The following is a 72,089-nucleotide window of genomic DNA, read 5'->3' on the forward strand; positions in this document are numbered from 1 at the left end:
AGTTGTAGCTTTTAGCTAGTTTACCTTTCATGTTGCTGTAGTAGTAATTAAAAAGAAAACCCAAAAAGATTTCTCGCTCTTCTTTTGCTTGTTGGGAGCTTTCCCCTGTAAATAGTTTTATTTCTTTTCTTTTCTTTGGGGGTCGAGAGGAGAAGACCATAATGAAATTGTTGAAGTGGCTCTTATATGCATTATTGTTGATTTAACCAAGAGCCCATATTGCCTTGTCTTCTCCTGTTTATTGAATGCACGTGCACTATTAATATTCACATCGTTCGGTCATGCAAGTGAAAGGCAATTATGACGATATATGATGGACTGATTGAGATGGGAGAAGCTGGTATGAACTCGACCTCTCTTGTTCATCGTTCCTGATTCAGCCTATTATGAATAAACATGTTTGCAATGACAATTAGAGATTATAGTTGCTTATACCATGCTTAATTAGCTAGGAGGTTATAATGGTTTACCTTGCGTGCCAACATGCTATTAAAATGGTTGTGATGTGGTATAATAGGGTGGTATCCTCCTTTGAATGATTCAAGTGACTTGACTTGGCACATGTTCACACATGTAGTTGAAATAAATCAACATAGCCTTCACGATATTTATGTTCATGGTGGATTATATCCTACTCATGCTTGCACTCAATGTTTATTAATTTTAATGCATGTTCATGACCGTTGTCGCTCTCTAGCTGGTCGCTTCCCAGTCTTTTGCTAGCCTTCACTTGTACTAAGCGGGAATACTGCTTGTGCATCCAATCCCTTAAACCCCAAAGTTATTCCATATGAGTCCACTATACCTTCCTATATGCGGTATCTACCTGCCGTTCCAAGTAAATTTGTATGTGCCAAACTCTAAACCTTCAAATGAAATTTTGTTTTGCATGCTCGAATAGCTCATGTATCAACTAGGGTTGTCTGTATCTTCCATGCTAGGCGGGTTATTCTCAAGAGGAGTGGACTCCACTCCTCACTCACGAGAAAATGGCTGGTCGCCGGGATGCCCAGTCCCATGATTTATGCAAATCAAATCGAAATAATTGCAAACAAAACTCCCCCGGGACTGTTGTTAGTTGGAGGCACTCGTTGTTTCGAGCAAGCCATTTGGTGGAGGGGGAGTATAAACTTTACCATTCTGTTTGGGAACCGCCTATAATGTGTGTAGCATGGAAGATATCGCCATCTCTTGGTTGTTATGTTGACAATGAAAGTATGCCGCTCAAAATATTATTTATCTCTATTTCAAAATCGAGCTCTGGCACCTCTACAAATCCCTGCTTCCCTCTGCAAAGGGCCTATCTATTTACTTTTATGTTGAGTCATCACCCTCTTATTAAAAAGCACCAGCTGGAGAGCACCGCTGTCATTTGCATCCATTACTATCAATTCATATTGGGTATGACTATGACTGGATCTCTTTTACCACGAATTACAATGTTTAGTCAGTCCTTGATCTTTAAAGGTGCTCTGCATTTATGTTTTGCGGTCTCAGAAAGGGCTAGCGAGATACCATCTTGTTATATTATATTATGATTGTTTTGAGAAAGTGCTGTCATCCGAAATTTATTATTATTGCTCGCTGGTTGATTATGCCATTGACATGAGTAAACATGAGACCTAAGTGCTATTGTGAATATGGTTAGTTCATAATATTTGCTGAAAACTTGAATGATGGCTTTACATATTTACAACAACAAGAGCAAACAGAGTTTGTAAAAGTTTTTGTTTATCACTTTCAGTTTATCAACTGAATTCCTTGAGGACAAGCAAAGGTTTAAGCTTGGGGGAGTTGATACGTCTCCGTCGTATCTACTTTTCCAAACACTTTTGCCCTTGTTTTGGACTCTAACTTGCGTGATTTGAATGGAACTAACCCGGACTGACGCTGTTTTCAGCAGAATTGCCATGGTGTTATCTTTGTGCAGAAACAAAAGTTCTCGGAATGACCTGAAACTTCACGGAGATTATTTTTGGAAATAATAAAAAATACTGGAGAAAGAATCAAGGCCAGGGGGCCCACACCCTGTCCACGAGGGTGGGAGGCGCGCCTGCCCCCCTAGGGCGCGCCCCCTGCCTCGTGGGCCCCCTGGAGCTCCACCGACCTCAACTCCAACTCCATATATTCACGTTCGGGGAGAAAAAAATCAGAGAGAAAGATTCATCGCGTTTTTTGATACGGAGCCGCCGCCAAGCCCTAAACTCTCTTGGGAGGGCTGATCTGGAGCCCGTTCGGGGCTCCGGAGAGGGGAATCCGTCACCGTCGTCATCATCAACCATCCTCCATCACCAATTTCTCGATGCTCACCGCCGTGCGTGAGTAGTTCCACCGTAGGCTTGCTGGACGGTGATGGGTTGGATGAGATTTATCATGTAATCGAGTTAGTTTTGTTAGGGTTTGATCCCTAGTATCCACTATGTTCTGAGATTGATGTTGCTATGACTTTGCTATGCTTAATGCTTGTCACTAGGGCCCGAGTGCCATGATTTCAGATCTGAACCTATTATGTTTTCATGAATATATGTGAGTTCTTGATCCTATCTTGCAAGTCTATAGTCACCTACTATGTGTTATGATCCGGCAACCCTGAAGTGACAATAATTGGGACCACTCCTGGTGATGACCATAGTTTGAGGAGTTCATGTATTCACTATGTGTTAATGCTTTGGTCCGGTACTCTATTAAAAGGAGGCCTTAATATCCCTTAGTTTCCAATAGGACCCCGCTGCCACGAGAGGGTAGGACAAAAGATGCCATGCAAGTTCTTTTCCATAAGCACGTATGACTATATTCGGAATACATGCCTACATTACATTGATGAATTGGAGGTAGTTCTGTGTCACCCTATGTTATGACTGTTACATGATGAACCGCATCCGGCATAATTCTCCATCACCGATCCAATGCCTATGAGCTTTTCCTATATTGTTCTTCGCTTATTTACTTTTCCGTTGCTACTGTTACAATCACTACAAAACCCAAAAATATTACTTTTGCTACTGTTACCATTACTTCCATACTACTTTGCTACTAAATACTTTGCTGCAGATACTAAGTTATCCAGGTGTGGTTGAATTGACAACTCAACTGCTAATACTTGAGAATATTCTTTGGCTCCCCTTGTGTCGAATCAATAAATTTGGGTTGAATACTCTACCCTCAAAAACTGTTGCGATCCCCTATACTTGTGGGTTATCATGCCTTCATGCGGCCCTCACACGCCGACCCTCCGCCGCCGCCGCCCCTGTGTCGTACGCCGTGGATCACTATAGCTCTCGCCACGCCGATCGGTACGGGCCGAGTAGCTCACCCACAATCTGTGTGCACATGTGCATTTGTCCATAGTTTGAATTTTGGACTCAAACCGTGTTTGGTGAATGGATTGGATGGGTTTGACTTGAAAACACAAACAATTTGGTTTGGTTTGGGTTCTAGCACTAATAGTTTTGATTGGCTTGGCTTGGCTGGTGGGTTTGTACATGTATGGGTTGGACTGGGTTTGGATTGGATTACAAACTATTCCCAGGTTTACTTGTAACCTCGACAGTAGCCCTAGAGTCGGTCAAGGTCTCACTGGAAAAAAAACCCGGATGTTCCATGCCGGCGAGGTTCCCCAGTTTACAATGAGCTTGAGGTGCCATTATCGGTTCGACTAAGAGACTTCTGCAGAGATGTTCCTGCCTTTGGGAGCCGAAGAGGTGAGCAATTTGGAACAAGACTTGGTGATACTTGATACGTCTCCGTAGTATCTACTTTTCCAAACACTTTTGCCCTTGTTTTGGACTCTAACTTGCATGATTTGAATGGAACTAACCTGGACTGACGCTGTTTTTAGCAAAATTGCCATGGTGTTATTTTTGTGCAGAAATAAAAGTTCTCAGAATGACCTGAAAATCAACGGAGATTATTTTTGGAATTAATAAAAAATACAGGCGAAAGAATCAAGGCCAGGGGGCCCACACCCTGTCCACGAGGGTGGGAGGCGCGCCTACCCCCCTGGGCGCCCCCCCGCCTCGTGGGCCCCCTGGTGCTCCACCGACCTCAACTCCAACTCTATATATTCGTGTTCGAGGAGAAAAAATAAAGGAGAAGGATTCATCACGTTTTACGATACAGAGCCGCCGCCAAGCTCTAAACTCTCTCGGGAGGGCTGATCTGGAGTCCGTTCGAGGCTCCGGAGAGGGGAATCCGTCGCCATCGTCATCATCAAGCATCCTCCATCACCAATTTCATGATGGTCACCGCCGTGCGTGAGTAATTCCGTCGTAGGCTTGCTGGACGGTGATGAGTTGGATGAGATTTATCATGTAATCGAGTTAGTTTTGTTAGGGTTTGATCCCTAGTATCCACTATGTTCTGAGATTGATGTTGCTATGACTTTGCTATGCTTAATGCTTGTCACTAGGGCCCGAGTGCCATGATTTCAGATCTGAACCTATTATGTTTCCATCAATATATGTGAGTTCTTGATCCTATCTTGCAAGTCTATAGTCACCTATTATGTGTTATGATCCATTAACCCCGAAGTGACAATAATCGGGACCATTACTGGTGATGACCGTAGTTTGAGGAGTTCATGTATTCACTAAGTGTTAATGCTTTGGTCCGGTACTCTATTAAAAGGAGGCCTTAATATCCCTTAGTTTTAATTAGGACCCCGCTGCCACGGGAGGGTAGGACAAAAGATGTCATGCAAGTTCTTTTCCATAAGCACGTATGACTATATTCGGAATACATGCCTACATTACATTGAGGAATTGGAGCTAGTTCTGTGTCACCCTATGTTATAACTATTGCATGAGGAATCGCATCCGGCATAATTCTCCATCACCGATCCAATGCCTACGAGCTTTTCACATATTGTTCTTTGCTTAGTTACTTTTCCGTTGCCACTGTTACAATTACTACAAAGCTACTACTGTTACTTTTGTCACTTTTACCGATACTTCCATACTACTTTGCTACTAAATACTTTGCTGCAGCTATTAAGTTATCCAGGTGTGGTTGAATTGACAACTCAACTGCTAATACTTGAGAATATTGTTTGGCTCCCCTTGTGTCGAATCAATAAATTTGGGTTGAATACTCTACCCTCGAAAACTGTTGCGATTCCCTATACTGGTGGGTTATCAAGACTATTTTCTGGCACCGTTGCCAGGGAGCATAGCTCTATTCTTTGAGTCACTTGGGATTTATATCTGCTGGTCACTATGAAGAACTTGAAAGACGAGAAACCAAAATTTATCCCTCAACTACGAGGGGAGGTAAGGAACTGCCATCTAGCTCTACACTTGATTCACCTTCTGTTTTGAGTAAGCTTGCAACACCTAAACCTGCTTCTGCTATTAATTCTGATATGTCACATGTTATTGATGATGCCACTCCTGCTATGCATGATACTTATGATGAAACTACTTCTATGCTTGATAATACTGTGCCACTAGGTGAATTTCTTGATGAACAACTTTCTAGGGCTAGAGAGAATGAAATTATTGAAACTGTTAATATTTATGAAAGTGATGATGAAGATTCTCCCCCTAGATATGAATTGCCTGTTGTGCCTGAGGGCTATGTTATGGATGAAGAAACTGCTAGAGACTTCCTTGCTTGCAATGATAGGAGTCATCTTATGAAATTATTAGCTAAGCTTAAAGAAAAAACTCTAAATGCTAGAATGAAATATGACCCTGCTTTTGCTACTTCGCCTATCTGTGTTACTGATAAGGATTATGAATTCTCTGTTGATACTGAGATCATTACTTTGGTTGAATCTGATCCTTTCTATGCCTATGAATCTGAAACTGTTGTGGCACATCTTACTAAATTAAATGATATAGCCACCCTCTTCACTAATGATGAGAAGATTAGCTACTACTATATCCTTAAATTATTTCCGTTCTCATTAAAGGGTGATGCTAAGATATGGTTTAATTCTCTTGATCCTGGTTGTGTGTGTAGTCCCCAGGATATGATTTATTACTTCTCTGCTAAATATTTCCCCGCTCATAAGAAACAAGCTGCTTTAAGGGAAATATATAATTTTGTGCTAATTGAAGAAGAGAGTCTCCCACAAGCTTGGGGGAGGCTTCTCCAATTACTTAATGCTTTGCCTGATCATCCTCTCAAGAAAAATGAAATACTTGATATCTTTTATGATGGACTAACTGATGCTTCCATAGACCACCTGGATAGTTGTGCTGGTTGTGTTTTCAGGGAAAGAACAGTCGATCAAGCTGAATTTCTATTGAATAATATGTTGACTAATGAAAATAATTGGACACTTCCTGAACCAACTCCTAAGCCGACTCCGAAGAAAAGGGGTATTCTATTTCTCAGTCCTGAAGATATGCAAGAGGCAAAGAAATCTATGAAAGAAAAGGGTATTAAAGCTGAAGATGTTAAGAATTTACCTCCTGTTGAAGAAATACATGGTCTTAATTTACCGTCTATTGAAGAAACACATGGTCTTGATAACCCGAGACAGGTAGTAAAGGTAAATTCTCTCTTCAGATTTGATGAAGGTGATATTCCCCATTATAAGTCTGCTAGCCAATGCTTAGATGAGTTTGACAATTTTATTGTTAAACAAGAAAACTTTAACGCTTATTTTGGTAGACAATTGAAACGCAATGCTTATATGATTGAACACTTGGGTGATTATATGTCTAGCTTTAAAGGTGAACTTAAACTTATTAGTAAACATGCTTCTATGTTTACCACTCAAGTAGAACAAGTGCTCAAAGCTCAAAATGATTTGCTCAATGAATTAGATGATAAGAAAATTGACTTTGCTGTTAGAGTTGCAACTAGAGGAGGTAAAATGACTCAGGAACCTTTGTATCCTGAGGGCCACCCTAAGAGAATTGAGCAAGATTCTCAGAGAACTAAAGTAGATGCACCTAGTCCTTCAAAGAGAAAGAAAAAGAAAAATGATAGGACTTTAAATGCTTCTAGTGAACCTGTTGTTGACACACCTGAGAATCCCAATAATACTTCTATTTCTGATGCTAAAACACAATCTAGTAATGAGCATGAACCTAGTGATAATGTTAATGATGATGTTCATGATGACGCTCAGCCTAGCAATAACAATGATGTAGAGATTGAACCTGTTGTTGATCTTGATAACCCGCAATCAAAGAATCAACGTTATGATAAGAGAGACTTCGTTGCTAGGAAGCACGGTAAAGAAAGAGAACCATGGGTACAGAAACCCATGCCTTTTCCTCCCAAACCATCCAAGAAAAAGGATGATGAGGATTTTGAGCGCTTTGCTGAAATGATTAGACCTATCTTCTTGCGTATGCGTTTTACTGATATGCTTAAAATGAATCCTTATGCTAAGTATATGAAAGAAATTGTTACAAATAAAAGAAAGATACCGGAAGATGAAATTTCCACCATGCTTGCTAATTATACTTTTAAAGGTGGAATACCAAAGAAACTTGGAGATCCAGGGGTACCAACTATACCATGCTCCATTAAAAGAAACTATGTTAGAACTGCTTTATGTGATCTTGGAGCCGGTGTTAGTGTTATGCCTCTCTCTTTATATCGTAGACTTGATTTGAATAAGTTGACACCTACTGAAATATCTTTGCAAATGGCCGATAAATCAACTGCTATACATGTCGGTATTTGTGAGGATGTGCCTGTTGTGGTTGCAAACGTTACTATTTTAACGGACTTTGTTATTCTTGATATTCCCGAGGACGATAGTATGTCTATTATTCTTGGAAGACCCTTTTCGAATACTGCAGGGGCTGTTATTGATTGCAACAAAGGCAATGCCAGTTTTCATGTTAATGGTAATGAGCATACGGTACACTTTCCAAGGAAACAACCTCAAGTTCATAGTATAAACTCTATTGGAAAAATTCCATCGATTATTTTTGGAGGTTTTGAATTTCCTCTACCTACCGTCAAGAAGAAATATGATATTCTTATTATTGGGGACGTGCATATCGCCGTTGAGGTAACCTAGTGCTATTCGAAAATTCTCTGGTTTCATGCGATTCGGAATGAGTTTGTTAACAAGACTTGATCAACCTCGTTAGTGGATTCCTTTTGATGAGCATGAGATGCATGAAGTTAGAAAGCACAACCTTCTGTACCCTCCTTTTACTTTCTGTTATTTAGTGAAATAAAGCAAAAATAGTATTTCCTGTTAGTTTTCTGAATTATCCGTGCAATAAAAAATACCCCGAAAATAAAAGTTCTCCAAATGCACCGAAATTGAAATATGATTTTTTCTGAAATATTTGAGAATATCTGGCACTGAGAACACAACAGGGGGAGCAAGCACCTGGCCACGTGGGTCCAGGGCGCGCCCACCCCCTGGGCGCCCCCTGCCTCGTGGGCCCATGGTGGCTCCCCTCCACTTATTCCAGCCACCACACACTCCTTCTTCCTCCCAAAAAAATCACCAACCAGCTCAAGCACGAGTTCTAGCTCATCTTGCTGCCATTTTCGATCTCCTTGCTCAAAGCTCCTTTCACATAACTGCTTTGGGGGATTGTTCTTCGGCATGTGACTCCTCCACTTATTCATTGCAAAATTTTGCTACCTAGGTGACCCTGTTCTTGAGCTTGCATGTCAAATTTTATATGGTCCCAAGTAGTTCTAATGCTTGATATAGTCTCTAGGCACTTGTGGGAGTAGTTGCTATCAATTTTGTTGAGTTTGGTTCACTTTTATTTGAAGTTACTAAAAATTTCAGAAATTTTCAGAAAATGATGAAGAGATTTTTGAGGGGTTCTTCAAGCCGAAGCTCGAAGGATGAGCAAAGTGAAGAAGAAGAGAGGCCCAAGTATAATCTCCCTCGCACCGCGGAAGTTCGGTCGTGTGAATGGCCTTGTGATGATTTCTTGAGAGTAGCCGGGATTTATGATGATTTTTATGAATTGGCTGAGAATGCAGGCCTCACCGACTTCCTCCGCGACCAACACGAACAGTATCTCCTACTCACTAATATTTTTGTGCAAAATTTTCATTTCCATGCTAGGAGATCACCACCTTCAGTGGAATTTTATTTATATGATGAGCATAAGGAGATGTCCCTTTTTGATTTCTGCCGGGTCTGTAAGATACCCTTTACGGGCAGCATAGAGGAACCACATCGTAGTGATGTGGAAGGATTTATTGATATGATTGCTATAGGGGAAACAAGGAAAGTTTCCGATGCAAGAATTACTAGCATACACTTTCCTGTTCTACGTTACTTTGCAATATTTGCTAGTAGATGTTTAATTGGTCGTGGAAACTGTGGAAACCTTAGTGCCCCTGATATTGTTATTTTGTGCCACGCCTTGTTCCGTGACAACACATTTATTATGGGCGCTATTGTGGCAAAACGGTTAGATCTGAACCGCACGAAGGGTCCCATCTTGGGAGGTATCTTCGCCTCGCGCCTTGCTGCACACTTTAACATACCTATTAGGCATCATGAGAAAGAAGAAAAGTTGCTACCTCCTGTTTTTCTAGACTATAAGAGTATGGTAGCACATGATTTTATTGTTAAGAATAAGAAATATATGCTTAACTACAGACTGTTATTTGATAAAAATCACCCTGAGACTATTACTTTGCCTGCTCCTTCCTTGTTTAACTTATCCTCAGGCAAGTATCTTGTTCAGCCGGAGGCATTTCATGCCTACCAATACCCCACACCAGCTACAGAGCCAGAGCTGGAACCACAACTTGATCTTCCACGTCAGTCTGTTTACCAGTGGGATCCGGAGGAAATTGCCAACCAGTGGCATCCCGATGCTCCTTCTCAGTATGATCCCAATTACAACTTTGATCCATGGGCTTAGACCAACTTAGGCCAAAAGCCTAAGCTTGGGGGAGTACGTATTTCTCACTGACATTACATTCATGTTCACACACTCATGCTAGTTCTCGGTGCTCATACTTTTTCATTGTACTATCCATGCTAGTTTATTTTCTTTTCTCGCTTTCTTCTTGTGTGTTTGTAAAACCTTAAGAAAAACAAAAAAACTAGTAGTAGCTTTTAGCTAGTTTACTTTTCATGCTTGTAGTGGTATTAATTAAAAGAAAACCCAAAAAGATTTCTTGTTCTTCTTTTGCTTCTTGGGAGCTTTCCCGTGTAAATAGTTTTATTTCTTTTCTTGTTCTTTGGGGGTCAAGAGGAGAAGACCATAATGAAAATGTTGAAGTGGCTCTTATTTGCATTATTGTTGATTTGACCAAGAGCCCATATTATCTTGTCTTCTCTTTTGTATTGAATTAATGCCTGCAGATTCCAGCTTAGTCCAATGCACGTGCACTATTATTATTATTCACATCGTTCGGTCGTGCAAGTGAAAGGCAATAATGACGATATATGATGGACTGATTGAGATGAGAGAAGCTGGTATGAACTCGACCTCTCTTGTTTTTGTAAATATGATTAGTTCATCGTTCCTGATTCAGCCTATTATGAATGAACATGTTTGCAATGACAATTAGAGATTATAGTTGCATATGCCATGCTTAATTATCTAGGAGCTCATAATGGTTTACCTTGCGTGCCAACATGCTATTAAAATGGTTGTGATGTAGTATGATAGGGTGGTATGCTCCTTTGAACGATTCGAGCTGCTTGACTTGGCACATGTTCGCACATGTAGTTGAAACAAAATCAACATAGCCACCACGATATTTATGTTCATGGTGGATTATATCCTACTCATGCTTGCACTCAATGTTCATTAATTTTAATGCATGTTCATGACTGTTGTCGCTCTCTAGTTGGTCGCTTCCCAGTCTTTTTCTAGCCTTCACTTGTACTAAGCGGGAATACTACTTGTGCATCCACTTCCATAAACCCCAAAGTTATTCCATATGAGTCCATCATACATTCCTATATGCGGTATCTACCTGCCGTTCCAAGTAAATTTGTATGTGCCAAACTCCAAACCTTCAAATGAAATTCTGTTTTGTATACTCGAATAGCTCATGTATCAACTAGGGATGTCTGTATCTTCCATGCTAGGCGGGTTATTCTCAAGAGGAGTGGACTCCGCTCCTCACTCACGACAAAATGGCTGGTCACCGGGATGCACAGTCCCATGCTTTATGCAAATCAAATCAAAATAATTGCAAACAAAACTCCCCCGGGACTCTTGTTAGTTGGAGGCACTCGTTGTTTCGAGCAAGCCATGGATTGATGTTTGTTGGTGGAGGGGGAGTATAAACTTTACCATTCTGTTTGGGAACCGCCTATAATGTGTGTAGCATGGAAGATATCGAGATCTCTCGGTTGTTATGTTGACAATGAAAGTATGCCGCTCAAATATTATTCATCTTTATTTAAAAAATGGAGCTCTGGCACCTCTACAAATCCCTGCTTCCCTCTGCGAAGGGCCTATCTATTTACTTTTATGTTGAGTCATCACCCTCTTATTAAAAAGCACCATTTGGAGAGCACCGCTGTCATTTGCATGCATTATTATTAATTTATATTGGGTATGACTATGAGTGGATATCTTTTACCATGAATCACAATGTTTAGTCAGTCCTTGATCTTCAAAGGTGCTCCGCATTTATGTTTTGCGGTCTCAGAAAGGGCTAGCGAGATACCATCTTGTTATATCATATTATGATTGTTTTGAGAAAGTGTTGTCATTTGAGATTTATTATTATTGCTCGCTAGTTGATTATGCCATTGATATGAGTAAACATAAGACCTAAATGTTATTGTGAATATGGTTAGTTCATAATCTTTGCTGAAAACTTGAATGCTGGCTTTACATATTTACAACAACAAGAGCAAACCGAGTTTGTAAAAGTTTTTCTTTATCACTTTCAGTTTATCAACTGAATTGCTTGAGGACAAGCAAATGTTTAAGCTTGGGGGAGTTGATACGTCTCCGTCATATCTACTTTTCCAAACAATTTTGCCCTTGTTTTGGACTCTAACTTGCATGATTTGAATGGAACTAACCCGGACCGACGCTGTTTTCAGCAGAATTGCCATGGTGTTATTTTTGTGCAGAAATAAAAGTTCTCGAAATGACCTGAAAATCAACGGAGATTATTTTTGGAATTAATAAAAAATACTGGTGAAAGAATCAAGGCCAGGGGCCCACTGTTGGAAATATGCCCTAGAGGCAATAATAAATTGGTTATTATTATATTTCCTTGTTCATGATAATCGTTTATTATCCATGCAAGAATTGTATTGATAGGAAAATCAGATACATGTGTGGATACATAGACAACACCCTGTCCCTAGTAAGCCTCTAGTTGACTAGCTCGTTGATCAATAGATGGTTACGGTTTCCTGACCATGGACATTGGATGTCGTTGATAACGGGATCACATCATTAGGAGAATGATGTGATGGACAAGACCCAATCCTAAGCCTAGCACAAGATCGTGTAGTTCGTTTGCTAAGAGCTTTTCTAATGTCAAGTATCATTTCCTTAGACCATGAGATTGTGCAACTCCCGGATACCGTAGGAATACTTTGGGTGTACCAAACGTCACAACGTAACTGGGTGGCTATAAAGGTGCACTACAAGTATCTCCGAAAGTGTCTGTTGGGTTGGCACGAATCGAGACTGGGATTTGTCACTCCGTGTAAACGGAGAGGTATCTCTGGGCCCACTCGGTAGGACATCATCATAATGTGCACAATGTGACCAAGGAGTTGATCATGGGATGATGTGTTACGGAATGAGTAAAGAGACTTGCCGGTAACGAGATTGAACAAGGTATCGGGATACCGACGATCGAATCTCGGGCAAGTACTATACCGGTAGACAAAGGGAATTGTATACGGGATTGATTGAATCCTCGACATCGTGGTTCATCCGATGAGATCATCGAGGAACATGTGGGAGCCAACATGGGTATCCAGATCCCGCTGTTGGTTATTGACCGGAGAGTCGTCTCGGTCATGTCTGCATGTCTCCCGAACCCGTAGGGTCTACACACTTAAGGTTCGGTGACGCTAGGGTTGTAGAGATATTAGTATGCGGTAACCCGAAAGTTGTTCGGAGTCCCGGATGAGATCCCGGACGTCACGAGGATTTCCGGAATGGTCCGGAGGTAAAGATTTATATATGGGAAGTCTTGTTTTGGTCGCCGGAAAAGTTTCGCGCATTATCGGTATTGTACCGGGAGTGCCGAAAGGGGTCCGGGGGTCCACTTGCCCTGGGGGGGCACATGGGCTGTGGGGTGTGCGCCTTGGCCTATATGGGCCAAGGGAACCAGCCCCAAGAGGCCCATGCGCCAAGAGATAAGGTAAAGGGAGAGTCCTAAAGGGGGAAGACACCTCCTAGGTGCCTTGGGGAGGATGGACTCCTCCCTGGCCGCACCCTTCCTTGGAGGACGGGCCAAGGCTGCGCCCCCCTCTCCCTTGGTCCTATATATAGTGGGGGGAAGGGAGGGCAGCAACCCCAAGCCCTGGCGCCTCCCTCTCCCTCCCGTGACACATCTCCCTCCTCCCGCGGCGCTTGGCGAAGCCCTGTTGGAATCCCGCTACTTCCACCACCACGCCGTCGTGCTGCTGGATCTCCATCAATCTCTCCTCCCCCCTTGCTAGATCAAGAAGGAGGAGACTTCGCTGCTCCGTACGTGTGTTGAACGCGGAGGTGCCGTCCGTTCGGCGCTAGCGGTGATTTGGATCACGACGAGTACGACTCCATCAACCCCGTTCTCTTGAACGCTTCCGCTCGCGATCTACAAGGGTATGTAGATGCACTCCTTCCCTCTCGTTGCTAGTAAACTCCATAGATTGATCTTGGTGATGTGTAGAAAATTTTGAATTATTGCTACGTTCCCCAACAGTGGCATCATGAGCTAGGTCTATGCGTAGTTTCTATGCATGAGTAGAACACAAAGTAGTTGTGGGCGTCGATGTTGTCAATTTACTTGCCGTTACTAGTCTTATCTTGATTCGGCGGCATCGTGGGATGAAGCGGCCCGGACCGACCTTACACGTACACTTACGTGAGACAGGTTCCACCGACTGATATGCACTAGTTGCATAAGGTGGCTAGCGGGTGTCTGTCTCTCCCACTTTAGTCAGATCGGATTCGATGAAAAGTGTCCTTATGAAGGGTAAATAGAAATTGGCATATCACGTTGTGGCTTTTGCGTAGGTAAGAAACGTTCTTGCTAGAATCCCATAGCAGCCACGTAAAACATGCAACAACAATTAGAGGACGTCTAACTTGTTTTTGCAGGGTATGCTATGTGATGTGATATGGCCAAAAGAATGTGATGAATGATATATGTGATGTATGAGATTGATCATGGTCTTGTAATAGGAATCACGACTTGCATGTCGATGAGTATGACAACCGGCAGGAGCCATAGGAATTGTCTTAATTTATTGTATGACCTGCGTCTCAATGAAAACGCCATGTAATTACTTTACTATATTGCTAACCGTTAGCCATAGTTGTAGAAGTAATAGTTGGCGAGACAACTTCATGAAGACACAATGATGGAGATCATGATGATGGAGATCATGGTGTCATGCCGGTGACGAAGGTGATCATGCCGCGCCTCGAAGATGGAGATCAAAGGCGCAGGATCATATTGGCCATATCACGTCACTTTATGATTTGCATGTGATGTTTGTCATATTTACATCTTATTTGCTTAGAACGACGGTAGCATAAATAAGATGATCCCTCACTAAAATTTTAAGAGACGTGTTCCCCCTAACTGTGCACCGTTGCGAAGGTTCGTTGTTCCGAAGCACCACATGATGATCGGGTGTGATAGATTCTAACGTTCGAATACAACGGGTGTTGACGAGCCTAGCATGTACAGACATGGCCTCGGAACACATGCGAAACACTTAGGTTGACTTGACGAGCCTAGCATGTACAGACATGGCCTCGGAACACAAGAGAACGAAAGGTCGAACATGAGTCGTATAGCAGATACGATCAACATGGAGATGTTCACCGATGATGACTAGTCCGTCTCACGTGATGATCGGACACGGCCTAGTTTGACTCGGATCATGTATCACTTAGATGACTAGAGGGATGTCTATCTGAGTGGGAGTTCATTAATCAGATGAACTTAATTATCATGAACATAGTCAAAAGGTCTTTGCAAATTATGTCATAGCTTACGCTTTAGTTCTACTGTTTAAGATATGTTCCTAGAGAAAATTTAGTTGAAAGTTGATAGTAGCAATTATGCGGACTGGGTCCGTAAAACTGAGGATTGTCCTCATTGCTGCACAGAAGGCTTATGTCCTTAATGCACCGCTCGGTGTGCTGAACCTCAGCGTCGTCTGTAGATGTTGCGAAACATCTGACATACACGTTTTGATGACTACGTGATAGTTCAGTGCGTAATGCTAACGGTTTAGAATTGTGGCACCAAAGACGTTTTGAAACGTCGCAGAACATATGAGATGTTCCGAAGACTGAAATTGGGATTTCAGACTAGTGCCCACGTCAAGAGGTATGAGACCTCTGACAAGTTTCTTAAGCCTGCAGACTAAGGGAGAAAAGCTCAATCGTTTAGCATGTGCTCAGATTGTTTGAGTGCCACAATCGCTTGAATCGAGTGGGAGTTAATCTTCCAGATGAGATAGTGATGGTTCTCCATAGTCACTGCCACCAAGCTATTAGAGCTTCGTGGTGAACTATAACATATCAGGGATAGACATGATGATCCTTGAGCAACTCGCGATGTTTGACACCGCGAAAGTAGAAATCAAGAAGGAGCATCAATTGTTGATGGTTATTAAAACCACTAGTTTCTAGAAGGGCAAGGGCAAAAGGGATACTTCATGAAACGGCAAATCATTTGCTACTCTAGTGGAGAATCCCAAGGTTGAACCCAAACCCGAGACTGAGTGCTTCTGTAATGAGGGGAACGGTCACTGAAGCAGAACTACCCTAGATACTTGGTAGTTGAGAAGGCAGGCAAGGTCGACAGAAGTATATTGGATATACATTATATGAATGCGTACTTTACTAGTACTCCTAGCAGCACCAGGGTATTAGATACCGCTTCGGTTGCTAAGTGTTAGTAACTCGAAATAAAAGCTGCGGAATAAACGGAGACTAGCTAAAGGTGAGATGACGATATGTGTTGAAAGTGTTTCCAAGGTTGATGTGATCAAGCATCGCATGCTCCCTCTACCATCGAGATTTGGTGTTTGCGTTGAGTATGATTGGATTATGTTTATCGCAATACGGTTATTCATTTAAGGAGAATAATGGTTACTCTGTTTATTTGAATAATACCTTCAATGGTCTTGCACCTAAAATGAATCTCGATCGCAGTGATACACATGTTCGTGCCAAAAGATATAAAATAGTAATGATAGTACCACATACTTGTGGCACTGCCATTTGAGTCATATTGGTATAGAACCCATGAAGAAGCTCCATGTAGATGGATCTTTGGACTCACTCCTTTGAAAAGATTGAGACATGCGAACCATGTCTATTGGTATATATGCATGAAGAAACTCCATGCAGATGGATCGTTTGGACTCACTTGATTTTGAATCACTTGAGACATGCAAATCATACCACATGGGCAAGATGACTGAAAGGCCTCATTTTCAGTAAGATGGAACAAGAGAGCAACTTGTTGGAAGTAATACATTCGATGTGTGCAGTCCAATGAGTGCTGAGGCACGCAGTGGATATCGTTATGTTCTTACTACACAGATGATTTGAGTAGATGCTGAGTGTATTTACTTGATGAAACACAAGTCTGAATTATTAAAGGTTCAAGTAATTTCAGAGTGAAGTTGAAGATCGTCGTGACAAGAGGATAAAATGTCTGTGATATGATCATAGAGATGAGTATCTGAGTTACGAGTTTGGCACACAATTAAGACATTGTGGAAAGTGTTTCACAATTAATACCGCCTGGAACACCATAGTGTGATGGTGTGTCCGTACATCATAACTGCACCCTATTGGATATGGTGCATACCATGATGTCTCTTATCGAATTACCACTATCGTTTATGGGTTAGGCATTAGAGACAACCGCATTCACTTTAAATGGGGCACCACGCAATTCCGTTGAGATGACACCGTATGAACTATGGTTTAGAGAAACCTAAGCTGTCGTTTCTTAAAAGTTTGGGGCTGCGACGCTTATGTGAAAAAGTTTCAGGCTGATAAGCTCGAACCCAAAGCGGATAAATGCATCTTCATAAGAATACCCAAAATAGTTGGGTATACCTCCTATTTCAGATCTGGAAACAAAAGTAATTGCTTCTAGAAACGGTTCCTTTCTCGAGGAAAAGTTTCTCTCGAAAGAATTGAGTGGGAGGATGGTGGAGACTTGATAAGGTTATTGAATCGTCACTTCAACTAGTGTGTAGCAGGGCACAGGAAGTTGTTCCTGTGGCACCTACACCAATTGAACTGGAAGCTTATGATAGTGATCATGAAACTTCGGATCAAGTCACTACCAAACCTTGTAGGTCGACAAGGATATGTACTACTCCTGAGTGGTACGGTAATCCTGTCTTAGATATCATGTTGTTAGACAATACTGAACCTACGAGCTATGGAGAAGCGATGGTGGGCCCATATTCCGTCAAATGGTTAGAAGCCATGAAATCCGAGATAGGATCCATGTATCAGAACAAAGCATGGACTTTGGTGAACTTGCCCGATGATCGGCAAGCCATTGAGATAAATGGATCTTTAAGAAGAAGACGGACATGGACGGTAATGTTACCGTCTATGAAGCTCGACTTGTGGCAAAGAGTATTTTCACAAGTTCAAGGAGTTGACTACGATGAGATTTTCTCATCCGTAGCGATGCTTAAGTCCGTCGGAATCATGTTAGCATTAGCTGCATTTATGAAATCTGGCAGATGGATGTCAAAACAGGTTTCCTTACCAGTTTTCGTAAGGAAAGGTTGTATGTGATACAATCAGAAAGGTTTTGTCCATCCTAAGGATGCTAAAAGGTATGCTAGCTCCAGCGATCCTTCCATGGATTAGAGCAAGCATCTCGGAGTCAGAATATACGCTTTGATGGAGTGATCAAAGTTTTTGGGTCTATACAAAGTTTGTTAGAAACTTGTATTTACAATAAAGTGAGTGGGAGCGCTACAACATTTCTGATAAGTATATGTGAATAACATATTGTTGATCCGAAATGATGTAGAATTTCTGGAAAGCATAAAGGGTTGTTTGAAAGGAGTTTTTCAAAGGAAGACCTGGATAAAGCTGCTTACATATTGGGCATCAAGATCTATAGAGATAGATCAAGACGCCTGATGATACTTTCAAAGAACGCACACCTTGACATGATTTTGAAAGAGTTCAAAATAGATCAGCAAAGAAGGAGTTCCTGGCTGTGTTACAAGGTGTGAGTATTGAGTAAGACTCAAGACCTGACCACAGCAGAAGAGAGAGAAAGGACGGAGGTCGTCCCCTATGCTTTAGACGTAGGCTCTACAGTATGCTATGCTGTGTACCGCACATAAAGTGTGCCTTGCCATGAGTTGGTCAAGGGGTACAATAGTGATCCGGGAATGGATCACATGACAGCGGTCGAACTTATCCTCAGTATCTAGTGGACTAAGGAATTTTCTCGATTATGGAGGTGAAAAGGAGTTCGTCGTAAAGGGTTACGTCGATGCGAACTTTGACACTAATCCGGATGACTCTGAGTAGTAAACCGGATTCGTATAGTAGACCAGTTATTTGAAATGGCTCCAAGTAGCATGTGGTAGCATCCACAAGATGACATAGATATTTGTAAAGCACACACGGATCTGAAAGGTTCAGACCCGTTGACTAATAACCTCTCTCACAAGCATAACATGATCAAACAAGAACTCATTGAGTGTTAATCACATAGTGATGTGAACTAGATTGTTGACTCTAGTAAACTCTTTGGATGTTGGTCACATGGTGATGTGACCTGTGAGTGTTAATCACATGGTGATGTGAACTAGATTATTGACTCTAGTGCAAGTGGGAGACTGTTGGAATATGCCCTAGAGGCAATAATAAATTGGTTATTATTATATTTCCTTGTTCATGATAATCGTTTATTATCCATGCTAGAATTGTATTGATAGGAAACTCAGATACATGTGTGGATACATAGACAACACCATGTCCCTAGTAAGCCTCTAGTTGACTAGCTCGTTGATCAATAGATGGTTACGGTTTCCTGACCATGGACATTGGATGTCGTTGATAACGGGATCACATCATTAGGAGAATGATGTGATGGACAAGACCCAATCCTAAGCCTAGCACAAGATCGTGTAGTTCGTTTGCTAAGAGCTTTTCTAATGTCAAGTATCATTTCCTTAGACCATGAGATTGTGCAACTCCCGGATACCGTAGGAATGCTTTGGGTGTACCAAACGTCACAACGTAACTGGGTGGCTATAAAGGTGCACTACAGGTATCTCCGAAAGTGTCTGTTGGGTTGGCACGAATCGAGACTGGGATTTGTCACTCCGTGTAAACGGAGAGGTATCTCTGGGCCCACTCGGTAGGACATCATCATAATGTGCACAATATGACCAAGGAGTTGATCACGGGATGATGTGTTACGGAACGAGTAAAGAGACTTGCCGGTAACGAGATTGAACAAGGTATCGGGATACCGACGATCGAATCTCGGGCAAGTACTATACCGGTAGACAAAGGGAATTGTATACGGGATTGATTGAATCCTCGACATCGTGGTTCATCCGATGAGATCATCGAGGAACATGTGGGAGCCAACATGGGTATCCAGATCCCGCTGTTGGTTATTGACCGGAAAATCGTCTCGGTCATGTCTGCATGTCTCCCGAACCCGTAGGGTCTACACACTTAAGGTTCGGTGACGCTAGGGTTGTAGAGATATTAGTATGCGGTAACCCAAAAGTTGTTCGGAGTCTCGGATGAGATCCCGGACGTCACGAGGATTTCCGGAATGGTCCGGAGGTAAAGATTTCTATATGGGAAGTCTTGTTTTGGTCGCCGGAAAAGTTTCGCGCATTATCGGTATTGTACCGGGAGTGCCGAAAGGGGTCCGGGGGTCCACTTGCCCTGGGGGGGCACATGGGCTGTGGGGTGTGCGCCTTGGCCTATATGGGCCAAGGGAACCAGCTCCAAGAGGCCCATGCGCCAAGAGATAAGGTAAAGGGAGAGTCCTAAAGGGGGAAGGCACCTCCTAGGTGCCTTGGGGAGGATGGACTCCTCCCTGGCCGCACCCTTCCTTGGAGGAAGGGCCAAGGCTGCGCCCCCCTCTCCCTTGGCCCTATATATAGTGGGGGGAAGGGAGGGCAGCAACCCCAAGCCCTGGCGCCTCCCTCTCCCTCCCGTGACACATCTCCCTCCTCCCGCAGCGCTTGGCGAAGCCCTGTTGGAATCCCGCTACTTCCACCACCACGCCGTCGTGCTGCTGGATCTCCATCAATCTCTCCTCCCCCCTTGCTGGATCAAGAAGGAGGAGACTTCGCTGCTCCGTACGTGTGTTGAACGCGGAGGTGCCGTCCGTTCGGCGCTAGCGGTGATTTGGATCACAACGAGTACGACTCCATCAACCCCGTTCTCTTGAACGCTTCCGCTCGCGATCTACAAGGGTATGTAGATGCACTCCTTCCCTCTCGTTGCTAGTAAAACTCCATAGATTGATCTTGGTGATGCGTAGAAAATTTTGAATTATTGCTACGTTCCCCAACACCCACACCCTGTCCACGAGGGTGGGAGGCGCGCCTACCCCCTGGGCGCGCCCCCTACCTCGTGGGCCCCCTGGTGCTCCACAGACCTCAACTCCAACTCTATATATTCGTGTTTGGGAGAAAAATAAAGGAGAAGGATTCATCGCGGTTTACGATACCGAGCCGCCGCCAAGCCCTAAACTCTCTCGGGAGGGCTGATCTGGAATCCGTTCGGGGCTCCGGAGAGGGGAATCCGTCGCTATCGTCATCATCAACCATCCTCCATCACCAATTTCATGATGCTCACCGCCGTGCGTGAGTAATTCCATCGTAGGCTTGCTGGACGGTGATGGGTTGGATGAGATTTATCATGTAATCGAGTTAGTTTTGTTAGGGTTTGATCCCTAGTATCCACTATGTTCTGAGATTGATGTTACTATGACTTTGCTATGCTTAATGCTTGTCACTAGGGCCCGAGTGCCATGATTTCAGATCTGAACCTATTATGTTTCCATGAATATATGTGGGTTCTTGATTCTATCTTGCAAGTCTATAGTCACCTATTATGTGTTATGATCCATTAACCCCGAAGTGACAATAATCAGAACCATTACCGGTGATGACCGTAGTTTGAGGAGTTCATGTATTCACTAAGTGTTAATGCTTTGGTCCGGTACTCTATTAAAAGGAGGCCTTAATATCCCTTAGTTTCCATTAGGACCCGCTGCCATGGGAGGGTAGGACAAAAGATGTCATGCAAGTTCTTTTCCATAAGCACGTATGACTATATTCGGAATACATGCCTACATTACATTGATGAATTGGAGGTAGTTCCGTGTCACCCTATGTTATAACTATTGCATGAGGAATCGCATCCGGCATAATTCTCCATCACCGATCCAATGCCTACGAGCTTTTCACATATTGTTCTTCGCTTATTTACATTTCCGTTGCCACTGTTACAATTACTACAAAGCTACTACTGTTACTTTTGCCACTGTTACCGTTACTTCCATACTACTTTGCTACTAAATACTTTGCTGCAGATATTAAGTTATCCAGGTGTGGTTGAATTGACAACTCAACTGCTAATACTTGAGAATATTCTTTGGCTCCCCTTGTGTCGAATCAATAAATTTGGGTTGAATACTATACCCTCGAAAACTGTTACGATCCCCTATACTTGTGGGTTATCAATACCCATTTTTCTATCTCTTCAGGGAAAGGACAGTTTGTGGCCCGACTGTTGGTGTATCATTCTGAGTGGCGACCCCATCTCTTCAGGGAGAGGATAGTTTGTGGCCCGACTGTGGTTGTACCATGAAATTTTGAGTGGCGATCCGTCGCGTCTGGGTTTGAAATGATAAGTGTCTCCAGTCAATATCCTTTATCAGGAACGTCGATTGAACTCCTTTCTTCGGAACCAAGTCTACGTGGCCGGATATTTGATTCTCTCGGTGAGAAGTCGACTCGTGCCTATGGGGATATCACAGGCGCTCCTTGCTATTTACACAGAGCAGGTCTGTGACGAGTGTGGCTTCACTCGGTTTTCGTCAAATGGTATGCACTCGGATTGTCTTCGTGCTTGAATGCACGACTTCCTCGACTCGTGACTGACCCTGAAAGTCGGATGCGTGTTTTTGTTCTCAGTGGACCAAATGCTTCTGCTGACTGGAAGGTGAAACCTTTGCAATCACCATTGCTAACCTGTCTGAGCCGTTAGTAAAATTCTTTCGCGTGTTTGTCAAACCCTTGTTAGTCGGCCTTTGAGAGCGGACTCCTCGAATTCTGACTGACACAAAATTCGACTGACACTTCGCGACTAAGTGGGTTTAAATGTTGGCTGTCTGGATACCCACGCGCATGATTGACGTTTTAGCTCCTTTTTGATGTGTTTCCAGCGGGTTCTTCGCGGCGGTTCACCGTCTCCGCTAAAATTTGGGCCATGCATGGGGAGGGTTTTGAACGTCCTCCCACTCTCTCCGTAACCTCCAGGGTGCAGTTCCTTCTCTTTCTTCCTCTCGAGCCCCTAGATCCAATATGGTCGTCCACCTGAAAGTTTGAGGGGGCCAAGACAGCCAGTTCTTCCACGGTGGAGATTTCCTAGATCGCGGCCTTTGCAGCCGCCGCAGCTGGCACTTCCGCCGAGGATCGGGAGGGCGGGTACTGGCTCTCGTCGCTAGTGACGGAGGGGGTACTCCGTGCATATGTCTGCGACGATCGGCTCCCGCAATTCGGCTGGCTGACGCCGGACCCCAGCGAGCAGGAGCCCGCGCCGCGAGGCAACGAGTAGGCCATCCTCACCTCCTTTTTCAAATGGGTTTATCGCTCTCAATCCATCTTTTCTTTAGCGGGTGCTCAAGCACTTCTAGGTGCAGCTCCATCACCTCCCGCCCAACACAGTCACCCACCTCTTAGGCTTCGTTACGTTGTTCCTCGGCATCCCGCCGGATTGGGCGTTTTTCAAACACTTCTTCTACGCCAACCCGCAGATGGTGACGAAGGATGTTTACCAGACGTGGGGCACACTCGACATCCAGACAAAGCGCATCTCGAGCCACTTTAAGATGAAGTGGCCCTACTCGCTGAAGGGGTGGACCTCCACATGGTTTTACTGCGTGGCGCCATCAACTCCTGTCGTCGGTGTTGCACTGTCTCCGTACACACATGCAGCCGATAATACTACACGCACGGGCAATGAACGACGGGCTTTCACTAACAGAGTGCGTGCCCTCCTCTAAGAGCATGGTTAATAATATAGCCGACCGGTGGCTACATGTTGTCATGTCATCTATAGCCAATATAATAGCCAACATGTATAGCAGTGAGCTACAAGAAAGTACTACTTTTTTATCACATGGCGACCGATGGCTATAACATGTTGTCATGTCATCTATAGCCAATATAATAGCCAACATGTATAGTAGTGAGCTACAAGAAAGTACTACTTTCTTATCGCATGGCCCACCATACACTTTCAAATAGCTTCTTGGAGCCCGTGCTACAGTCGGCTGTAAATCTTCTCTCTCCTCTTCTCTCTCATCAACCTCGGCAAAGATATAGTATTTTAAGACTTACAGTCCGCCTACGTCACCTTATTATATTTGCTAATCTCCCCTCATGAATTTCACTGACGGCCCACCTCACTTAATGAAATCTCAGCCAATCAAAACTAACCACTCCGTAAATCCCTTGTAAAGACCGTCTAGCATTACTCTTGCGCAGCACACGAGCTCGTCTGGCATACCGCCGCTCGCCCGCTCTCTCATAAAGGCCTTTTGTGTGGAGTGCAGTGAGCAGTGGCAGGAGCTTTATGGGGCCAACTGGGCCATGACCACACCCCCAGTTCATAAGAAAGTATATCTATATACCTCAATATTAGGCTTATTTATCCACTAAAAATCATCCAAAAGCAATTATGTTTGGCCCCAAGCCCAACCCCCATGATTTTGGCTCAAGCTCCGCCACTCGTAGCGAGTACTGACAAGAAGAAAAACATCAGAGTCACTGCAAATCAGCAATGAACTAATTGCATAGGTGTCCATATGTATGTCTATCATGTATCATCACATGACGCACATGACGGACCCCTTTTAACTACCGACTGTTGCAGAGGATCGGTCACCAACTTGTGCTTACTTAACCTGATGAGAATAGATCTCACACTCTGTTATTCACGTATTAGTCCGGACCGATCAAATCATCCGACTGGACGCGCAAGCGCAAAACACACTCATTGAAGCAGAGTACATTATCCATGGCTTCTCATGGCGATGTGGGGTCACAGGAAGGCACGCCGGCGGCGCCGACGCACGCCGGCATGGCCGAGCTGGTGCCGGCGCTCCCACTGGAGACGCGTTGCCCACCGTTCGCGCTGCGGCGATACGCCGGGTTCTGGCAGCCGGAGGGGGTGCTCAGGCGCGGCCTCCCGACGTTGCACGCGCGCTTCGCGCCGAGGCCCACGGACGTGCTCCTTGCCAGCTTCCCCAAGTCCGGCACCACATGGCTCAAGGCCCTCGCCTTCGCCACCCTTCACCGCGACGCCCACCCGCCGTCCTCCGACGCCGACCAGCCGCTCCGCCGCCGCAACCCGCACGACTGCGTCTGGTTCCTGGAGGTCGACTCCGCTCTCGCGCACACGGACGTAGACGCCGTGGCGGCCGAGCTCGAGGCGCTCCCTTCCCCGCGGCTGCTCGCCACGCACCTGCCCTACTCCCTCCTCCCTCATGTGCAAGTTTAAGCAGTAGTTTGATAACTCATTTCAAATGTTTCTTTCTCAAATTTCCGAATCATTCCAGTTCTACAATTTCAGTCATCATTTAGCACTATTTAAGTACAATTCCGAGAATTTTCGAGTGCATTTCAACATTTCAAATCCATTTAATTTTTATTTCATCGTGATTCTAATAAATTCGAAATGCATTTCAATTTGTTTCAGTTATGCATTGAAATTAATTACCGTCTTCGTCCAATAAATTTTCAATATTTAATTAATTTGAAATATATTTCAATCATGTTTTAGTAAATCTAAAAATTATCAAGTAAGTTAAATCATGATTCATTTAATATTTTCAATATTTAAGTACAATTCCGAAAATTTCAAGTGCATTCCAACATTTCAAATACATTTAAATTTAATTTAAACGTGATTCTATAATTTCGAAATGCATTTTGTTTCAGTTATGTATTGAAAAAATTATAGTCTTCATTCAATAACATTTCAATATCGAATGCATTTGAAATATATTTAGTTCATGTTTTAGTAAATCTAAAAATTATTTTCAAGTAATTTAAATCATTTATGATATATTATTTTCGATTACGATAATGATTTGATTAATTGATTTTTTTCCAAATGCATTCAACATTTCTATACATTTGAAGTACATTTGAGTCATGACTCAATGTAGTTTCAAACGCATTTCGGTCAAATGTTTTAGAATATTACTGAATCAAGACTAAAATGTATTTCAATAATTGAAATGGAATTTGAAAACTGTTGCACTGCATTTGGAAAAAAATGTGAAATATATTTGAATAGACCCAATGATGACCGATATGCATTTCAAAAGCATTTGAAAATGTCAAAATGCATTTCGAACATGTTGTAAAGTGTATTACAATAATACTAAAGCACATATTTTTTGTGAAATGTATTAAAATATTACTGAATCATTAGTGAAACTAAGTGAAATGCATTCCAAAAATAACAAAAAATTGCACTTCTGAAAAATGAAATCAAGTAATTTAAATATGTATTTCTTTTATTCAATTATCATTTAAAGCTTTGCACACGTATGTATTTTGTATATATGTGTCCGGTATACCCCTCAAATACTTTAAACACTGAATTATTATTAACACCTTTTCTTTTATTATTTTTAGTATTTCTATATCTCTTCCCTTTAATTTGTCTTCCGTGATTGCAGGAAGGACAACTTGCACTCTGCAGCCTTAAAGTTGTGTTCTCCGTCAGCATCAACTTGCAGGAAGGACCACCAGCAGCTTTGTTCAGTAGGACTGCTAGATGCATCCATCTCTCAGATTGTTATTTTTTCTACTGACTTCAGTTCATCAACACTCTGTTGTCTTACCCCTCGCTAGTAGTGATCGATGCATTTGCCAGAGCTTACTGCTGCATATACCATGGGTCTCTCCTTGCTCTGAACCAGCACACAAGTACATTTTCAGGGCCTCAAAGAAACTTTCTTTTATATTACTCCAAATTTATTAGAGAAATATGCAAACTGAAACAGATTTTGCAATTGTGCTTCTCCAAATTTATAAGTAGCCAAGCAGTGGAATCATAAGACTTTGAAGCAAGCAGATGAGACGAGATAACTGCATAAGAGAAGTTGCGTAGGAGTACATGCTCCAGTTACATGGTAATTAAAACTGCTACAAGGTACTAGAGGAAATACTTCAGACTACTGCTCTTACTTGATTCCACCCATGTCATTCACGACGTAGGTACAATCCATGAGCTTCCTTGTATCTTTCTTCTTTAGGTTGCAGTTCTATTTTCAAGGAAAACAGAAGAAAGGTCAGCATGGAGATAATGAAGTATCTGAATATCAAATGAACAAAACAAATCATGCAACAAAGACAAGTGGCTAGTACAACAGTAGCAAGTATCATGTATATATGCTCGAAAGTCAAAATAGCATTTGTTTCGACAAATATTCTTAAAAGCTTCAGGGTTGTAGGTTAAATGCCTTCAAATGCCAGACATGTAACTTTCCACTATATAGGGTGCAGTCCAGTCAAACAAACCTCCGATCATAGAAGGGAAAATGCCATGCAAGCATAAATTACCCACAGTTAACTTGTATTATCCACTGGAAGGCAATTTTCATTATGATGTACTTTTTTTTGAGAAACCATTATGATATATCTAAATCAGAAATCTTGCATAAGAAATATACAATCCACTAAGAAATTACGCTTAGAAGCCAACATTCTGAAAAATTAACATGTTGTAAACTTGTGTAGGTCCAAGCTTTAGTTTTGCACTTAAAGGTGCTGGGTAGTTTAGAAATGCAGCAGAACGATGGTAAAAACAGTGATGCGGCAGAATGATGGTAAAAGCAGTAACGCAGGAGAATGATGTTCCAAGCTAGAACACCAAACAATTCATGTTTCAGCACCACTAAAATTTTAATAATTATGAGTCTGTAATTAGGAGAAGCACCAATTAAGAAGAATGGCATATGCTGCCAATACAAGTGTTAGCAGAAGTAACCATTCCCTGGAGCATTCTACATGCCGTAGTCTTATGCTCTTATATTTCTTTATAGAGGGAGTACATGTCTAGCAAACGGCAAGACAACCATCAACACTGTCAAATGTAATTCTATAACTAATCCTGAGTCTGTACAAAAAAGAAAAACGACATCCAAGCAGTTTCTTTGACTTAGGGGTCCATCATATTTAAAGGTAGTCTTCTGTAATCTTTTGGCAAGCAGGAAATAACTGTAACCCCTACCACTCTATTTTTTCTTTTATCTATCCACACGGTTATCTTTATCAACTAGCCAACCAAGACACATGCCCATGCACAAGGGATACCCTCATCATCAAACACCCCTAATACAAAAGTGTGTCCCAAATAATGACCAGAAATGAACACCTTGTAATATTATCACAACGCACAAGTGATTTCAGATTGTCTTACGGCAAAAGCACTTATCAATGTCGGTTAACCAGTATTGTACAATATCCTAAGGAATCTATCATGTAGCTAACACAATTTGAAAATAGTGTGATGGACAATATACATTGCATAACTATGTAACCTCAACAAGATCATCAAAATACCAGAAGACAAACCTTGCAGGATTCGTACTTGACCGTGGGGAATGCGGGAGGCCAGATCATTGTAAAAGGATGGATATCACCAAGATGAGTGCTTCTGTATTCATACACTTTACGTAGTGTCCTGCACCTGACATCCAAGTGCAGTACACATCCACCCATCTGCAAGAACACAAAGTCACCATAGTCCACCACCTGGTCCATGAGAAGAACATTATGCCCATTCTTGATTGTAGAATCTGACTTCCTCAAATTAGCACACATTTCATGCAGGCAGATGCTATCGACCAGCAACCAGTTGTCCTCCTTGCGGAGCCAGATGCGGAGTTGAAACTCCTTAACGTGGATGAGATATACACCAGAAGCATCACCGGCCCGTGACAACATGGTGGTGCCTCTGCTGCCATGCTCCACTCCTTGTGGAAGCTGAACTGTGGAGAAACTCAATGTCTTCAAATCCAAGACAACGATGTTGGTTGGGCCAGCCGCCATGTAAATTTTATTGCCGACGAGCACAGCTTTTGGTTTTGAACGAGGACGAAGGAGTTGGCCTATGTCCAAGAGATGATGCCTGCGCCAGGAACCATCCTGCATCATATATACGTGCATCCTATATTCTTGGTTGCTAGACTCCACGTACAAGTAGTAGTAGGACAGGCCATCCCCTTGCTTGGAGAGGACTTGTCTGAAAGTGCAGGAACTGCCCAAGGGGAGTAGAGGGCGTGGGAGTGATGGGACGATGGTCAGACCTCCCCCATGGCACAGCGGGCGGTGCACCCCAAGAGCGCTCTTGTCTGTGTACAAGGTGGTGAATACGCTGCCGTTCCGGCAGTCAAGCATGCCGGGCGATAGCCTCCTGTAGGCGCTGAAATTTGTGCGGCGGACGATGGCAGAGAGCTCTGCGGGCTGCGGCAGCATCCGGACGAAGGTTGGCGGAGCGGAGTCACAGTACCTGTCGTCGATGTAGAAGCCGAGGAGGCGGGGCGGGTGGAGCTTGCGGAAACGGCGGAGGAAGGCGGGCTCGGAGGCGTGCCCCAGCCAGCGCTTGCAGACGAGGGCGGCGCGGACGAGGGTGGTGGGGAATCCGACGTGGAGAAGGATCTCTACGAGGAGGTCGTCGTCTTCGAGCACCTTGGATACGATGACCGCTGCCCGCGGTGTCTGGCTGTCGCCCTCCATTTTTGTGGGTTTGGGCGCACAGAGGGGATCGAGGGTGGATGGTTGACCAAGGAAGACAGAGCCAACGGGTCGTTCTCCCGTGCCTTGCTGCTTGTCGTATCATTTGGCCTCTCTGACTGCATATGCTGGCTGTGCAACCACAAGAACCCGTCGTGGAAGTAGTGAGATAATCTACTGTATTTAGGAGTGATTCGACGACCAATCAGAACCCGATGCTAAGAGTCGGACATATACAGAATGAAATCGATGTGGCCCACGGGCTGCAAAGGCTATAAATCCATCTTCAAGCAGCATGTCTGTTGTGGCCGGCTGACAACAAGAAGAAGCATCCCAAGAGATTTAAAGCTGGTCATAAGGGTTCTTGATCCTCAGTGCTGGTTGGTGGTTTGTTGGGTGTTGACATCTTCAGAGAAACTGACTTGCGCCAGACATGCAGCAGGGAGCTCTACTCCCGTCGTAACGTTGCCGACAATAAGACCCTCTAGTCTCTAGACGAACCTGACGAAGGCCATGCGGCAGCTCGTCGAGGAGATCACTGTGCCGCCAACTATATCCGTGGTACGTTTCTGACTAACACACTTTGATCATTTCAAGGGGAAAAGAGTTTTTGACTGAATTTGGTGTTAACTGCATCTTGTCAGATAATTGGATTTGTTGTCTGGCTAGTGCCATGCCTGAAGTGGCTGGTCATCGGTGAAGGCGATCCTATTAGAGTCATCCAGGATTCTTTCGAGTTGATGGGGCTATGAATCTGCAGTTTTCTCAGTGTGTGTGTGTGTGTGTGTACCTGCAGATCAAAATCCAGTGTTCATTTAGTCTCACTCTCACTCCAGGGACTAGCTACTTATCCTAGGTGGAAACCTGACAGAAGGTAGAAATATCAGTATCTAGACCAACGATCAGTCGTCAGCAGTTCGCCATTGTTTGAATTCACTCTGAATGGATCTACATGCTTGCGGAAGTCGGTGCTTCCTTCCCCATACCTCTTCTACCACTAGCGCTCTGGATGCAGTTCGTATTGCCTCCCACTATGAACATCGGTAAGCTCTCAACTTTCGCCGTTGTCTTCTTCTGAAGATTTGGTAAGTCCTGAACATTGACCTTGCTGAATAACCGTGCGCCCTGGCGATTTCAGGGGCCATGGCGCAGCTGTCCGATGTCGGTCAGGAGGAGTGCTCGGTGATCTTCCTATGATCGTACCTCATTGCCGCGGTCGCGCTCAACACATTGTCCACCGTCTTCATGTCCATCTAATGTGATCTTCCTGTGTACAGTGTTCATTACAGTGTTTAAGTAGGCTTGCCATTCTTTATGTGTTCCATTTTCAGCCTGTCCTGTTTTTGCAAGAAGCTGGTGGATGCAGGAGCGGATCCAAAGACCAAAGTAGAGGCCAGTCTGCCCCTGGTTGAGGCAGAAACTTGTGTTTCCTGTGCCAATCCTGCACAAGAACCCCCAACTCCCCTGGTTCTGCAGACTTCTGAATCCCAGCATACCAATTCCATAACAAAAATGTACTGTAGTCTGAATCCCCTGGTTCTGCAGACTTCTGAATTCCAGGAATGTGTATTTTTGCAGAAAATACAGACTTCAATGGTGGTAGATCCGTGATTAAAGTAAAGGTAAAGCACTGGACACTTGTAAAACATTTTGGCCAAACTTTGCCATAATATTAATCCGAGACTTCTCCCAAGGCCAAATAAAACATGTAGGCAGGACACACTTAAATGTGAGTACGTGGTAAATTTATATTCGCTCTCATGTTTTGCGTAACTGTTTGGTAAACAATATAACTCTTTCAGATGCCTGAAAACCTGACATGTGCTACTTACATTTTCTATTCAAGGGCAAGACTTTTTAGACTTTTTTTTCTCTTCAATGACAAGACTAGATAGAGTAAACATATATTTATTTATGTGCATGAGAGTGTGTATATCAAAATTGAACTATAAACAGATCTGTGCTTTTCAGTTTCCAGCTAAGAAACATATGCTAAGATGGTAGCAACAGAGGATCATTACATATAAAAGCATTAGGATGCTTGGAAGGAAAAAAATGACGGCATAAACAGAGCATCTATCCCTCGATATTCGCTTGAAAGGGCATTGAACTGGCTGGCAACATTTACATAATGAGCTATCAAATGGATCAGGCATCCACATATCATGTATGTGCTTGTTATAGTGAAAACTGTAACTACCACAATCTCTTCTGAAATCAAATTGTGCATCTCTTGAAGCTTTGTTATCCAGCTGTAGCCACCTGTGCTGATTAGCCATCCATTTCTCATTGCAGGTATTACCGTGGACACCAAATTTCATTACCTCGAGTACCTTTGCATTCAGGACAAAGAACTTGGCAAAGTTAACATCTGGTCTCTTGCCTTCATAGGTTTCCAAGACTATTGCTCTGAGATGGAGTTCAAGGCATTCGATAGGATCAAGGGTGTCATATTGCCGCACATTTTTCATATACTCCCTAAGATGTGACTACAAAATAACAAGTAAAGGATAAACGCCACTTAGGTCGCAATAAATAGAGTAATATTTTTGCAGGCAATAGAAGAGCAATTTCCTCATAGCTTCCTTCCAAATATCCAATCATATTTGGATTAGTTGCATGATGTGTGAAGTGAGGATTATTGAACAATATAGTCCCCTAACTCATTACTTTTAACTTCAATTCACACATGTTTTGATCAATAGATTTATCATCATAAAATTTGCATAAAATTTCCCCTAATCAATTATGGAAAATTACCCAAAAAACTTTATTGCGGAAGTTAATTACGAATTTATTATTATTTCCATATGCTCCAAACTAGACATCCAGAGAGATATGGTTGATCAAAATTAAAAATCCATACAATTAGTTTTGACAATAAGTTCTTTTGGAGTGATTAGCCTGTAGCAACAAAGATTTCACCTGGATGTACAACTTCTCTGTGCAGGGAAAGCATCTAAGAAATCCAACAATTGCGTCCAGATTGGGGCCAATATAATCTAGAACCAAGATCCTCACTGTGCGCATCGAAGTAGTCAAGCAGATGGGGATCATTTCCTGGAGAAAACGAAGAAGATGTAGCAGGCTATAATGCAAATAAGAACGCCGGAATGCGAGTTTCAGGAGACTTGTCCTACCTCAGGAATTATTGTTCCATGCTCAAGTTTGGAGATTCTGGGAGTCAGGTAGCCCAACACCGCCAATTTCGGTGCGGCGATGACCCTAATTGTTCTTGGACCCTCTTGACCAGGTTGGATCAATCTTTCAAGGCATGGTGCATCCTCAATGATAAGCTCCACCATATCTGCTTGGTGACGAACATAGACACAAATACTCCGGAGAGTCGACGAGATGATACGGATGACAGTAAGCCCATGGATGCTCTGTAGATCAAGGTTCTCGAGCATAGTGCCTCCAGAAAGCAGGCGGTGGAAGACCGACTCCGAGATGATGATGTCATAGAGCTTGAGTTGCTTTAGCCGAGGGAGAAGAAGCGCGGGGGCGACATCAATCTTAGATAAATTGCAACCGTCGATGATGGCAAGCCGCAAAGTAGGCGCGAAGCGGAGCACAGAAGGAGGCACTAGGCATTGCGTGTTTCTCCCATAGAAGTCGAGCTCCTCAAGGCCATTGAGGGCAGGGGACCGGAACCAGATGTCAAACCTGGCATAGGAGTCATTGCGGAGGCAGATGCTGCGGAGGGAAAGGCGACGGGCTGGTCCAGGATGCGAGATGAGGATGTTGGAGATGATGGCCATGTGGTCGCGCCCTTGCCTGGATGTTTTGAATAGAAGGTCGTAGTTGACGGCAAGGTTTAGTGGGGCCGAGCGCCAGAGGTGGCGCCACCGGGTGGAGAGAATGGGGATCCGTGTGGCCTCTTTAGTGGGGAGGAGGGAGATGATGCTGCCGAGGATGTCGTCGGGGAGGCGGCTGATGAGGTCGAGGTTCTGGTCCCTACCGTCACTGCTTGCCGGAGGCTCTTGTGATTCCAGCTTGTCCAGCCTCTGCTTCTTGGGTAAGGAAGTCATTGCATCATCCATGGCTGCTGCAACCAAAATATCTGCAAAAGATAGAAAAACACATTTGTTGAAAAGAACACATGAACAGAAGTATTTTCTCCGCCACAACTTGAACCTTTCATTCATGAATGTACATTATACTTATATAGGTTGGAATGAGAACAGTGTACAGATGTAAACACATGGCAAAAGGATATCACACACGAATTAACTCTCGTCTAGGAATTGACCAGCTGTATGGCTACAAAGCATGCGCAGCCCAATACATATATACAAATTCATCAAGTGCCTAATCGATGTTCTCTCTCTCTCTATAAAAAGTGCTTAATCATGTGGGAGGGACTCAAAGACACTTGAGCCTAACGCAGTACTAGTAGCTCTTACCCGAGTAGGCACCAGCCGCCTCCGCCGCGCACGCGTCGCCGGCGACGATGTGCCAGCCAGACCTGAACCTGGACCTCTTCCTGGAGGCGAGCGAGGGTTTCTCGTCGGGGACAGGCGGGTTGGTTGGAGCTAATGCAGCGGCCATTGACTGGACTCTTACCACCGCTATATTTTTTTTTTTGAGGGAACTTACCACCGCTATATAAGGCTGGTTGTTGGTATTGGGCCTCTAGCTGTAGCGGGCCCAAATCCCTACGGGTGTTGCGATCCATCATCCAGTGTTTCTCAAAGAAAAAAAAACATCATCATCCAGCGAGAATGGATTTTTGCAGGAGAATGGACGCAGCCGCAAAGCAAAGTGAAGACGTTCTCAAAAAAAAAAAAAAAAGCAAAGTGAAGACGCACAGAACAAAACCCGTCCTTCTTCTTCATCCTCTGGTCTCCACTCCACCGTTGCAGATTCTGGTTTGATTTGAGCCAAATACATGTTCCCACCGCCTGTTCAACGGGGTTCCCGACCTTGGCAGGTTCACATACAACAGCCTTGTCATTTTTACCAGTTTACTCCTGCTTGTTCATCCATTTACTAGGGGCCTCTCCTTATTCTGAACCAGCACATAATTACATTTTCAGTTATATACTATGGCTGGCCTCAGAAGAAACCCATCCTGTTGCTGTTACAATAGAGCTAACTGAAGCAGATTTTGCTCAGCAAATGTCATAAGTAGCCAACCAGTGGAACCACCACAAGACCAGGTAATTACTCAACATTCATGGAGTATTCTTCCAACCACATGTTAAGAACAAAGATCCGAGCCACACACGCAGTAACTGCTCCAGTTACATATATATCATAATGATTCCCAATTAGTTGATCCAGAAAAGGTTTTAATAAAGACAGTTCATACTGTTATCACGTACTAGACGAAATGCAGTCAACAAATGCGCTTGCTCGATGCCGTCCCTCCTCAACCTGTCCGAATTAGGGACTACAAAAAAAGTTCCCGGATTAAAAAAATTCCAATTTCAAAAAAAGTCCATGCATTTAAAAATGTCTTCACAAATTTAAAACATTTTCATGAATATAAAAAAATGCTTGACGGTTCAAAAAACATTCGAAATTTTTTAAAATTGTTCCCAAAACTAAAACATGTTCATTGATTGAAAAAATGTTGTTTCTTCCAAGAATAAATTAAAATTTCAAACATTATTTTAAAATATAAAAACGCTCATGAATTCAAAAAATGCAAAATCAAAAAAATCATACATTTCGAAAAAAATTCCCCATTCTTAAATAGTGTTCTTCAATTAAAAAAGTCAAATTCAAAATATGGTTGCGAGTTTCAAAAAACATTCCCAAATTATAAAAAATGTTCTGAATTTTGGGAAAATCATGAATTTAGAAAAAGTTCATGATTTTTTTGTATTTCACAAACAATACATAAATTTGAGAAAATGATCAATGAATTTGAAAAATGTTCACAAATTTAAAGCATTCATGGATTTGTAAAATTTCTCAAATTCAAAAAAGTTTACAAGTTTAAAAAAATCACGGATTTGATTAGAGAAACAAAAAAGCAAATAAAACAGAAAAAAAACGACACAGGCCGATGGGTGGAAAACCGGAAATGGGCCGGCCCCGGTTGAAAGCAGCGCTAATAAATAGGGCGATGCTAGGCGGCGGCACACTGGCCGAAAGTTTCGGCCGGTCCAGTCCCAGCCCTTAGATGCGAGCCCGTGTGGCCATTGGATGCAGCGGAAAAAAAACCGATTCGTCCTGGGCTTCTTCTACCTCGGGTTAGATCTGCAGCTCCTGCTCGGTGTCCTTGTCGCCGCGCCTCCAGTCTCCTCTGGTGGCCGTCCTCGTCGCCGGTCCCCACCCTCGCCGTTCGTCGCCGTTGATGCTCTCCACGGCGACGGGTGTAGCTCCGCCGCCGCCCCTCGCCGTTGATGCTCGTTGCAGCCGACGACGACGGTCACCCAGTCAATCAACACCATTGAAAAACCGTCGCAAACCCCCTGTGTTGCAAACGCTGGAAAAAAAGCTTCAACCCCTAGGTGGAAAAGCTTCAACCTCTATATGGAAAAGCTTCAACCGGCACTGCGAATCAGGGGGATGCAACCGCTCGCGCAAAATGCTTCAACCTTAGATTGAAAAAGTTTCAACCAAATGATAGAGAGAGCTTCAATCAAGCGCCGCTCAAGAATGAAAAAAGTTTCAAATCGTTTACAGAAAGTTTCGATCGTGGATGGAAAAAGCTTCAACCGTGTATGAAAACAGCTTCAACCGTTGGAAAAAAAAAGCTCCAACCAGACACTGCAAACCAGAGAAAAGTTGCCAATGTTGACAGAAAAAGCTTCAAACGGCTATCGGCGACAGAAAAGCTGTGGTTGCAGTCCGCGGTCACCTCGGTCATCGCCATCGCGCACCCCGGCCGCCGCGGGGTTGCAGCACATGGACATCGCCGTGGTAGCATCCCGTCGTCCCCGGTTGCAGCATCTCCCGTGGTCACCCAGGTCTCCGGTTCGATCTCGCGGACGCAGCAGCTCCGTCAACACCCTGCATCGCCGCATCTAGCCCCTCGTCTCCGCCATTGCAGCTCCTCCCCTCCCGTCTCCTACCTTGAATCATCGAGGGTTGGCGCGGCTCGGAGCTCACCGGAAGCCATGACCATGGGGGAGGGGTGGAGGAGAAGGAGGAGGCCACGGCGGCAAGCATGGGGAAAAGGGAGAGGAGAGTGCCCGGCAATGGAGACGAGCACCGCAGCGAGAGGAGGAGCGCGGCCATGGCTGCCCGCATTGGGAGAGAGAGAGTTCCTGAGAGGAAGAAGAAGATAGGAAAAAGATGAAGCGGTACATGTGGGCCCGCAAGGACGCGTGGCTCCGTGGTATTTGGGTGTGCTAGGCACGCGGGAGCGAACGACACGACCGGTCTGCCCATGGGAAACGTTTCCCTAATAAATAGGAGCAGTGCCCCATCAGGCTAAGTTGATCCCCACACACTCCCGTTCTCTTTTTTTTTAAACTAAGGAAGACGGTATAGACAGAAGTCGTGAAGTGGCGAAAATAAAACGTTTACTCTCTTTGCTCCCGCCAAAGCTCAAAATACATCTCCTTAATCTCCGTGCACCGGTTTACCTTTTCAATGTACCGATAACGAAAAAAATTAGTATTAAGCAGCGTATTGTGCACTAGTTCATTTATCTCACACTAGACTGTTCTGCGAAATTGCAAGAGACTGCAATGCAAAGGACGCTTGTAAACATTTTCTCACGTATATATGCACATATATGGTGGTGGATCATTGGTTAGATTTTCTCTTCAAGGACAAGATTTTCTTGGGAAGGTTTCAAGGACAAGATTACATTGCATAAACATATATATGCGCATCAGAGTGGGTATGTCAAAATTGAACAGACATGATCAGCCCAAGATCAGCAATTCGGGTGGTGAACCAAAGACAGGTGCATGCTCTTCCCAGCTATGGAACCAGCTGGCAACATTTACATAATGAGCGATCAAATGGATCAAGCATCCACATATCATGTACTCCCTCCGTCCGAAAATACTTGTCAGAGAAATGGATAAAAATGGATATATCTAAAACTAGAATGTGTCTAGATACATTCATTTCTCCGACAAGTATTTCCGGACGGAGGGAGTATGTGCTTGTTATACTGAAAACTGTAACTACCACAATCTCTTCTGAAATCAAATTGTGCATCTCTTGAAGCTTTGTTATCCAGCTGTAGCCACCTGTGCTGATTAGCCTTCTGTGCCACCTGTGCTTCAGCTGTAGCCACGGTATAGTTTGGACTTTGGAATGAGAATAGTTTACAGATGTAAACACATGTCAAAAGAATATTCACACACAAATTAACTCCGATCTAGGAATTGACCAGCTCTATGGCTACAAAGCATGTGCAGCTCAATAGACAAAACGACTCATTGCTCATATGTATATACTGCCATGCAAGAAAATCGTTCGCGCGTATACAGACTTAAGTGACTCAAACGACAAAATTTCTGTAACACGATCGGTGCTGCTTCTGATTCCAGTGATTGTAGGCACGTTTATATATAGCAACCAAATGATCAGTGTTATCTCTAGCAGAATGATGGAAACATGCTATATGCACATACAGATTCAAGAGATGTGATGTGCCGATGCAAGCATGCATGTGATTCTCTTGGAAATAAACAAATGGTTTGATGTGATGCAAAATCATTAATACTTTGTACAAGGATCATTTCGGACCATCACAGAAAGCAGAATGTTTTGCACGAGCACGACCTTAGAAGCACAATAACAAGTATGCAACACAGATTCATGAAAACCATTATATGCCAGGCTTTATAACCCAGTTTTCTGTTTAAGCTAAATATTAATAGATTCTGCCCAACACTTTTGGCAAACCAACACATAGCTCTTTCGACCAAATAATACCAGATTTGGCCCAAGACTTTGGCAAACTGAAACATTGCATGCCTCATGGAAGTAAATGTATAGTACATGAAAGATAGGCCAATAAGTAATTTCTAGGTTCACAGTTTGGCAAACAAAATATAGTAATTCTTTTGTATGCACTTTCACGGTCAAAATTAAGCGGAAGATTTGTGCTTCATCTTGTTCCATAAATTCTACTACAATTATTATTAGCTATAAATTTGAGTATCTCTACCCTGCCCGGCCCTTCCCTCTGTTGGTTCCCATCAGATTGCTAACAGCAGGTGAATTTTATTTAATATGCACGAAGCAAAGGTTCTAGGTGGAGCGAGTTCCCATCGGATTGTTCAAGAAAAAGATGGGTTTATTATGGCTGGCCGGAATCTAGAAATCAATCTTGCCCCCAAGTGCCTAATCGATGTTATGTCTCTCTAATAAAAAGTGCTTAATCGATGTGGGAGGGACTCAAAGACACTTCAGTCGTAACACAGTATTATAACTTTACAAGCTCTTACCCGAGTAGCCGCCAGTTGCCTCCGCCGCGCACGCGTTGCCGGCGACGATATGCCTGACCTGAACCTGGCAATGGAGGTGGGTCGGCGGCGGGCGAGGGTTTCCCGTCGGGGTCACGCAGTGGGCTCTTATCGCTGGGTGTTGGTATTGGGCCTCCATCTGTAGCGGGCCTATCCCCCTACTTGGTGTTGCGGGCCACCGCGGTCTAAGCATCCGATTTTCCTTTCCCTTTCTTCCCTAAAAAGAGAAAAGATTTTCCTTTCGCTTTCTGTTTTGATGACACACAGAACAAAACCCGTCGCCGTTGCAGTGTTGGATTCTCTTTTGAGCCAAAATTTTCAACATGATAAGTATTATCCAGCATGTGGCAGCTTTGACACTCGAAAATGTGGGTTTACTTCTGAACACGAACATACCGTACGCCTGATCTCTTCTTATTCTTCTTTAGTTTTGCATTCACAAGTGGTTGTTGTTCGAACAAACAAGGGATCTCAATTTTCAAAATAATACGTAATAACTAAAGAAACCTAGAAGCAAAGGACGTATTTGCTGTTGTTGTTTGGGCAAACACAGCAAATACAAATGACTGCATTGCATCGCTACCATCTATACATCGTCTGCCCACATCATCCACAAACACATCTGAAGCATCTGCGGGCTGCGGCGCCCATCAATGGTGTTCATCGGTGGAGTGCGCAGCCGGCAGCTTCACGCCGATCTGGCGGGTGGAGCTCACGCATATGGCATGGGACTTCATGGATCCAAGCTCGCCAGTAGCGTCATATATATATATATGGTCCTATGAGTGGCGGGTCCAAATCTCTCCGTGGAGTAATGCAATGGTGTCGTTCGTCATCGCCTCTCTAGCTTGACGGGACAATGTTGACATGCACGAGTCGTGCCCTTGTTGAAGGTCCGGACATCCGAAACCCCACAAACCGAAACCAAACATAGGGAAGGTTTAGGGGAGTCCGGACACGTCACAGACACAATAAAGCTTCACCAAATGTACTATTTGTTCTGTGTTTATATCAGTTTGGTGGAACAGTAGCATTTTGCACGACAAACTTATTTTAGATTCACATATTCATGCTGGCTTGAAATTATTTCTCGCTCATAGTTTTTCATTTTTTGAGGGGAATTTCTGGCTGATAGTTAAGCTCCCTCTTCTGTTCAAAATAATTCCCCGGGCTCCGGGAAATTTGTCTGCAAGGGCTTTACGCCTCCACCTCAAGTATGCTCACGAAACGTGGCAACTTGCAAAAGGTTGCACCAAGGTTTTCAGTTAGCAGTTAGCATACAGTAGACGGTAGCACTAAGGTTTCCATAAGAACAAAAGGTTGTGTAAACAGAATGCTTAGAATGTTTGGAACGAAATATATGACAAGATAAACAGAGTATCTCTGCATCAAACCGATCAAAAACATTTTTCTAGACAAAAGGCATTACATCTTAGAAGGCCCCAAATGGTCACAAGATACAGAGGTGTGCTGAATGAACACCTTACGGTGCACAAAACACAACAACCGCACAGAACATAAGAGAAATGAAAAAGGCAGCTTACAATCAATGATGCCCTCCTCACTCAAGCCCCAAAGAGAAGAAAATAAACGAAGCAGCAAGGGATCAGCTTACTGCCTTGAGGAAGTTCACAGTCTCATGCAGCAGCCGTGAGCATGGTCGACATATTTAGCTATCAAAGGGATCAGGCATCCTCATATCATGGATGTGCATGTTACGGTTACCATTAACTCTTTTAAAATCAAATCGAGCATTTCTAGAGGCTCTGTTATCTAGCTGCAGCCGCCTGTGTTGATTAGCCATCCATTCCTCATTGCGGTCATCAGAGAGGCCGAATATCATCACCTTGAGCACCCTTGCATTTAGAACAAAGAACTTGGCGAAGTTAACGTCGGGTCTCATGCCTACATAGCCCTCCAATACAATTTTTCCAAGATGGTGAACAAGGCATTCAATTGGATCGAGTATATCATGCTGCCACACATTTTTCATATCCTTCCTAACCAATGACTGCAAAAGAAGAGAAAAAAAATAAGTATAGAAAGAATTAACTTCTTCATAGATAGAAAGAATTAACTTCTTCATAGATGGACCTATTAACATCAGGATGACTTGCATGATGTGTGAATTCAGGATTATTGAACACAATAGTCCCCTAGAAGGCTCCCTTTTATTAGCTTCAAAATTTCCAAGATGCAACTTTGACCACTAGATTTGTCAATGTAAATTTGGGAAACGAATAAAACTTGATTGTGGATGTTAATTTAACCGAATATTATTTCAGTCATCCAAGTTAGGCAGCCAGAGAGGTATATGATTGATCAAAGATAAAAACCTCTTTGAACATGTTTAACACCATGCCATTTTACATTTTTTTCTGGAGTGATTAACATTTAACAACAAGCTAGGATTTCACCTGGATGTATATCTTCTCGGTGCATGGAAAGCATCTAAGTAATCCAACAACTGCATCCAAATTAGGACCGATGGATTCTAGAGCCAAGATCTTCACTGTGCGCACCGGCAGGGTGAAGTTGATGGGGATCATTTCCTGGAGAAAAAGGGTAAATACATGAAGAAATAACCCAAATGTATGTTCCAAGAAGAAGATTGGTTATACCTTAACAATTGTGGTTCCAATCTCAAGTTTGAAGATTTTGTTACACACATAGCCCAGCACTGTCAGTTTAGGCGCTCCAATGACTCTGATTGTCCTTGGGCCATTTCCATTAAATGAAATCAATCTCTCAAGGCATGGTGCATCCTCAATGACAAGCTCCTGAAACACATCTCCTTTGGAGTGGGAATATACAGAGATACCAATACTCCGAAGAGTCGGTGAGAAGATCCGGACAGTGCTGAGCCCGCGGATGCTGTGAAGGTCAAGGGCCTCGAGCACAATGCAGCTTGCGAGCAGGCGGTGGATGTCCACCTCCGAGATGACGACACCGTACAAATTGAGCTGCTTCAGCCGAGGGAGAAGAAGTGCAGGGGTAGCATTAATCTCAGGGAAATCGGCAGCGTGAGATTTCGGCGCCACGATGACCCTGATTGTCTTTGGGCCACCAACTGGACCCCATGAGATCAATCGCTCAAGGCAAGGTGCATCCTCAATGACAAGCTGCTGAGACAGCACATCTGCTTCAGGGTGGGAACATACAGAGACATCAATACTCCGGAGAGTCGGTGAAACGATTCGGACGATGCTGAGTCCGCGGAGGCTCTGAAGCTGAAGGCGCTCGAGCACAATGCAACCTGCGAGCAGGCGGTGGATGGCCGCCTCCGAGATCACGACGTCGTACAGATTGAGCTGCTTCAGCCGAGGAAGAACAAGCGCTGGGGCAGCATTAATCTCGGGGAAATCGCAGCGGCCGATGCTGACGGCGCGTAGGGTGGGCGCGAACCGGAGCACGGAAGGCGGCAGCGGGCGCGGTGGCCTGGTGCCCCCGTTGCGGGAGTAGGCGTCACCGGAGGAGGTGAAGCCGAGCTCCTCGAGGCCATCGAGGGCGGGGGACCGGAACCAGCCGTTGAACTTGGCGTAGCGTTCGCGGCCGAGGCGGATGCCGTAGAGGGCGAGGCGGCGGGCGGGGCCAGGGTGCGCGGCGAGGATCTTGGAGACGATGGCGACGCGCTTGCGCTCTTGCCCGGAGAGTCCTCTGGCGACGAGGTTGAGTGGGGTGGTGCGCCAGATGTGGCGCCACCGGGAGGAGAGGATGGCCGTTCGGGCGGCTTCCTTGGTTCTGGGGAGCAGGGAGATGATGGTGCCGAGGAGCTCGTCGGGGAGGCGGCTGATGAGGTCGAGGCCCTCGTCGCCGCCGCCATCCCTGGTCGCCGGGGGATCTTGCGCTTCGGGCTCGTCCCGCTTCCGCTTCTTGGATGCGGAAGCCGCCGCCGCATCATCCATGGCCGCGGCCGCCGCCAAAAGAGATGAGTTTGTTGGAGAAGAGCACGAGGAAACAGCTACTGATAGCGGTACTCTAGTACTCTTTCCCCAGAAAATTGAGTTCCCTCTGATCTTTGACCTCCTACGCAACACAGCACCCGAGGCGACTCGCCGTGCATGCGGCGCAGTGCGTTGCAAGACATCGTTCAGTCGTTCACACCAATTATACTGTACAAAATCAAGTGAGTCGGTGAAACGATTCCAAACAACATGGCGCGGTTCGAAACAACATCCCACCCCCCAAAGTGCAAGATATTCATGTTTTTTTTGTTTTGAAAAAGGCGGTGGCTTGCCGTGCAACACGGGTTATGGGCATCGGACAGACGAGCTCGACATGGGATGCAAGATAATACCTCCCCATGCATGCCTTCAGGAGGAGGACGATATTAACCACATTCTCACGCATTGCGTACACACAAGAGAAGTTTGGCATCGATGTGTTGACTTGCTCCGGATCAGCATTCAGTGCTCGACCCAGGACTCGTCTTTCACAGATTGGTGGCTCATTCAAAGACAAAGGCTGCGTGGAAAGCTAAGGAAGGGGCTAGACACACTCATCATCGGGATTAGCTGGGCTCTATGGAAGCAACATAACGCACGGGTGTTCAACAACATCTCGCGACAAAAAACACCCACCCAAACTCGTAGCTCAGATTCTTGAGGGCATGGCCGAGTGGAGGAAAGAGGGACTTGGCGGTGTTGGTGGTCTAGACCCTTTTGTGAGAGAGTAGCTTCGTGTTGTAGCGGTGTTGGCTGCAGCGGTTCCACGGATGCTAACAGCAAACAGCTTGTCAATGTTTTTTTTATCATGTGATGATGCGAATACATGTTTGCTCTCAAAAATTTATGTTCCAGCTATGTAGCATCGTCGTGGTCCATTTGTTGCAGTGGGGCCTACGCGGCGGCGAGGTCGGTGTGGCAACGATGTCATGGGACATGCCATAGATGGCTCATCTTAATTATCCTTCCCGGCGTCAGTGCATAGTGCCATGTTGCTGGCGTGTGTTATGTTTCTTTGGCTTAGATCTTTTCGTGGTCTCTCACTACTTCCCAGCTGTTCTACTTGTCGTTGGTTGCTTAAGAGGAAGTCAGATAAGTCTCTTGTTCAAGGAGATGTGATGACGATGACATTAATGTGCAACTTAGTCGATGTATTTTTCATGATGGTGTGTGCCTAATTAGTGGGTTGTGCATGTTTTCATTCGATTTTTCTGTAATTAACCAATCAACATACGATAAAAATAGCCAGACAACTCTCTTCTTATTATTTGATAAAATTAACAAATCTTTATCTCGTTTCAAAAAAAAATTCATTGAGGCAAACCGCACTTTGCATCACAACCCGCATCGAGGCAAATCCTCGAGGAAGAAGGAGACATGCAACTAATGGCGACTGTAATAACATGTACATTAGGGTTATTATTAAATAAATAAAGATTATACAAGTACTCATAGTTGTCAATGGTGTTACACGCTTCTCCCTCAAGCAAAGGCGGTTAGGGTAAAGTTCTCCTTCCTCCAAGCTCCACTGGCCAACCCATGGATTTCACCCCTCTGTCTGCCCCTCCGGCGACTGGTGACGAAGAGGGCAATCATGATGCCTTGGCTCCTTCTAGTAGTTTAGGTTAGGGTTTATTACTCCTTGCGGTGACGGCGCTTGCATGGATGCGGCGCTTCATTTTTGAGTTGATCTTATGGGTTTCAACCCCCTCCTCGAATTCATCCGTCCGGATAGAGTCGACGAAGCTCCAACATAAATTCATGTCATCTCCTTGGAGTAGCGAGGTTAGGGTTTCTAACAACGCGTTCGCGACGGCGAGATCTGGTGTCAAGTGCTTCAGATCAATTCAAGGGTTTAATACGATGATTATGACTCGAGCAATGCTACGCAGACAACATTGTATGGACAATTTATAGACGACAACATATCAGGTCGTCCATGCATATCACCAAAAGTGAGTCGACGGCTAGATTTGTATCGTGCAGCTGTCGTGCATGGTATGCATCGTCTGCACAACATTTTCGTTATGACTCATGCATGGGTGCTAGTCCATAGGGGCACGAGCACCAAGACTTCTCGGCTATGATCAACATGGCCAAGCCGGTTTCGGCATGCGAGTGGCGACAACATTTTGTTCTGGCGGTGGTAGTGATTGTCCCGTGGTCAAGAGACCTTGATGTAATTTAATTTTATTTAGGATGTTTTGTACTTTTGATGAACTTTTAAAATAAACCTGAGTATTTTTAAAAATATATATAATATTTTAAGATAGACTAATCAAGTGCATAAGTATTTGCATATTGTTTAGTATAGTAATATATACGAGTGTACATATGCCTTAAGTGCATGCAAGAAAATTGATTAGAACAGAGGAAACTAAACACATGAGCATGACCGGCTTTTTTTGGCAAACATGAACTGGTCCGTTTCCATGGAAGAAACTAGGACGGATCCTATTTAGCGCTGCAAGCGCCCGTTATAGGCCATTATGCAAACCGGCGCCTGCAGCACACCCCTCGGTCGGCCCATTTAACTTTTTCTTTGTTTTCGGTTAAAGAACAGAAAAAAGTCGACAAAGCTCCAACATAGATTCATGTCGTCTCCTTGGAGTAGCAAGGTTAGGGTTTTTGACAACGCGTCTGTGACGACGAGATCTGGTGTCAAGTGCTTCAGATCAATTCAAGGGTTTAATGACGATGATTATGACTTGAGCGATACTACGCAGACGACATTGTATGGATGATTTATAGACGACAACCCATATCAGGTCGTCCATGCATATCGTCAAAAGGGAGCAGACAGCTAGATTTGTATCATGCAGCTGTCGTGCATGGTATGCATCGTCTGCTCTACACAACAGTTTCATTATGACTCATGCGTGCTGGTCCTTAGGGGCACGAGGACCAAGACTTCTCGGCTATGATCAACATAGCCAAGCCAGCTACAAAGCCACTACACCACCTCGTTTCATTTGGTCTAACTTACTTATTTTTTACCCTTTTATCCCTCAATTCGCGTAACTTATTCTTTTTATTTTTTTCATTTTTCTTGGAACGGTTTTGTTCTTTTTTTTCTTTTATCTGAATGCATGAACTTTTTCTTCAAATTCGTGATATTTTTTCAAAATCAATGAACTTTTAGTTGAGATCGATGATCTTTTTCAAAATCTATGAAAGTTTTTCAAAATCATGAACTTTTTTCAAAATCGATGAACTATTTTCAGAATCGATGATTTTTTTTCAGATTCCCATGAACTTTTTTCAAAATCCAGTGAACTTTTTTTCAAAATTTTCCACAATTTTTAAAATTGATGAACGTTTTTTGGTTTTGTGAACTTTTTTTTAATCTGGTGAACGTTTTTCAAATTCATGAACTTTTTTGATTTCGTGAACAAGTTTTTTAAATGCATGAATTGATTTTTCAAAATGGATGAACTCTTTAAAATTTTGTGAAATTATTTTTCATAAATAGGTTTTCTTTTGTCAAATAATACTGATAGGATTGAAAAAGGGTCAAATAACCCTGTCTTCCGATATACAGTATAACATCAAAGTCGTCGTGGTGCAGTGGTTAATGCGTTATGTGTGGTCGCGATGGCACTCTAGTTCGAACGCCACTCTTTTTGCAGAATAATAGATTAAGGACTGTGATATATACCAAACGTTCGTGCCTATTTCATAGGTCCGAACGATCCCCACCTTCACGAGGCCGAGTGCGCGTAGCGCGCAAGGCCGAGCCGTCGACCGGAGGCAATCGCGAGGCCCATCTCAGCGCCCCTCACGTGACCCTGGCCCACAACCATCACGGACCACCTCCTCCCCCTAAACCCCAACTTTCTTACCTCCACAGCAAGAAAAGGCAACAAGCACTCTCCATCGACCCTCCTCTTCCTTTTTCTCTCTCCCTGGCGATGAACTCAACCATTCATCTCCGTCCCCTACCCCCCACCCCAACCCCGATTTGACCCAGCAATTGCTTCACAAAACATGCAATACACTTGAGGAAACTGAAGTTACCACCGGATCTCGACTTGATCTACCACCGGGGACACCAGAACTTACCAAGCGTCCAGAATCCAGCAATTGCTTCACAAAATCATGCAGAAACGCTTGGGGGGCCCAAGTTACCAGCAGATCTCGACATGATCTATCACCAGGGACATCAGAACTTACCAGGCGTCCAGAATCCAGCAAGAATCCATGTGGATCAGGTACATCTAAGCACTCCCTACTGTATCTGAATTCCATTTCAGTTCAACCCAAAAGGCCCCATGAAAAAGGAAGAAAAAAGTGCCATTTTTTCCTAATTTATCATACTGTGTGCATAGAAGCTACCAGCATGATAGAAATGTTTTACCATAGGAAGTAACAATGTGTAGAATACATGAGTTATCAGGACATATGCAATATTTTTTCTTGAAAAAAGACAACTCCTTTTCAACTTATTGCGCAAAAATAGTGAAATTATGCTACAAAAAACACTTATTGTATGTAAAAAAGGAAGTCACAACACCATAACAGAATCCGTACTTGTTACAATTATTGTGTAGAGAAAGCTACCACATTTTTTCATACAAAGTTATCATCAGCATTGCCATCTGTTACCATGCCATCATGGTGCATCTATGCAAAAGTTACCATAAAAAAACTTGAACTAATTTTTGAAGCAGGGAATGGTGTGCCGAGTAGAATAGAGTCCGAAATGAGTAACAAATTGTTACCTGCAGAAAAAATGATAATATCCATGTCAACTCAAAAAGAATCACAACAAAAGTACAAGAAGATAGCATGCACCATGTGCAAAATGTGATTGATGTATGTAAACAGTAGTGTTATTTTCAGTTGTCTCACATATGCTATTAACATGTGTAAGCAGGTGCTTCAATAACATGTCGGAAAACCATGGATATAACACAAATGCCACAGATAGTGCTGGACGAGAGAAACAACATGATGATGATGCACGTACGATTAGCTTTGGTTTGGGTAAATAACAACTCACTTACAAAAGTGTCACACTACATGTTTATGTTGGAAGCAGAATGTTATCATCACAGCATACTACAAGTTACCACACATGTTCAATACAAGTTACCACCAAACAATGATAAATCATGTTATGACAAACCATTTCTTGTGAAAAACATGCAGGTGCTCCACCTACATCTAACCAGAGGATCCATGAGCCAAGCAAGGAAGCAAGTTCTAGCATTGGCGGAGAAGAAAGGTTCTTTGATGTGTTGGTTAGCGAGCCAGCAAGTCCAGAAACAGGAGCGCTCAACGCTGATCAAGGAGGAGAGGCATACTCCACACCTAAGGCTCCTGATAAAACAATGAAGTTTGAAACTTTTGAGGAGGCTGTTGCTCACTACGAGCTATATGCACTCCGAAATGGATTTGGGACAAGGATAGAGTACACAAGAACACTAAAGGACAACACAGCGAGCAGAGCACTCCTGGTGTGTGGGAAAGGCGGCAAGCCAAAGAAGAAGGAGGAGGTACAGGATGTACTGAACCCAGAAGGCATCGTGAAGAAGAGAAAAAGGCGTAAGATTGTGAGGACTGAGTGTCCAGCCCACCTTTATCTTACGCACAAGGATGCGTGGTGGAGAGTCGAACGCTTTGATGACAACCACAACCATCCACTGATAAGAAAGCCATCTCTGACAAAATTTATAGCCTCACATCAGAACATTCCCAAAGACGAGCAAGATTTCTTACGGATTCTACATGAATGCAACATAGACACCGCAAGGCAAATGCAACTAATTTCATGGTTCTATGGTGATGCTGAGAATGTACCATACACAACACAGGACCTTGCAAATCAGCGAGCCAAATTTCGCAAGGAGTACCGTAATGCAGACTGATACGTCTCCAACGTATCTATAATTTATGAAGTATTCATGCTATTATATTATCCTTCTAGGATGTTTTATATGCATTTATATGCTATTTTATATGATTTTTGGGACTAACCTATTAACCTAGAGCCCAGTGCCAGTTTCTGTTTTTTTCTTGTTTTTTAGTTTTACAGAAAAGGAATACCAAACGGAGTCCAATTGACGTGCCAATTTTTGATGATTTTTTATGGACCAAAAGAAGCCCCCGGGGTGAAAGAGTTGGGCCAGAAGAGTCCCGGGCTGCCCACGAGGGTGGGGGGCGCGCCCACCCCCCCTGGGCGTGGGCCCCTGCCTCGTGGACAACCCGGGAACCTCCTTGACGTGAGACCTACGCCAAAAATTCCTATAAATACTGAAACCTCCAGAAAACAGAATAGATCGGGAGTTCCGCCGCCGCAAGCCTCTGTAGCCACCAAAAACCAATCGGGACCCTATTCCGGCACCCTGCCGGAGGGGGGATCCCTCACTGGTGGCCATCTTCATCATCCCGGCGCTCTCCATGACGAGGAGGGAGTAGTTCACCCTCGGGGCTGAGGGTATGTACCAGTAGCTATGTGTTTGATCTCTCTCTCTCTCTCTCTCGTGTTCTTGATTCGGCACGATCTTGATGTACCGCGAGCTTTGCTATTATAGTTGGAGCTTATGATGTTTCTCCCCCTCTACTCTCTTGTAATGGATTGAGTTTCCCCTTTGAAGTTATCTTATCGGATTGAGTCTTTTAATGATTTGAGAACACTTAATGTATGTCTTGCGTGGGATAACCGTGGTGACAATGGGTTATTCTATTGATTCACTTGATGTATGTTTTGGTGATCAACTTACGGGTTCTGCCCATGAACCTATGCATAGGGGTTGGCACACGTTTTCGTCTTGACTCTCCGGAAGAAACTTTGGGGCACTCTTTGAGGTTCTATGTGTTGGTTGAATAGATGAATCTGAGACTGTATGATGCATATCGTATAATCATACCCACGGATACTTGAGGTGACATTGGAGTATCTAGGTGACATTAGGGTTTTGGTTGATGTGTGTCTTAAGGTGTTATTTTACTACGAACTCTAGGGCTCTTTGTGACACTTATAGGAATAGCCCAATGGATTGATCGGAAAGAATAACTTTGAGGTGGTATCATACCCTACCATAATCTCTTCGTTTGTTCTCCGGTATTAGTGACTTTGGAGTGACTCTTTGTTGCATGTTGAGGGATAGTTATATGATCCAATTATGTTATTATTGTTGAGAGAACTTGCACTAGTGAAAGTATGCACCCTAGGCCTTGTTTCCTTGCATTGCAATACCGTTTGTGTTTACTTTTATCATTAGTTACCTTGCTGTTTTTATATTTTCAGATTACAAAAACCTATATCTACCATCCATATTGCACTTATATCACCATCTCTTCGCCGAACTAGTGCACCTATACAATTTACCATTGTATTGGGTGTGTTGGGGACACAAGAGACTCTTTGTTATTTGGTTGAAGGGTTGTTTGAGAGAGACCATCTTCATCCTACACCTCCCACGGATTGATAAACCTTAGGTCATCCACTTGAGGGAAATTTGCTACTGTCCTACAAACCTCTGCACTTGGAGGCCCAACAACGTCTACAAGAAGAAGGTTGTGTAGTAGACATCAAGCTCTTTTCTGGCGCCGTTGCCGGGGAGGCTAGGTAAGCGGCACTCACATCGAGTCAACTAAGCTCTTTTCTGGCGCCGTTGCCGGGGAGGTGAGTGCTTGAAGGTATATCTTTAGATCTTGCAATCGAAACTTTTAGTTTCTTGTTTTATCACTGGTTTAGTTTATAAAAGAAAACTAAAAAAAGGAATTGGGTTTGCCTCATACGCTTCATCTTTTTAATATCTTTCGTGAGTATGATGGAAAGGAAAATTGTGCCAAAGTGTTAGAAAAAGAATGCTTTAAAATGTTTGGCACTAAATCTTTGAATGATGAGCATGATTGCAATGTTGTTAGTATGAACTCCTTGAATATCCATGGTACTAATGATGATTGCACTAGTTATGATGAAAATGTCTCCTATAAACATGTCAATTTTTGCGGAGTGCATTGGGTTTGCAAGTACACACCAAATAGGGAAGATAGATATTGCAAGAGGCATAAGCATTTAGAAACTAAATTGTTGCAAGAAAGGCTAGATGTTTGTGCTGAAAATTTAAATTTTCTTAGCCGTACTTGTGAACTTTGCAATGAACGGGGTCATTTAACTATCCGATGCAAATTGTTTCATGATCTAATCGTGTCCAAAAATTGTGATGACTTGATTTCCCTTGCACATTATAATGAACTTAGTTTTCTTATGGGCTATGAAGAAATGAAACGTATAACTAACTATCTCCCAGAATTTGCCCGTTATAAACTTCTTAATTTTGATCTAGAGGAAATTTATATGTATTGTGCAGTGAATTGCATTGAAAATCCTTATATTGCCAATTACATAAAGAAAAGAAAGCAAATAGAAGATGAAGAGAACACTAATGAAAGGGAAGAGACTTCCCAATATCCTCCTATTATTTCTTATGATGAATCAGGTAATGAGGAGGAGCTTTCTATTCAACCAATCTCATCAATAAGGAGCTCAAAAAGGAGGGATAAACCCGCACATGATGTGAAGAAGAAAAAGAAAAACCGGAGAAGCAAAGGTAAAAAGGTATCCCTCCCAAATAATGTTGCTCCTATTATTGTTGTGCCTCATGAAAATGAATAAAAAATAATTGTGGAAGATGATGCACTTGATGATGATCTAGTTATGCCTATTGCTTGTTGTGATGATTATGATTGGGAAGATAATGATACTTCTTATGAACTTGAAAATCTTTTTGGCACTTGCTTGGAATATGACAATCGCTATACTATTGGTGCTATCCATACTATTAATGATGAGAGTGATTATGCTTATGATATGAAAAGGCCCAAGCTTGGGGATGCTATGTTTGAAGAACATGATGTTTTTGAGAATATATTTGCTGCAGTTAATGTTTGTCCCAAGCTTGGGGATGCTATTTCTAATGAAGATGATATTTTTAGCCTCTCAAGTTTCGATATGCAAATTTATAATGATGATAGCATGCCTCCTACTTATGATGATTATATTGATGAAAGTGGGTTTGGAAGAGTGTCAACTTTAGGAAGTAATGATCTCACTATTTTGGAGGATGTTGAATCTTATAATATTTATGAAAGTGGATTTGGAGAGGTCATGACTTTATTTAGTGATGTATCCACTATTTCGGAAGAGGTTTCAATTGATTATGATGAGAACAAAGTTGCTACTTATGATGATTATTGTGATGAAACTTATGCTATAAAAAGTAGTGATGATTATATTTATGAAACTTGTCATGATTGTGATTACCCTTTTTCTGAACATTACTCTTTTATTGTGGAAACAATTTATAGTATTCAAGTCTTTTATGATACTCCCACTATTCCGAATGAGAAGAATTTTGCTTATGTGGAGAGTAGTAAATTTTCTATGCAAGTAGATCATGAAAAGAATGCTTTAGGTGCTGGTTATATTATTGAATTCATTCATGATGCTACTGAAAATTGTTATGAGGGAGGAATTTATGCTTGTAGGAATTGCAATAATATCAAGTTTCCTCTCTATGTGCTTAAGGTTTTGAAGTTATGCTTGTTTTGCCTTCCTATGCAAGTTGATTATTGTTCCCATAAGTTGTTTGCTCACAAAATCTCTATGCATAGGAAGTGGGTTAGACTTAAATGTGCTAGTCATGTTCTTCATGATGGTCTCTTTATGTTTCAATTCTTATCTTTTATGTGAGCATCATTGAAATCGTCATGCCTAGCTAGGGGCGTTAAACGTTAGCGCTTGTTGGGAGGCAACCCAATTTTATTTTAGTTTCTTGCTTTTTGGTTCTGTTTAGTAATAAATAATCCATCTATCTTCTGTTTAGATGTGGTTTTATGTTTTAATTAGTGTTTGTGCCAAGTAGAACCTTTGAGAAGACTTGGGTGAAGTCTTTATGATCATGCTGTAAAAAAAAACAGAAACTTTAGCGCTCACGAGATTAGCTAAAACTTTTTACTGGAGAGTGCTATTTAGTTGATTCGTTTTGCAGATGATTACTAGACAAATTCCTCAGGTCCACCAATTTATTTTAGAATATTTGGAGTTCTATAAGTATACGTTTGATATAAATTACTACAGACTGTTCTGCTTTTGACAGATTCTGTTTTCTATGTGTTTGTTGCTTATTTTGATGAATCTATGAGTAGTATCGGAGGGTATGAACCATAGATAAGTTGGAATAAAGTAGATATTACACCAATATGAATTTAGAATGAGTTCATTACAGTACCAAAAGTGGTGATTTATTTTCTTATACTAACGGAGCTTACGAGTTTTCTGTTGAGTTTTGTATTGTGAAGTTTTCAAGTTTTGGGTAAAGATTCGATGGGCTATGGAATAAGGAGTGGCAAGAGCCTAAGCTTGGGGATGCCCAAGGCACCCCAAGGTAATATTCAAGGACAACCAAGAGCCTAAGCTTGGGGATGCCCCGGATGGCATCCCCTCTTTCGTCTTCGTTCATCGGTAACTTTACTTGGAGCTATATTTTTATTCACCACATGATATGTATTTTGCTTGGACGTCATTTTATTTTCTTTATCTTTGCTTGCTGTTTGAATAAAATACCAAGATCTGAAATTCTTAAATGAGAGAGAGTCTTCACATAGCTGCGTAGTTATTTAACTACTCATTGATCTTCACTTATATCTTTTTGGAGTAGTTTGTCATTTACTCGTGTGCTTCACTTATATCCTATGAGTAAATGGTTGAATGATTTGAACATCATAAATCAGAATTTATATATGTTTCATATGCTTATCCCATGGGGAGCAATGACTTTACATATAAGAAGTAGAGGTGGTAAATTTATTGAAGGTTAGCAAACGTTGTATTGGTCACTTGAACAATTCATGAAAGAATATTGAAGGAAGAGAGATTTCACATATAAATATACTATCTTGGACATCTTCTATGATTGTGAGCCCCATTGATTATTTTCAAACCTGAGCAAATTAGTTGAAGTTGGACAAGGAAGACAACATAATGAGTTATGCTTGGGTATATTTGTATAGAAGTTATATTGTTATGGATCCTCTAACATGTGGTGCTTGCTATTTAGAATCCTTTGCTAGCCAAGATATCTGTACTAAGCGGGAATACTGCTTGTGCATCCAAATTCCTTGACCAAGTTTCTTCCATGAGTGTCCACCATATCTACCTATATGTGGTATTTACCTGCCGTTCCAAGTAAATTTGCATGTGCCAAACTCTAAACCTTCAAATAATAATATGTTTTGTATGCCCGAATCGCTCATGCAGCGACTAGGGGCTGTCAATATCTTCCATGCTAGGTGGGCTATTCTCACGATGAGTGGACTCCGCTCATCATTCACGAGAAAATGGCTGGTAACTGGGATGCCCAGTCCTATGATCAAAAGATCAAAAACAAACAGAGTGTCACTAGTATGCCTCTACTTGACTAGCTCGTTGATCAAAGATGGTTATGTTTCCTAGCCATGGACATGAGTTATCATTTGATTAATGGGATCACATCATTAGGAGAATGATGTGATTGACTTGACCCATTCTGTTAGCTTAGCACTTGATCGTTTAGTATGTTGCTATTGCTTTCTTCATGACTTATACATGTTCTTATGACTGAGATTATGCAACTCCCGTTTATCGGAGGAACACTTTCTGTGCTACCAAACGTCACAACGTAACTTGGTGATTATAAAGGTGCTCTGCAGGTGTCTCCGAAGGTACTTGTTGGGTTGGCGTATTTCGAGATTAGGATTTGTCACTCCGATTGTCGGAGAGATATCTCTGGGCCCACTCGGTAATGCACATCACTATAAGCCTTGCAAGCATTGTAACTAATGAGTTAGTTGCAGGATGATGTATTACGGAACAAGTAAAGAGACTTGCCGGTAACGAGATTGAACTAGGTATTGAGATACCGACGATCGAATCTCGGGCAAGTAACATACCGATGACAAAGGGAACAACGTATGTTGTTATGCGGTTTGACCGATAAAGATTTTCGTAGAATATGTAGGAGCCAATATGGGCATCCAGGTTCTACTATTGGTTATTGACCAGAGAGGTGTCTCCGTCATGTCTACATAGTTCTCGAACCCGTAGGGTCCGCACGCTTAAACGTTCGTTGACGATATAGTACTATGAGTTATGTATGTTGGTGACCGAATGTTGTTCGGAGTTTCGGATGAGATCACGGATATGACGAGGAACTCCGGAATGGTCCGGAAGTAAAGATTGATATGTGGATAGTAGTGTTTGATCTCCGGAAGGGTTCCGGAATTCACCGGAAGGGGTTCCAGATGTTTCCCGAAATGTTTGGGCACGAGAACACTTTATCTGGGCCAAAGGGGAAAGCCCACGAGGTTTTTGGAAAGCGCAAAAGGAAGTTTTGCGGAGTCCAGGGGCCAGACGCCAGGGTCTCTAGCGTCTGGGTCCAGACGCCGGGAACCCTGTCGTCTGGCCCTGGAGTCCAAGAAGGACTCTTGCCTTTCGGGTGAAAACCGACTTTGTGGAGGCTTTTACTCCAAGTTTCGACCCCAAGGCTCAACATATAAATAGAGGGGCAGGGCTAGCACCCAACACACATCAAGAAACACCAAGCCGTGTGCCGGCAACCCCGTCCCCTCTAGTTTATTCTCCGTCATAGTTTTCGTAGTGCTTAGGCGAAGCCCTGCGGAGATTGTTCTTCACCAACACCATCACCACGCCGTCGTGCTGCCGAAACTCATCTACTACTTCGCCCGTCTTGCTGGATCAAGAAGGCGAGGACGTCACCGAGCCGAACGTGTGCAGAACTCGGAGGTGCCGTGCTTTTGGTACTTGGATCGGTCGGATCATGAAGATGTACGACTACATCAACCGCGTTGATATAACGCTTCCGCTTACGGTCTACGAGGGTACGTAGACAACACTCTCCCCTCTCGTTGCTATGCATCACCATGATCTTGCGTGTGCGTAGGATTTTTTTTGAAATTACTACGTTCCCCATCAGTGGCATCCGAGCCTGGTTTTATGCGTTGATGTTATATGCACGAGTAGAACACAAGTGAGTTGTGGGCGATACAAGTCATACTGCTTACCAGCATGTCACACTTTGGTTTGGCGGTATTGTTGGATGAAGCGCCCCGGACCGACATTACGCGTACGCTTACGCGAGACTGGTTGTACCTACGTGCTTTGCACACACGTGGCTGGCGGGTGTCAGTTTCTCCAACTTTAGTTGAACCGAGTGTGGCTACGCCCGGTCCTTGAGAAGGTTAAAACAACACTAACTTGACAAACTATCGTTGTGGTTTTGATGCGTAGGTAAGAACTGTTCTTGCTCAGCCCGTAGCAGCCACGTAAAACTTGCAACAACAAAGTAGAGGACGTCTAACTTATTTTTGCAGGGCATGTTGTGATGTGATATGGTCAAGGCATGATGCTATATTTTATTGTATGAGATGATCATGTTTTGTAACCGAGTTATCGGCAACTGGCAGGAGCCATATGGTTGTCTCTTTATTGTATGCAATGCAATCGCCCTGTAATTGCTTTACTTTATCACTAAGCGGTAGCGATAGTCGTAGAAGCAATAGTTGGCGAGACGACAACGATGCTACGATGGAGATCAAGGTGTCGCGCTGGTGACGATGGTGATCATCACGGTGCTTCGGAGATGGAGATCACAAGCACAAGATGATGATGGTCATATCATATCACTTATATTGATTGCATGTGATGTTTATCTTTTATGCATCTTATTTTTCTTGGATTGACGGTAGCATTATAAGATGATCTCTCACTAAATTTCAAGATAAAAGTGTTCTCCCTGAGTATTCACCGTTGCCAAAGTTCGTCGTGCCCAGACACCACGTGATGATCGGGTGTGATAAGCTCTACGTCCATCTACAACGGTACAAGCCAGTTTTGCACACACAGAATACTCAGGTTAAACTTGACGAGCCTAGCATATGCAGATATGGCCTCGGAACACTGGAGACCGAAAGGTCGAGCGTGAATCATATAGATGATATGATCAACATAGTGCTGTTCACCATTGAAAACTACTCCATCTCACGTGATGATCGGACATGGTTTAGTTGATATGGATCACGTGATCACTTAGATGATTAGAGGGATGTCTATCTAGGTGGGAGTTCTTAAGTAATATGATTAATTGAACTTTAATTTATCATGAACTTAGTCCTGGTAGTATTAGCATATCTATGTTGTAGATCAATAGCTCGGGTTTAGCTCCCCTGTTTTATATTTGATATGTTCCTAGTGAAAACTAAGTTGAAAGATGTTAGTAGCAATGATGCAGATTGGATCCATGATCTGAGGATTATCCTCATTGCTGCACAGAAGAATTATGTCCTTGATGCACCGCTAGGTGACAAACCTATTGTAGGAGCAGATGCAGACGTTATGAACGTTTGGCTAGCTCAATATGATGACTACTTGATAGTTTAGTGCACCATGCTTAACGGGTTAGAATCGGGACTTCAAAGACGTTTTGAACGTCATGGACCATATGAGATGTTCCAAGAGTAGAAGTTAATATTTCAAGCAAATACCTGAGTTGAGAGATATGAAGTCTCCAACAAGTTCTATAGCTAAAAGATGGAGGAGAATAGCTCAAGCAGTGAGCATGTGCTCAGATTGTCTGGGTACTACAATCACTTGAATCAAGTGGGAGGTAATCTTCCAGATAAGATAGTGATTGACAGAATTCTCTAGTCACCATCACCAAGTTAGTAGAACTTCGTGATGAACTATAGTATGCAAGGGATGACAAAAATGATTCCCGAGCTTTTCATGATGATGAAATCGATGAAGGTAGAAATCAAGAAAGAGCATCAAGTGTTGATGCTTAACAAGACCACTAGTTTCAAGAAAAGGGCAAAAGGAAGAAGGGGAACTTCAAGAAGAACGGCAAGCAAGTTGTTGCTCAAGTGAAGAAGCCCAATTCTGGACCTAAGCCTGAGACTAAGTGCTTCTACTGCAAAGGACTGGTCACTGGAAGCGGAACTACCCCAAGTATTTGGCGGATAAGAAGGATGGCAAAGTGAACAAAGGTATATTTGATATACATGTTATTGATGTGTGCTTTACTAGTGTTTATAGCACCCCCTCGGTATTTGATACTGGTTCAGTTGCTAAAAGTAGTAACTCGAAACGGGAGTTGCAGAATGAACAGAGACTAGTCAAGGGTGAAGTGACGATGTGTGTTGGAAGTGGTTCCAAGATTGATATGATCATCATCGCACACTACCTATACTTTCGGGATTAGTGTTGAACCTAAATAAATGTTATTTGATGTTTGCGTTGAGCATGAATATGATTGGATCATGTTTATTGCAATACGGTTATTCATGTAAGTTAGAGAATAATTGTTGTTCTGTTTACATGAATAAAACCTTCTATGGTCATACACCCAATGAAAATGGTTTGTTGGATCTCGATCGTGGTGATACACATTTTTCATAATATTGAAGCCAAAAGATGCAAAGTTAATAATGATAGTGCAACTTATTTGTGGCACTGCCGTTTAGGTCATATTGGTGTAAAGCACATGAAGAAACTCCATGCTGATGGACTTTTGGAATCACTTTATGCTTGCGAACCATGCCTCATGGGCAAGATGACTAAGACTCCGTTCTCCGGAACAATGGAGCGAGCAACTGACTTATTGGAAATAATACATACTGATGTATGCGGTCTGATGAGTGTTAAGGCTCGCGGCAAGTATCGTTATTTTCTGACCTTCACAGATGATTTGAGCAGATATGGGTATATCTACTTGATGAAACACAAGTCTGAAACATTTGAAAAGTTCAAAGAATTTCAGAGTGAAGTGGAGAATCATCGTAACAAGAAAATAAAAGTTTCTACGATATGATCGCAGAGGTAAAATATTTGAGTTACGAGTTTGGCCTTCAGTTAAAACAATGTGAAATAGTTTCACTACTCACGCCACCTGGAACACCACAGTGTAATGGTGTGTCCGAACGTCGTAACCGTACTTTATTAGATATTGTGCGATCTATGATGTCTCTTACCGATCTACCACTATTGTTTTGGGGTTATGCATTAGAGACAGCTACATTCATGTTAAATAGGGCACCATCTAAATCCGTTGAGATGACACCGTATGAACTATGGTTTGGCAAGAAACCAAAGTTGTCGTTTCTTAAAGTTTGGGGTTGCAATGCTTATGTGAAAAAGTTTCAACATGATAAGCTTGAACCCAAATTGGAGAAGTGCGTCTTCATAGGATACCCAAAATGTTGGGTACACCTTCTATCACAGATCCGAAGGCAAGATCTTTGTTGCTAAGAATGGATCCTTTCTAGAGAAGGAGTTTCTCTCGAAAGAAGTGAGTGGGAGGAAAGTAGAACTTGATGAGGTAACTGTACCCGCTCCCTTATTGGAAAGTAGTTCATGACAGAAATCTGTTCCTGTGACTAGTACACCAATTAGTGAGGAAGCTAATGATGATGATCATGTAACTTCAGATCAAGTTACTACCGAACCTCGTAGGTAAACCAGAGTGAGATCCGCACCAGAGTGGTACGGTAATCCTATTCTGGAGGTCATGTTACTTGACCATACGAACCTACGAACTATGAGGAAGCGATGATGAGCCCAGATTCCGCGAAATGGCTTGAGGCCATGAAATCTGAGATGAGATCCATGTATGAGAACAAAGTGTGGACTTTGGTTGACTTGCCCGATGATCGGCAAGACATAGAAAATAAATGGATCTTTAAGAGGAAGACGGACGCTGATAGTAGTGTTACTATCTACAAAGCTAGACTTGTTGAAAAAGGTTTTTGACAAAGTTCAAGGTGTTGACTATGATGAGATTTTCTCACTCGTATCTATGCTTAAGTCTGTCCGAATCATGTTAGCAATTGCCGCATTTTATGAAATCTGGCAAATGGATAAACAAAACTGCATTCCTTAATGGATTTATTAAAGAAGAGTTGTATATGATGCAACCAGAAGGTTTTGTCAATCCTAAAGGTGCTAACAAAATATGCAAGCTCCAGCGATCCATCTATGGATTGGTGCAAGCATCTCGGAGTTGGAATATACGCTTTGATAAGTTGATCAAAGCATATAGTTTTATACAGACTTGCGGTGAAGCCTGTATTTACAAGAAAGTGAGTGGGAGCACTACAACATTTCTGATAAGTATATGTGAATGGCATATTGTTGATCGAAAATAATGTAGAATTATTCTGCAAAGCATAAAGGAGTGTTTGAAAGGAGTTTTTCAAAGAAAGACCTCAGTGAAGCTGCTTACATATTGAGCATCAAGATCTATAGAGATAGATCAAGACGCTTGATAAGTTTTTTTTCAATGAGTACATACCTTGACAAGATTTTGAAGTAGTTCAAAATGGAACAGTCAAAGAAAGAGTTCTTGCCTGTGTTACAAGGTGTGAAATTGAGTAAGACTCACAGCCCGACCACGGCAGAAGATAGAAAGAGAATGAAAGTCATTCCCTATGCCTCAGCCATAGGTTCTATAAAGTATGTCATGCTGTGTACCAGATCTATTGTATACCCTACACTGAGTTTGGCAAGGGAGTACAATAGTGATCTAGGAGTAGATCACTGGACAGCGGTCAAAATTATCCTTAGTGGAAAAAGGATATGTTTCTCGATTATGGAGGTGACAAAAGATTCGTCGTAAAGGGTTACGTCGATACAAGTTTTGACACTGATTCAGATGACTCTAAGTCTCAATTTGGATACATATTGAAAGTGGGAGCAATTAGCTAAAGTAGCTCTGTGCAGAGCATTGTAGACATAGAAATTTGCAAAATACATACGGATCTGAATTTTGGCAGACCCGTTGACTAAACTTCTCTCACAAGCAAAACATGATCACACCTTAGTACTCTTTGGGTGTTAATCACATAGCGATGTGAACTAGATTACTGACTCTAGTAAACCCTTTGAGTGTTGGTCACATGGCGATGTGAACTATGGGTGTTAATCACATAGTGATGTGAACTATTGGTGTTAAATCACATGGCGATGTGAGCTAGATTATTGACTCTAGTGCAAGTGGGAGATTGAAGGAAATATGCCCTAGAGGCAATAATAAAGTTATTATTTATTTCCTTATCATGATAAATGTTTATTATTCATGCTAGAATTGTATCAACCGGAAACATGATACATGTGCGAATACATAGACAAACAGAGTGTCACTAGTATGCCTCTACTTGACTAGCTCGTTGATCAAAGATGGTTATGTTTCCTAGCATGGACATGAGTTATCATTTGATTAACGGGATCACATCAGGAGAATGATGTGATTGACTTGACCCATTCCGTTAGCTTAGCACTTGATCGTTTAGTATGTTGCTATTGCTTTCTTCATGACTTATACATGTTCCTATGACTATGAGATTATGCAACTCCCGTTTACCGGAGGAACACTTTGTGTGCTACCAAACGTCACAACGTAACTGGGTGATTATAAAGGTGCTCTACAGGTGTCTCCGAAGGTACTTGTTGGGTTGGCGTATTTCGAGATTAGGATTTGTCACTCCGATTGTCGGAGAGGTATCTCTGGGCCCACTCAGTAATGCACATCACTATAAGCCTTGCAAGCATTGTAACTAATGAGTTAGTTGCAGGATGATGTATTACGGAACGAGTAAAGAGACTTGCCGGTAACGAGATTGAACTAGGTATTGAGATACCGACGATCGAAGCTCGGGCAAGTAACATACCGATGACAAAGGGAACAACATATGTTGTTATGCGGTTTGACCGATAAAGATTTTCGTAGAATATGTAGGAGCCAATATGGGCATCCAGGTTCCACTATTGGTTATTGACCAGAGAGGTGTCTCCGTCATGTCTACATAGTTCTCGAACCCGTAGGGTCCGCACGCTTAAACGTTCGTTGACGATATAGTACTATGAGTTATGTATGTTGGTGACCGAATGTTGTTCGAAGTTTCGGATGAGATCACGGATATGACGAGGAACTCCGGAATGATCCGGAAGTAAAGATTGATATGTGGATAGTAGTGTTTGATCTCCGGAAGGGTTCCGGAATTCACCGGAAGGGGTTCCAGATGTTTCCCGAAATGTTTGGGCACGAGAACACTTTATCTGGGCCAAAGGGGAAAGCCCACGAGGTTTTTGGAAAGCGCAAAAGGAAGTTTTGCGGAGTCCAGGGGCCAGACGCCAGGGTCTCTGGCGTCTGGGTCCAGACGCTGGGAACCCTGGCGTCTGGCCCTGGAGTCCGAGAAGGACTCTTGCCTTTCGGGTGAAACCGACTTTGTGGAGGCTTTTACTCCAAGTTTCGACCCCAAGGCTCAACATATAAATAGAGGGGTAGGGCTAGCACCCAACACACATCAAGAAACACCAAGCCGTGTGCCGGCAACCCCGTCCCCTCTAGTTTATCCTCCGTCATAGTTTTCGTAGTGCTTAGGCGAAGCCCTGCGGAGATTGTTCTTCACCAACACCGTCACCACGCCGTCGTGCTGCCGGAACTCATCTACTACTTCGCCCGTCTTGCTGGATCAAGAAGGCGAGGACATCACCGAGCCGAACGTGTGCAGAACTCGGAGGTGCCGTGCTTTCGGTACTTGGATTGGTCGGATCATGAAGACGTACGACTACATCAACCGCGTTGATATAACGCTTCCGCTTACGGTCTACGAGGGTACGTAGACAACACTCTCCCCTCTCGTTGCTATGCATCACCATGATCTTGCGTGTGCGTAGGAAATTTTTTGAAATTACTACGTTCCCCATCACCAATCATGGAAGACTAAATGATAGTTGAGTATGTGAAGTTTGCTGAATCAAAGCTCTGACATAGACTCTTCCTGAAAATAAGATGAATTGTAATTGTTTGATGACTAATAACACGGTTTGTTAGTTTTCAAGAAAGCTTATGATCTATACTTTAACATGTGAATAGATTGTTACTTGATCATGAAAAGTTCTATAAGTTGAGCTACTGTTATGACATATGATGATGCTAGAAAAGGTGATTGAAATTATCATTGATCAAACTTGTGCACCTGCTAGCATTCACACTTCATAAATTATTTCTTTTATCATTTACCTACTCGAGGACAAGCAGGTATTAAGCTTGGGGATGCTGATACGTCTCCAACGTATCTATAATTTATGAAGTATTCATGTTATTATATTATCCTTCTAGGATGTTTTATATGCATTTATATGCTATTTTATATGATTTTTGGGACTAACCTATTAACCAAGAGCCCAGTGCCAGTTTCTGTTTTTTCCTTGTTTTTGAGTTTTACAGAAAAGGAATACCAAACGGAGTCCAATTGACGTGCCAATTTTTGATGATTTTTTATGGACCAAAAGAAGCCCCCGGGGTGAAAGAGTTGGGCCAGAAGAGTCCCGGGCTGCCCACAAGGGTGGGGGGCGCACCCACCCCCCTGGGCGTGGGCCCCTGCCTCATGGACAACCCGGGAACCTCCTTGACGTGAGACCTACGCCAAAAATTCCTATAAATACTGAAACCTCCAGAAAACAGAATAGATCGGGAGTTCCGCCGCCGCGAGCCTCTGTAGCCACCAAAAATCAATCGGGACCCTGTTCCGGCACCCTGCCGGAGGGGGGATCCCTCACCAGTGGCCATCTTCATCATCCCGGCGCTCTCCATGACGAGGAGGGAGTAGTTCACCCTCGGGGCTGAGGGTATGTACCAGTAGCTATGTGTTTGATCTCTCTCTCTCTCTCGTGTTCTTGATTCGGCACGATCTTGATGTACCGCGAGCTTTGCTATTATAGTTGGATCTTATGATGTTTCTCCCCCTCTACTCTCTTGTAATGGATTGAGTTTCCCCTTTGAAGTTATCTTATCGGATTGAGTCTTTTAATGATTTGAGAACACTTGATGTATGTCTTGCGTGGGATAACCGTGGTGACAATGGGTTATTCTATTGATTCACTTGATGTATGTTTTGGTGATCAACTTGTGGGTTCCGCCCATGAACCTATGCATAGGGGTTGGCACATGTTTTCGTCTTGACTCTCCGGTAGAAACTTTGGGGCACTCTTTGAGGTTCTATGTGTTGGTTGAATAGATGAATCTGACACTGTGTGATGCATATCGTATAATCATACCCACGGATACTTGAGGTGACATTGGAGTATCTAGGTGACATTAGGGTTTTGGTTGATGTGTGTCTTAAGGTGTTATTTTACTACGAACTCTAGTGCTGTTTGTGACACTTATAGGAATAGACCAATGGATTGATCCGAAAGAATAACTTTGAGGTGGTTTCGTACCCTACCATAATCTCTTCGTTTGTTCTCCGGTATTAGTGACTTTGGAGTGACTCTTTGTTGCATGTTGAGGGATAGTTATATTATCCAATTATGTTATTATTGTTGAGAGAACTTGCACTAGTGAAAGTATGAACCCTAGGCCTTGTTTCCTAGCATTGCAATACTGTTTGTGCTTACTTTTATCATTAGTTACCTTGTTGTTTTTATATTTTCAAATTACAAAAACCTATATCTACCATCCATATTGCACTTGTATCACCATCTCTTCGCCGAACTAGTGCACCTATACAATTTACCATTGTATTGGGTGTGTTGGGGACACAAGAGACTCTTTGTTATTTGGTTGTAGGGTTGTTTGAGAGAGACCATCTTCATCCTACGCCTCCCACGGATTGATAAACCTTAGGTCATCCACTTGAGGGAAATTTGCTACTGTCCTACAAACCTCTACACTTGGAGGCCTAACAACGTCTACAAGAAGAAGGTTGTGTAGTAGACATCACAGACGTGGGGAGCACAATTGCATACTTTGAGGAGCCCATGGCAAAGGATCCAGATTTCTATTGGAGAATGAAACTTGATGATGAAGACAGGGTGGAAAACGTGTTTTGGATAGATGGCGCGTCACGTAGGGCATACACAAAATACAACGACATTGTGTCGTTCGACACAACGTACATGACTAATATGTACAAGATGTCGTGTGCCCCCTTCATTGGCATTAACGACCACGGGCAATCAATCCAATTCGGTTGTGGTTTAATCAGAAACAAACTGACTGACAACTTTGTGTGGCTGTTTAACACATTCTTGCATGCGATGGGTGGGGTTGCACCAAAGAACATAATCACAGGTCAGGACTTTGCCATGAGGAATGCTATTGACGAGGCACTACTAGAAAAAAAGCTGTTAGTGGCGCACCGGTTTTTGTTATTAATGGCGCACTATAGGTGCGCCACTATTAACACGCCACTAGTAACAAATAGTAATGGCGCACCTCTGGTGCGCCATTAGTATCCCACATAATAGTGGCGCACCACATAGTGCGCCATTACTATGCCTCCTAGGGGGCCATATTTACCTTCACGTATGCCCCCAAGTGCGCCATTACTATGCCCCATAATGTGCCACTGGTATTTAGCCTTGGTGCGCCACTACTATGAATATTAGGAATTATTATTATTTGCTTTTCTGGTATTTGCACAGGTTACAAAATATCTGGTATTTGCACAGGTTACGAAATACGTTACACAACACAGAATATAAACATCACACAATAGAATTCATCATATTAGTCTCCAAATTCGAAATAGCGAACAAAGTTCAAACATTAGCCAAGTTTAGGTCTCGAGACATTAGCAAAGTTCATCATATATATTAGCCGAGTTTGTCATCACATTACAAAGTCGATATCGATCATCTAAACTACCATCACATAGAATAGAGCTGCGGTCACGATGAGCATCATCGCGATGAAACTGGTCTTCATCCGGTTCCTCCTCCGCTCCCTCCTCTCTCCCGCTAGATAGCGCGCATATCTAGCTTCCGCCTCCACCCTAGTGGTGTACCCTTTGTAACTGTTACCGCTGAAACGGTGAACCTGTCTCCGACACTCCTCCTTCTCTTCACCGCGGCTCTCCAAGTAGCCAGGGCCGTGCTCATCTTCGTGAGGGTGGCACTGTTCACTTTATTCCCTGAGAGGCGTGTGTTTGCAAAGTCACCGGGGAACTTGTATCATTTGTGCAGCTTCGTGAAGAGGAGATTGCGCAAATTCCTTCAGTCATGATGCCTTAGGTTCTCGGTGTTGATCGAGACGGTGCTCCGGTGAATGCACCCGAGTTGTCCCGCGTACCCACTGACTAATTCTTTGGGCGCCGTTGGATGCCCACTGGAGGGCACTTCAGTAAATTCCTCCTTGATGGTGCCGAGCACGTTCGGGCGCCGGTCCTTCCGTTGCCTCTTCGGTTGGCTGCCATCTGTGCGTGCACTGCCATCATCAGTGGTGGCATCCCCGACGGCACCATCAGTGGTGTCATCCCCGACGCCACTAGGGGTTGTGTAGTCGGGATCGGTGTCTTCCGCGGCGTCCTCATAGTGGTGAGGTTCTTCCTCCATCTCCTGGGACAGCTCCCAGAATGCCTTGCCCGAACCGCCGGCCTCATCGCTGTTGGCCATGTTTGCTCTAAATAGGAAAAAGGCTACTAGAGTTATTTCTTAAATGCAGTCTAGTTTGTTAACTGAATACCTGCAGTATAATTTAGAATAAAGGCTACTAGCATTGACAAGCATTTCCTTTCTGCTCATCCAGAAAATATTTTCTCTACGGTACAAAAGCCATTTAAAGAAGTAGTGGCTATAGGGCGTGATGCTGGTGAGGGATTATTGTTGGCCACAATGGGTGAAGTGACTGACGAGCCTCGCGAGGAGCCTACTGAACTTGACTGTGGAGACCTTCAGTTGTCCACTTGCAAAATCAAGAAGGTACACTTGTGATTGTTATTTTCTTGCATTTATATAGATGCTTGCATCAGAATCTATCTATCTGAACTTGGTATTCTAAAAAAACAATCTTAAATTTCTCCTTAATTTACTACTCCTATATTAAAGCGCATACTGTAAACAGCTATGTCTTTGGCATTGCGCAACTTCTCCCTGTACTTCTCCCTGTAACCTAACTCAGTCTTATATTTTTGGTGTACTAGGTTGGTATTGGAGGTCCCCTTATTAGCTCTAATGATGGGAGTTTTGTTAGGATTAACTTTTATGATAATACCGATAAAACCCCTTTCCTGCCAAGGAGTAAAATTGTTGATGTCTTAAAAGGGATTGATCTTCCATCGCAAAGGTATTCTCTTTCCTGGTTATGTCTCCATGGTAACTTAGTTATGCCATCTATGTTATGTCTCCATGATCTTCCATCTACTCCTATAGGTATTCTTCTACTTATTCTTTTTCAGGGACAACTGTTTCTTGTGGCATCTACTTATTAAACAAACATTTAAAGTATGAGCTTACATCGTGAATCTGAACAAGAGGAGTAACTAGACTGCATTTAATAGGAGTACACTACTAGAGTTAACAAATTGGGCATCTTCTAGGTCAAACTATAAATGTTGACTAATTTTTGTTTCGGTTGAGAATCGGGCGCCTTCTAGGTCAAGAAAATTGGGCATGACCTTTGCTAATTTTCTTGACCTAGGAGTGCCCCATTCTCAACTGAAACGGAAATTAATCAACATTTCAGGAGAAAGGGGTCATTTGACATCAGAAGCTGCCAGATTCCAATGAATCAGAAGCTGCCAGAATTGGTATATGTTGATCAATAAGAGAGTTACAGCTATATACAAATGAAGGACTATATCATTTATAAGATATAGGTAGCAAAGATCACAAAAAAACACTCCTCTTCCTATGATCTACAACACCTCACGAAGTTGAAAAGATCACATACTGCTATAGGTAATGCAACATACTGCTGCCTATGATCTACAACACCTCACGAAGTTGAAAAAAATTACTTCAGTTCATTGTGCTGGAGTACTCCATCAGCAGCAACAATCATCAACAGCAACTAAGAATATTCAACTTAACAATCATCAGCAGCCTCATTATTCCATTAACGGTACTGGAGTAAGCTACTCAAGCTACTACTCCAAAATTAACACAAGCTACTGACAGTAACAATACTTTAAATCTCCCAAGATTATCACCTGCCTATTGACTTTCTCATCAGAAGTGAAGCTACTGACAGTAACAGTACAGAATAGAGCAACAATCTACAGCAACAAAAAACAAATGAAGGGGGGTTCATCGATCGTCGTCGCGTCTCACCAGGTTGCCAGCGGCCAGGGGGATGAGGCAGTTGAGGCGGTGGGGAGGGGGCCGGCTGGTGGTGGAAGCCCCAATCCAGGCACGGGATCAGCTCCGAGTGCCTCGCGTCGCACACCTGCACACACAGCATAGCGAGTCAGCAAATCGAACCAGGCACCATTAGCATGAAGCGACGCAAGCTGGGGTATGCGGACCGGGAGGGAGGAGAGCGCGAGGTCGGCGGGGACGGGGGATCTCCAGCTCGAACGGATCCTCCAAGACGGCGTAGCGGAGCTTGGCGCAGCTCCTAGGCACGACGACGGAGCACGGGGCGGTCGGTGGCCGCGGTGATGCGCGGCGGCCGCGCTCGGGGAGGCGGATCTGGAGGAGGAAGGGAGGCCGAGAGGGCGATTGAGGGTGGAGGGAAGCTAGGGGCGGCGCAGTGGGTCTGCGCGGCGGCGCAGTGGGTCGGGGCGGCGGCGCAGTGGGTCGGGGCGGCGGCGCAGTGGGTCGGGGCGGCGGCGCAGGTCTCTGGCTCTGGTCTGGTCGTTGGGGAGGGGAGAGGAAGGGAGGCAGATAGGGGGGAGACGACCGACCGGCTGGGTGATTTTAGTGGGGAGAGGGTTAGCAATGGCGCACCTTTTAGGGGTGCGCCATAAACACCGTGATAGCAATGGCGCACCTTCTCCTGGAGCGCCATTACTAACATTTTTTTTATTTTACCAGAATAAACATAAATAAAAACAATTAAAATAGCAGAAGAAAACATTAATCCCCACAGTTTTGAACAAAAGAGGTTATTGGATAGAGGACTAGAACAGAAGAAATGCCATTTCCATATGTCAAAATACAATCAAGAAATGAAGACTACAATTTAAACCATTGTGCAAAGATTTAGAATTAGATGACATGGTTGAAATCAAGTGATACATGTAATAATTTAGTTGCATGTAATAATTGAGTTTGCCACTGACACACACACACGCGCGGCCGACACGTCGTGATTCAATCTTAGCTATCTTTTCACAATCTCCTTGCCCTTCTTTTTCGCAAATGGAGTTCTTCTCTTGAACGAACGTCCTTTAGGTAGGGTGGTCCTGCTTCTTCTTGTGGTGTATGTGAAGGAAATATGCCCTAGAGGCAATAATAAAGTATTATTTATTTCCTTATATCATGATAAATGTTTATTGTTCATGCTAGAATTGTATTAACCGGAAACATAATACATGTGCGAATACATAGACAAACAGTGTGTCACTAGTATGCCTCTAGTTGACTAGCTCGTTAATCAAAGATGGTTATGTTTCCTAGCCATAGACATGAGTTGTCATTTGATTAACAGGATCACCTCATTAGGAGAATGACGTGATTGACTTGACCCATTCCGTTAGCTTAGCACCCGATCGTTTAGTATGTTGCTATTGCTTACTTCATGACTTATACATGTTCCTATGACTATGAGATTATGCAACTCCCGTTTACCGGAGGAACACTTTGTGTGCTACCAAACGTCACAACGTAAATGGGTGATTATAAAGGTGCTCTACAGGTGTCTCCAAAGGTACTTGTTGGGTTGGCGTATTTCGAGATTAGGATTTGTCACTCCGATTGTCGGAGAGGTATCTCTGGGCCCACTCGGTAATGCACATCACTATAAGCCTTGCAAGCATTGTGACTAATGATTTAGTTGCGGGATGATGTATTACGGAACGAGTAAAGAGACTTGCCGGTAACGAGATTGAACTAGGTATCGAGATACCGACGATCGAATCTCGGGCAAGTAACATACCGATGACAAAGGGAACAACGTATGTTGTTATGCGGTCTGACCGATAAAGATCTTCGTAGAATATGTAGGAACCAATATGAGCATCCAGGTTCCGCTATTGGTTATTGACCGGAGAGGTGTCCCGGTCATGTCTACATAGTTCTCGAACCCGTAGGGTCCGCACGCTTAACGTTACGATGACAGTTATATTATGAGTTTATATGTTTTGATGTACCGAAGGTTGTTTGGAGTACCGGATATGATCACGGACATGACGAGGAGTCTCGAAATGGTCGAGACATAAAGATTGATATATTGGACGACTATATTCGGGCACCGGAAGTGTTCCGGAGAAGTTTCGGGTAAAACCGGAGTGCCGAGGGGTTACCGAAACCCCCCGGGGAAGTATTGGGCCTTAGTGGGCCTTGAGGGGAGAGAGAGGGCAGCAGGCAGGAGGTGGCGCGCCCCCTCCCATGAGGAGTCCTAATTGGACTAGGGGAGGGGGCGCAGCCCCTCTTTCCCTCTCCCTCTCCCTCTCTTTCCTCCCCCCCTCTCTTCCTAGTTGGACTAGGACAGGGGAGTCCTATTCCTACTAGGAGGAGGACTCCCCCCTCTCTTTGGCGCGCCCAAGGCAGCCGGCCTCCCCCTTGCTCCTTTATATATGGGGGCAGGGGGGCACCTATACACACAATTGGATATACGATATTTTAGCCGTGTGCGGTCCCCCCCTCCACCATATTACACCTCGATAATATCGTTGCGGAGCTTAGGCGAAGCTCTGCGTCGGTAGAACATCATCATCGTCACCACGCCATCGTGCTGACGAAACTCTCCCTCAACACTCGGCTGGATCGGAGTTCGAGGGACGTCATCGAGCTGAACGTGTGCTAAACTCGGAGGTGCCGTGCGTTCGGTACTTGATCGGTCGGATCGTGAAGACGTACGACTACATCAACCGCGTTGTGATAACGCTTCTGCTTTCGGTCTACGAGGGTACGTGGACAACACTCTCCCCTCTCGGTGCTATGCATCACCATGATCTTGCGTGAGCGTAGGAAATTTTTTGAAATTACTATGTTCCCCAACAGTGGCATCCGAGCCTGGTTTTATGCGTTGATGCTATGCACGAGTAGAACACAAGTGAGTTGTGGGCGATATAAGTCATACTGCTTACCAGCATGTCATACTTTGGTTCAGCGGTATTGTGAGATGAAGCGGCCCGGACCGACATTACGCGTACGCTTACGCGAGACTGGTTTCACCGTTGCGAGCACTCGTTGCTTAAAGGTGACTGGCGGGTGTCTGTCTCTCTCACTTTAGTTGAACCGAGTGTGGCTACGCCCGGTCCTTGCGAAGGTTAAAACAACACCAACTTGACAAACTATCGTTGTGGTTTTTGGTGCGTAGGTAAGAACGGTTCTTGGTAAGCCCGTAGCAGCCACGTAAAACTTGCAACAACAAAGTAGAGGATGTCTAACTTGTTTTTGCAGGGCATGTTGTGATGTGATATGGTCAAGACATGATGTGATATAATTTGTTGTATGAGATGATCATGTTTTGTAACCGAGTTATCGGCAACTGGCAGGAGCCATATGGTTGTCGCTTTATTGTATGCAATGCAATCGCCATGTAATTGTTTTACTTTATCACTAAGCGGTAGCGATAGTCGTAAAAGCAATAAGTTGGCGAGACGACAACGATACTACGATGGAGATCAAGGTGTCGCGCCGGTGACGAAGGTGATCATGACGGTGCTTCGGAGATGGAGATCACGAGCACGGTGCTTCGGAGATGGAGATCACGAGCACGGTGCTTCGGAGATGGAGATCACAAGCACAAGATGATGATGGCCATATCATATCACTTATATTGATTGCATGTGATGTTAATCTTTTATGCATCTTATCTTGCTTTGATTGACGGTAGCATTATAAGATGATCTCTCACTAAAATTTCAAGATAAAAGTGTTCTCCCTGAGTATGCACCGTTGCGAAAGTTCTTCGTGCTGAGACACCACGTGATGATCGGGTGTGATAGGCTCTACGTTCAAATACAACGGGTGCAAAACAGTTGCACACGCGGAATACTCGGGTTAAACTTGACGAGCCTAGCATATGCAGATATGGCCTCGGAACACAGAGACCGAAAGGTCGAGCGTGAATCATATAGTAGATATGATCAACATAGTGATGTTCACCATTGAAACTACTCCATCTCACGTGATGATCGGACATGGTTTAGTTGATTTGGATCACATAATTACTTAGATGATTAGAGGGATGTCTATCTAAGTGGGAGTTCTTAAGTAATATGATTAATTGAACTTGAATTTATCATGAACTTAGTACCTGATAGTATCTTGCTTGTCTATGTTAATTGTAGATAAATGGCCCGTGCTGTTGTTCCGTTGAATTTTAATGCGTTCCTTGAGAAAGCAAAGTTGAAAGATGATGGTAGCAATTACACGGACTGGGTCCGTAACTTGAGGATTATCATCATTGCTGCACAGAAGAATTACGTCCTAGAAGCACCGCTAGGTGTCAGGCCTCCTACAAGAGCAACGCCAGAAGTTATGAACGTCTGGTAGAGCAAAGCTGATGACTACTCAATAGTTCAGTGTGCCATGCTTTACGGCTTAGAACCGGGTCTTCAACGACGTTTTGAACGTCATGGAGCTTATGAGATGTTCCAGGAGTTGAAGTTAATATTTCAAGCAAATGCCCGGATTGAGAGATATGAAGTCTCCAATAAGTTCTATAGCTGCAAGAT

At 43.4% G+C, this 72,089-nt stretch overlaps 4 protein-coding genes and 1 long non-coding RNA gene across 5 annotated transcripts; 1 reads left to right on the forward strand and 4 right to left on the reverse strand.

Annotated features, from left to right (window-relative positions):
- The first annotated feature begins 24,341 nt into the window (after positions 1–24,341).
- Positions 24,342–25,096, forward strand: LOC109772305 (cytosolic sulfotransferase 10-like). Its single transcript, XM_020330989.2, has one exon. The coding sequence runs from the start codon at positions 24,393–24,395 to the stop codon at positions 24,873–24,875; it is 483 nt and encodes a 160-aa protein (XP_020186578.1). The 5' UTR covers positions 24,342–24,392; the 3' UTR covers positions 24,876–25,096.
- Positions 25,097–25,380: 284 nt separating this feature from the next.
- Positions 25,381–29,680, reverse strand: LOC109772304 (uncharacterized). Its single transcript, XM_020330988.3, has one exon. The coding sequence runs from the start codon at positions 29,126–29,128 to the stop codon at positions 27,944–27,946; it is 1,185 nt and encodes a 394-aa protein (XP_020186577.2). The 5' UTR covers positions 29,129–29,680; the 3' UTR covers positions 25,381–27,943.
- A 1,206-nt stretch (positions 29,681–30,886) lies between these two features.
- Positions 30,887–33,371, reverse strand: LOC123493896 (F-box/LRR-repeat protein At3g03360-like). The gene has a single exon (XM_045228190.2). It carries the CDS (start codon positions 33,271–33,273, stop codon positions 32,248–32,250), a length of 1,026 nt encoding a protein of 341 aa, XP_045084125.1. The 5' UTR covers positions 33,274–33,371; the 3' UTR covers positions 30,887–32,247.
- Positions 33,372–36,864: 3,493 nt separating this feature from the next.
- Positions 36,865–38,581, reverse strand: LOC120964070 (uncharacterized). The gene is made up of 2 exons (XR_005755733.3): positions 38,494–38,581; positions 36,865–37,324 (listed from the first exon to the last, which is right to left on the reverse strand). It is a non-coding gene; the product is annotated as an uncharacterized lncRNA (long non-coding RNA).
- A 1,275-nt stretch (positions 38,582–39,856) lies between these two features.
- On the reverse strand, positions 39,857–42,453 carry LOC109772303 (putative F-box/LRR-repeat protein At5g02700). Its single transcript, XM_020330987.4, has 3 exons — positions 41,133–42,453; positions 40,929–41,063; positions 39,857–40,522 (listed from the first exon to the last, which is right to left on the reverse strand). The coding sequence occupies exons 1-3, from the start codon at positions 42,414–42,416 to the stop codon at positions 40,181–40,183; spliced, it is 1,761 nt and encodes a 586-aa protein (XP_020186576.1). The 5' UTR covers positions 42,417–42,453; the 3' UTR covers positions 39,857–40,180.
- Between the last annotated feature and the right edge of the window lie 29,636 nt (positions 42,454–72,089).

The sequence above is a fragment of the Aegilops tauschii genome, chromosome 5 (genome assembly GCF_002575655.3).
Source record: "Aegilops tauschii subsp. strangulata cultivar AL8/78 chromosome 5, Aet v6.0, whole genome shotgun sequence".
NCBI lineage: Eukaryota > Viridiplantae > Streptophyta > Magnoliopsida > Poales > Poaceae > Aegilops > Aegilops tauschii.

Coding starts and splice junctions, on each gene's coding strand:
- LOC109772305 (XM_020330989.2), top strand. CDS start 24,393: ATGGCTTCTCATGGCGATGTGGGGTCACAGGAAGGCACGCCGGCGGCG.
- LOC123493896 (XM_045228190.2), bottom strand. CDS start 33,273: ATGAATGAAAGGTTCAAGTTGTGGCGGAGAAAATACTTCTGTTCATGT.
- LOC109772303 (XM_020330987.4), bottom strand. CDS start 42,416: ATGGATGATGCGGCGGCGGCTTCCGCATCCAAGAAGCGGAAGCGGGAC. Junction 41,064..41,132: donor TTGGAACCACAATTGTTAAG/GTATAACCAATC, acceptor CTTTTTCTCCAG/GAAATGATCCCCATCAACTT. Junction 40,523..40,928: donor CCGAGAAGATATACATCCAG/GTGAAATCCTAG, acceptor CTTCTTTTGCAG/TCATTGGTTAGGAAGGATAT.
- LOC109772304 (XM_020330988.3), bottom strand. CDS start 29,128: ATGGAGGGCGACAGCCAGACACCGCGGGCAGCGGTCATCGTATCCAAG.